The sequence below is a fragment of the Drosophila serrata genome, unplaced genomic scaffold (assembly GCF_035046125.1).
Source record: "Drosophila serrata isolate PLE 108 unplaced genomic scaffold, ASM3504612v1 contig_184, whole genome shotgun sequence".
Lineage (NCBI taxonomy): Eukaryota > Metazoa > Arthropoda > Insecta > Diptera > Drosophilidae > Drosophila > Drosophila serrata.
The window spans coordinates 1,082,003-1,154,091 of record NW_028257082.1 but is presented as its reverse complement, the minus strand read 5'-3'; the positions used below and the strand labels follow the sequence as shown (position 1 = coordinate 1,154,091).

The window sequence follows — 72,089 nt, the reverse complement described above, 5'->3', positions numbered from 1 at the left end:
GCATCTGATTTATTTAAATACTTTTAAAAAGTATAACCCACTACCCTTATGTACCTTTAATATTTAATTTTGAAAAAAACACAAACTATACTTCAAATTTAGGTAATATAAAAGTATATCAAGCAGAAATTTCTGTTTTATTTATATTTCCTGCCTTATTTATTATAGAAACAACATTGCATTACATTATAAGCCTTTGCAACTTTATAATATTATCTTAGTGACTTACTGTTGATGACAAAAATATTCTTTATAAATTTTCAGATAACCGTATACAAACTGATAATATTTTCTACACCATTTTTGTTATGACTCTCTTGGTTTATTTATTGCTAAAAAAGCAAAGGGAAAGGTGACATGCATCAGAGGAAATACCAAGGGAGATGACTCTTGGGAATAGATAAAAAAAAAACCTAAAGTTCTCCTCCGTCAACGTAATCAAAATTCAATTTCCAGCAACGTAATATTCCAAAAAATATACAAAATATAAAAAATAAAACCCACCCGCTATACGTTTTCAATTTCGTTTTCAATTTCATTCGCAAAACTCAAATCATGACGTAGTCGCCTGTTGATTGCGTAATATTTTGTGGCTGCATTTTAATTTGATTTATATCACTCAAGTTTTTTGGGCAATTTTGCTTCACTTGCTCTAAATATAGCCTCAAACCCAGAAAAATGAATATAAAACAAAAACAATTTGCCAATTGCTTTGTTCTTCCAAGCTTTGTCAGCCAAACCACAATAAAAATATAGAAATAAATACAAAATAAATGAGGAATAAAAATGCATTTTGCGCATTTTTTTGTGACTGCCAATTTTGTTTGTTATTCTTTTCCTTTTTTTTTTTTTTTTTTTGTGCAGCTGCTGGCACATTTTATTCAAGACACAAAAAATTAATGTACAGAAATATAGAAAAGAATATGGCTTTATGGATATGAACAGCAACTCGGCTCCGGGCAGCTGTTCAAGTTGGCTTTTAGGAGGGACTGAACTGTGTCTGCGGATATCTAGAGTGCGACCCACATGGAAATATTTGCCTAACTATGCCAAGAATTCATGCCGTGTGCGTGTTGTGTGGGGACTTGCACAACAAATCTACCCAACAGAACCCATTGAGATCCTGACAATTAAACGACTTTGACTTCCCAGGGAGAAACTGGAGCGAGCTCCGGCTGGAATTCCTAGACTCCCCGACTCGGCATTCTGCCGGCACTATCTATATACATAACTTGAGATACTCTTATATATATACACCTATAGAAGACTTATCTTTAAAGTACCCACTCACTCGGGTGTTTAACTTTTCAAACATATTTATTTACCTTTAAAGAACCTAATAAGGCTCTGGCATTTTCAGACATCATAACTAATTAATTGAAAACTCTGTGGAAATTTTAAATGTGTAAGGAAAGGCTAGGCAGTTCCCTGAACCCTTTGCAAAGGGAAAGTGTATGCAAGTTTTTGGCTATTTTCAGATCCGATTATATATTCTGTTTGCCGGGTTTTAAGTTACTTTAGTTGGCAACTTTATTAAAAGCCTTTTGGGAATATTAAATAGAGTCTGATTTTACGGAGCAGAAAGCTATTTATTAATAAGTTTTATTTATTTGTTTTCTTTTGGAACTTTCTAGCATTATAATTTAAGAATTATAAAGTTTACATAACAAAAAAAGATTTTCCTTTTATTTTATTGAAAAAATCGCACTTCTGCAAGTTTTGTTTATTTGTTTATTGAAATATAATGAATTTCATAAGGAAAACATATAATTTTTCTAATGTATCTATAGCCTTTTTTTTATAGAAAACTATCGTTCTTCAATTAGTTTTATTAAAAGTATTAAAGTATTATTGAAGTCTAATTAATTGCATATAGAAAATCTATGATTTTACCCATGCATCTAAAGTTATTTTATTGAAAAAACCCCGTATTTCAATAGCTTCCATTTATTTTTAAATTTACTTATCTATCTACTTTTACCATCTACATCATTTATAATCTTTAATCACAAGAATTCTTTATTTATGTTATTTAAGCATATATTAATTTAAAAGAACTTTTTGCTTTTCTGGTCGATTTCTTGAGAATTTATTTTTGCAAATTAAGAACTTCCTGGTAACCTTTTAGTTTTGCCTAATTTTATTTCGCTAAAATAAATCTGGAGTTTCCCAAGCGAAATAATTAATTAGCGTTAATACGCTAACAGTGAATAAAAAAACAACAAAATACAATTAAAGACATGTGAGAACTAAGCAAATGATTATACGGATTATTATTTTTTTTGTGTTTTTATGATTTGATAAGCGCCAAAAGTAAGCGAAAATCAACAGCTGGCAAGGAGAAAATAATTCAAAGAAAAAAAATAAAAACACTAATCTCATACACAAAAACACATATATATAATATATATATATATTTATATATACAAGCAGATTAAGCTAAATATATATATATATATTCTAGTTGAATGAGCGCAAAATAGAATGCCAAAACGCTGACACCGCAATTATCAAAAAGTTATTCACTTTTTATGCTTAATTTCCCTTAAATTGTATGCTCTCTCTCTCTCTTTCTCTCTCCTTCTCTATCTCTCTCTATGCTAAGCTCTTTGCTTTCAATTTCTGTGCTTTCAATTGCTGTTCAACCGCAAAGAGAGGGAATTCCCTCGGTTGAAATATAGCTCTCACTCTCTCCCTATCTCTCTCTCTCTCTTTTGTTCGGAATGTATTTCAATTTGTTTGTTGTTTTTAGTCATGGCCTGTTGTTGTTATTGTTGTTCTTGCCTTTGTTTTTGGTCGATTATCATTAGCTTTCGTAGCTTCTGTTGTTGTTTTTGCCGCTGCCTCCGCTTTAATTGCCTCGCATAAGCGATAAGATTTCACAGGTACTTTTTCCCGTTAAATGCCTCACATTTCGCCTGCATTTTCAAGCAGATAAAGAAAAAAAAACGGAAAAGATACAGATAAAGTAGCTAAGAAATCGTTTCAAGTTCACGCTATTTCCCAGAGGAATCTTGGGAACTAATGAGCCAAGAAACTACATACGTCATCGAGGGATTTGATAAATTATTAACCATATTTGCCTTTTGACCTGCGTCAATGCGTTTGTGGTCTTAATAACAATAGAGTTATTACCAGGAGAGATTTCTTTATTAAAGAAAGAGCTAATTAAGGTGTAAATATTTATGTTTTGAAAAATATTTAACTGCAAGGTGCTTTCTTATTAAAAGAGGAAAATCTTGATTAAAACCTATATATGATTATTTTAAATATAGAAAATATAAATAAACATAGTTTTCCTATTTCGTAATTATTTTTCAAGATGAGGTCCTAATTATAACTTATAATTGTTTAAAACAAATTAAGCGATACACTATTGAAAAAATATAAAATAAAATAAATTTTAAGAGATATTTTTTTATTAACGATTTATTCCCATGGTTGTGTCTAAAAGTTATCATAAAATGTGAAAAGTCTTCATTCTGAAATGCAGTTTTTTGGGTATACACGAATTTATGATAATTAAAAATGTTATGGATATCGAAAATATCGATAAATTATCGTAAAATTATTTAATAAACTAGATTTTTTTTAGAACTTTTATAACCAATTACTAATTCTTGCAGAAGCGCTTCCTCTGAATTTTCTTAAGCTTTTCACTTCGAGTTTAAGGCTAAGGGAATTTCGACTGTATCTTCTCGTCCTTATCGAAGCGACCCAATCGCAATTCCAGCCGCTTGGCCCTGCTGTGCAGAAATTTATCGCGTCCTTCGGTCTCAGTTTCGAAAACAGGGAAAAAGCAGCAAACGCAAGACAAGATGAGGAAAAATAAATAAAGATTTATTTCTCGATCTGCGTTAACATAAATTACAGCACACCGGCTAAAGCAAAGCCAAAGACTTGGCCAAAATCACACGGATACACGGACACGGACGAAGACGACGACGTCATGGCAACACTGTTGCCGTCATCTGTGTGCTTCGTCCCATTTCACTTGCTCTCTAGATGTATTTGTATCTGTATCTGTGTGTGTATGGTTTGTGCCTTGCTGAGATACAAAGATGCGGAGGAAGATACAGGGCCCGGCGAAAAATAAAAGTATCTGTTGCTGCTGCGAGGCATCCTGGCAACGGCAACAGCTGCCAACTTTCGTGTTCGACAAGAAAAAGGCGCAAAAACGAAAACTGTCTGACTCTGTGTGTGTGTGAGTGCGACAATCCTCAATCAACTACTTCCACACCTTCTGCAATGTCTGCTGGTTTATGTACAGTGAAGCTTCCTTAAGGGGGTTTCTTTAGGGAACTTGAAGGTTGTAAAGTCTCGAGTATTTCTTAGAAAGTTCTTGGCCAAAAAAAATATATATTTCGGAGTAATATTTATACATTATTAAAAAATATATATTTATATTAATTTCTGCACAATTATAATCTTCAGAGAAAAACTACGGGTCTTAAAACCCTTGTTTAAAACTATAAAATTATATTTTTAAGATTCCAAAGTAATTGTTTTTTATATAAATGTAAAATTAAGTATTCGGAAACTTTTATATGGGTATAAAAACCCCCATCAGCATGTCATTATGTAAATATATTTAAAGAAAATGTTCTAGTTTTGAGATCTCTTCTAAAAGGTTCCCAAAGGAAGGCAATGCATTTAGATCTAGAAATACCAAGCTTTTGAATCCCGAAATCCCTAAAAATATTGCAAATAACCAGAAATTGAACAAGACTTCAGATATAAGATACATTTTTTTAAATTTTCCTTATAGCTTCTACCAACTGTATCTGTCAGATACGCACCGCACTTGCCACTGCTTCACTTTTCGGTTCTTGCTTTGCCAACTTTGTGCTCTGTCACTTGCTTTCTCGCTCTGCCAAAAAGGGGGGCGGCGGTGAAGAGTGAGCGAGAGGGCCAAGCTGTGCGACTGAGATGGAGAGCGTGGACTGTGCGTGGAGCGGTCTATAAACAGAATTTCTAAATGCTGGCGCCTCACCAACGTGCCCGACGTGCTGAGCGAAGCTACGTGCCACATTTGTAACGTGACTTCCTTCAATAAATGGCCCACGGGGCGAAAGAGAGGGTCAGAGAAAATTCGAGAAAGACAGCAAGAGACAGTGGGGGAAAAGGACAGAAAGAGAGTTAGAGATTTTGCGGTTTAATATAAAGTTTTGCAAAGAATTGCCGGTCTCCTCCCACCCATTGTAAAATATATTTTCCCAGAATCCTGTGTCAGTGCTGGCAAAAAGCACATTTGCATAGGAAAACTTACATGCTTTTCAACGGAAAACGTTATATTTTTGTTACCAAGTAATTTGAAGTTATGCCGGGCATATATCGAGGTACATGTATATCGTTGGGTTTCCAAGATTTAAACACTTTACGAGTGTTTCCAATTGCAATCCACAAAAGCGGGGAATGGGAATGGCATCGCTTTGAAAACACCGCCGTCGCCAGACAACAAGACGACATCGTCGCCAGACAGTCGCTGTTGGAGATGCCGAATGGTTCGGGCTATATATGAATATATCGTATATACAATATAGGGGAGTTCCATGCATGGGTCTTTAACCCAAGACCAATGAAGATCACTGGGAACACCGAAAAAAATAAGCAAGAAGAGCTCAAAGAATGATCTTTGTTTTTGATTTACTCTTTAAGGATTTTCTACATTATAATATGAATAATTTAAATTATATTCAATATTTTTATGAGTACTCTACTTAGTTTTCTTTGAAGATTAAATCCTTAAAGACTCATGACAAAGATACAAGGTAAAGATACAGAGATAAAAAGATACAAACATCAGATACTCAGTATCAGGCTTGAAGATACTATATTATTAGTTAAGCTTAAATATACAAACACTTCTTAAATGATATTTTTTGCTTTAACTTAAAACAAATAAGATATGAACTATCATAGTGATTAAGTTTCACAAATAAAGGATCATTAAAATGAGTCATTTAATGCATAATTAGTAACGGAAGTTCATTTTTTATTGGATAGTTAATGAATAATATTTGACTTGGTTTTTAACTTATAGGACAAGGAATAACAAGCTTATTATTTTTGGGAACCTGTTATGATATTAATCCTTAATTACAATTATCAGAAAGTATAGTAATCAGCATAAAGATACAGATACATTAATACATCCCTTCATTATTCATCATTATTTTAATGATTTAATGATTTAGTTTAGCATTAATTTGTTAATATTTTGTCTAGTGCCAATAGTTCCAATTTTTCTAATATTTATTTATATTAATACCAAATTTCTCTCAGTGCCCCTTGTTGTTGCAATCAATGATGCTTGAATTTGAACTTGAGAGTTGTTTTGGGCAATGGACCCTGTTCACATTGCCCTGGTCTGTGTCTTCTGGCCGAACCCTTCTTTTGTGCCTTTATTTTTTTCAAACCTGTCTCCACTCTCTCTCTCCCTCTATCTTTCTATACCTCTCTTTCGCTCACCCTTTGATCTTGGGTTGTTTATTGTTTTGCGCTTTTAGGCGTTGAGTGGTTGTGCCAAGGAGTTGTTATTGTAAACGATTCTGGGCCTCTAGGCAACTTATCCAGAACGGGGGACTACCTGACGTAGTAACCTTGTTTGTATCTCTCCCTGTTTTCCTCTGCTGCTCCTTCTCCTTTTCCTTCTCCTGAGGTTGCTGCAACATAATCATATTTTCAAGATACACATGTGGAGTTTGCTTCAAACCTGTGCTCCAAAGGGGGCTGGGCATTTGTTTGTCTTTTGGGGGCACTTAACTTTTTTTTATCGGAAATCACTTTTTTGGGTTATTCCGCGAATTTCGATGGTTCGATGGGTGTGTGTGTGTGTGTTTGTGAATTTATATATGACATGGAATGGGATTGGGTAGAGAAATACAAGATTTAGAAGGGGGTGTGAATTAATGTTATATTAGCTAACGTAAATTTCAATAAATTATTCTTCTCATCATATAATTCTATATTTATAAATAATGTTAGTTAATTGCTGTAAAAAAATTTTCTAAAATTGAATACAGATTTAAAATAAATTATAAATTCACTTAAAAGTATGTTTACCCTTTGCAGGGTATTATATTTTTAGTCAGAAGCCAAAAACGGTATAAAGGAGTCATTTCCGACCCTATAAACCATATATATTCTTGATCAGTATTAACAGGCGAATATTTTAAGGCATCTAGGAAACAAAATAAATTTTTTTTCAATTTTTTCAACATTTTATAACACGGTTTTACATTGTTGACATTTTGAAAAAAATTACCAAAATTTTAATATTTTTAAAATGTAATTAAGGTAAGCATTTTTATTAACCTATCAAAAACTAGTACAGAACAACTTTCCGATTGCGAATTAATGCATTTTTGGCTTAGTTGTGGGATTTTAAAAATTTAATTTGACGAAAAAATTGTCATCAATAAATATCGATTAGAAATAAGAATATTTGAAGCTATGTTATAATAGATTTGGGATTCGATCCTATCATTTTATTGCAGTCTGCAAGGGTATATAACAATAATAATATAAAATGTAAGAATTTGTGTTTATTTCGTTATTTATTTTTAAGACATCAGCAAAAAGATTTTATATAACAAAATAAAAGAAAAATATAACCTAAAGGTATTTTAAAGGTAAATAACACCTGTGGAAAATGTACTTATCTTATCTCTCACAAAAACCATATTTATTTCATACTTTTAGACACTTTCTTAAGAGATTTCCAACCCTTAGATAACCTTTTAATCCCTTAGGATTAAGTAAACTTAACTCATTACCCATTTTCCACTGAAATATTCATGTTCCCGATGGCTTCAGGAGTTCCTATGTGTGTACTTCCCCTTAAACACACTCTGGGAAGCCTAAGTAAACCATATTCAAAGTGAATTTCAATTGCAATTAGAGACTTCGAGGAAGCTGAACGTTTTCGGCTTCCCCCAATCAACGTGAACAAACAACAAATGTGCATTATAGGCTTTCTGGGTCTGGGCTACAAAATTAAATTGATATGTGCTGATAATTTATTGATTACCACGATTAATCACCCAACCAGCTAACCGCCTCGCTTGGGCCAAATGAAATTCCTAGAAATTGACTGCGATAATTCAAAGTTAGCCTGAATGGTGAGTAAGATAGAGAGAGCCGAGCGAAATAAAGTCTGAGATGATATGAGAAACCCGTTTGAATGGGCCAGGTATGAAACTTGATAGAAAGACTCACATAAAAACCTAACGTCAGGTGAATCATCGATCCATTCAACCAACCAGCAAACCGTCACTCGACCGACTCCATTCCGCAGTTGTTCTGTGTGCTAATAATCGAGAGCTTGTTTTTGGAGGAGTGGGTGCGGCATTACTACCAGTATATCCAATACCCTCGACACCATATAGTAAGTACCAACAATCGGGCTTTAATAAAGTCTTAAGCCAAAGGTATTGCAAGCGGGGTAACCGCAAAAACCAAGTGACGCCGAAACAGGTTAACAGTGGCCAGAATTGTGGTTTGATTAGTGCATTGTAAGGCCAGTTACACAGGGAGAAATCAGTGGTAGTCAAAAGTATATCTATTCTAATTGGTATTAATATTGATTTACCAATAATAGAAGAGGTTTTAGAGATATTTCAAAGACCAAAAAAGTTTAGTAAATCCAGCAGTAACTATTAGAACCTTTTAATATTATTAATTCGAAATATTCGAGGAATATATATAAGGTTTTTATGAATGTAGGAAGTTTGATCACTAAGAACATCGGAATAATATAATTGAAACCAGATTTAAATCAACAAATAACCTGTATATAATGATTACTTTTATAAATAAATAATATGTTTGAATTAGGATTAAATATATTTATTATTATGTCTACATGAGTTAGTTTAGTTTTATTTACTAGATTACTAGAGCTTCTTTTTTAATACAATGATTATTACTATTTCTTTAATGATTATTAACTATTACTTTTAATACCTATTACAGTTTAAGGTATTGATTATTTATACTTTCTTTTCAGTGTTTAAGGATAAATAATTTGAATGATAATATTAGTTGGGTTTTTAAAATGTATACAATTTTTAATGACATAAATCGATTTCTTTTACTTGAAAATCTTATTGAATTATTTTTTGATTATTTATTGCTTTACCTTATTAAGGATTATTTTATTTATTGATTATCCGTTGATCTTGACATTTATCACATTATCATTATTAATGTTAGAAATATAATAATTATTATTATAATTAGAAAATATAACAAATATACTTATATAGATATTGAGTTTATTTAGAAAAACCTTTACAATAAAGTAATAAAGTTTCTTCAGTTCTTCTTTTTCTGATTTAACCTACATAAATCCTGCCTATTTTTAACTAGCAATATCATACTCCATCACAATTTCTCTCTGTGCATAATACAGCCGAGTGCAACCACTTGGCTGTCTGGTCGGTTGCAACCACAGTCGCGTCACTGTTATCCTCCTACCTCCAGCTCCCTCCGCGGATCCAATCCAAATCCAAATCCAAATCCAAATCCAAATCCATGGCACCTCAGCCTCAAAAGCCCGAGTGAGCGCGTGTTTGTCTCTTGTGTTTTGGGGCCGGACTTTGGATTGTGTGTCTGTTTGTATTTTATATATATTTCTGTATATTTTATTTTATTTCTTATTTTGTATTTATTCTTTCGTGAGGTTCCCCCATAATTCTGATACGTTTTTTCAACACAGCAGCGGCAACAATACGCCTAAGCGTTTGCCCCAAGACGATGCTGACGACGCTGAATTAAACTGAAACCGGTATGACGTGATGCCTGCCTTTATTTTCTTTACTCTTTTTTTTGTATTTTTATTTCTGTTTTTTCTGCCTTTTTTTTATAAGTTTTTATAGTTTTTTTTTTCTTGCTGGGAGTCTCTGACTTTGCATATTTGTGTTGTGTTTGTAAGTCAGAATTCAACACGTTCGTTTTTTTCTACTTCTACTTTTTGAGTTTGCGTAGACAAACAGAAATTAGAAGAAAATAAAACTGAAATAAATTTTATAAAAAAAATTGGGTATTTTTTGCTTTTGGTTTTGTCACACTTTTGTTGTTGTTGATAGTTTTTTTTTCGGAATAATTTGTTACTCTATTTTTATGGCATGTGGAAGCTGATCTTATTTGGGCAGCTGATTTTTTAAGGAAATTTTTAGACATTCTTCAAAAGTGTAAGAAAACTTGTATTTATATTTACTATTTAGATAAGGAGTGTATCTTTTTGTAGTTATTTTGGAAGCTGACATAAATTTGACTTAACTTTGCAATGCATTTATTATGAAAACTACAATTTAAGTTTAATTAATTAATTTTTAAAAGAGATTTTCTGAAGTCTACCTAATTTTGAAGGTGTGTTAAAATGACAATTATATGATTTGGATATTTTAGGATATTTTATAATTTTAAAAGTATTTACTATAAATAGATAAACGTTACATGTTTTGAGGTATTTTTAAGTTCTAATTGTATTTTTTTCTCAAATTCTAATTCAAATTTTATTTAAAATATTATACAAATATCTGCTAACAATATAATATAAAAAAAGCTGTTATTATTTAAATTCAATTTGAACTAGAACCTTTTATTTGTAATTTTCAAGTTTTGTATGTACTAAATGTAATTTATTACCAACAAGTATCATATATAACAACCTAATTTTAATTACTGTCAAAACATAAATATTGTTTTAAAACTTTTTATTCTTTGTTTATTACCATATTATTATAAAAAAGCATCAGCTTATAAAATAATCTATTAAAAAGGTGATTTTTTTGGGCTGAGCATAAGTAGAAAACAGCAAAACGCATTGACCGCATTTAGCATTGAACTTATGCTTGGCAAAGGTTATCATTTAAACACAAAAATAAACAGTTTTTGGGATCAACTACGTAATTGCGAGAAGTATGTAAAACATTAATTTGATTTAAATACAAATTCTGGGAAAATAAGTATGTTATAATCCCTAAACTTGGCTCATTAATTAGGGAAGAATTAATTTAGGAATTCAGAATAGTTGTTTTTTGAAGCGTTTATAATTTCATAGAAAATCTAGCTTAACACTCCATTAATTAATCAGGCTTGGGGCTTTAAGAGTCGCTCTCTCTCTCGCTCGCTGGCTATGCAACCGAAGGAGCAGATTTTCCTCCTTTTTCCACCCTTCCAAAACATCGGAATATGTATATTTTTCAAATTATGCACTTCAATTACAAGGGAAATATTTTCCCACCAGCTGTTTCAACAAGCGAAGGGGCTGCAAAAAAAAAAATCCAGGCATCTGACGTAGGAAATGCCACTTTTTGGGGGTTGTGTGCCACCCAAGGATCTCCCAGGACCCACTGCTCTGAAACCCACCCAATGGCAAAGCAATCGAGAGATACACGAATGAATTCCGGCACGTCCTTAGGCAACAAGAACAAAAATTGTATTAGGTTATCCTTGCCACACTCACACTCAAACACACACACCCACATTGTGGGTGGCAGGGTGGCGGGGTTGAAGTGGAAGGCAAATGGCCTTTCACGGTCGTTGCCGTCACTCACTCACACATTTTGTTTGCTGTTCTTGTTGCTGAACTGCTTTCAGCCCCAGCAACAACCTCGATACATTGCGGGAAAATATTTATGCATATATTTACACAATTTGTAATTAATTATGTGATTTTCCATGAATTAATTAGTCAAGAAATTACATTTTGTGGCCCACTACTAACCTTTTAATTCAAATTATTATTAAACTCTTTGCTTTATGTTGATTTTTTGTATAAATAAAAACGTTTCTAATAATAATACAAAATACAACAAATTATTGACAATTCATTTAATTTATTCTTTATTTATACAACAAATATATATATAATTTATATTTCAATTATATATATATTTTTTTTCTTTCTGTGCCTCACTTTGGCCACAGCCAACAAGGCTCGCTACCCGTGACACATCGGACTCGCTGTTAAGGGGGCCAAGCTCACGTTTCCTTGTCACACCCTCCCCACCCCCACATTTTCCGACCTTTCCCGCTTTCCCTCTTTTGGGCTTCTCTGCTCGCTCTATCTCTCTCGCTGCTTGCCTACTCATTTGTGTTAAACTTATCGCTACCCAGCAGTTATCAAAGGAAATGGGATTGGTTTCGAAGATAGAGAGGAAAGGTTAATTAATAAGCTAAGAGGTGAAAGAAAGCCTTCTTAATTTTAAAGATTTTGTAAGAATTTTATTTTTTGAATAAATAGTAAAAGGTCACCTTTCCTTGTGATAATATATTCTAATTTGTGGATATATTGTCATATAGAAATTACTAAATGCTTTGAAAATCCTATAAAAGGTGTCAAGAACTAGCTTTTTTTTAAGAAAAATAAATGCAGTTTTTATTATTTGATTAGTATTGAAAAAATTAGGCTAAAAACAAATATGCTCTGACTTCAGTACCTTAAAAAAAAGCATAGCATACTTATGAACAGTTTTTTAAGGTTTTAAAATCTCTATAGTAATAACTGGAGCATCTTGGATAATTAGGTCTAACGATATTTTATAATAAATATTAAATAAATAATACAAATTCTTTAAATTATTATTTAAAATTGTAAAAGAATATTGGAATCTTATTTTTGTGAAATGTTTTGAATTTAGATGACCTTCATAAGCTTAATTTATTTTGAATTACACTTGCTCACATCCTTTACATTACAATATTATAACTTAAAACCAAAAATAAACAGAATAAGAATTAGATTCATATTATTTTTGAATAAGAGGTATTATCTAGTCTATTATTAATCGGGAATTTCCCGAGTGGGTGGCTTGGATTGACTTGGTTTAATGTTCGCCTTTCTGTGGCAACTAACTGACGACCGTCGACCGACAACGTCATCTCTCCCCCTTATTTTCCGACCACCCCCCATCCCCCCAAGCCCTGGGGTTTCCCCCCCATTGGCAACATGGTCTTCGTTCAATGTTCGTTTTATTATGGTTGAGTGCTGCCTCAGTTGGCGTCGCTGCTCGTAGCTGCCCCACAAAAAAAAAAGAAGAAAAATGAAAAAGGAAAAAGAGGAAAATACAATGTGCGCCCGCAAAAGCAAATAAAACTTTATCATTTGGGGAAGCCCTGCGCTTTCATAGACTTGCCTTGAGTGTGTGGGTGTGCTGTTGTGTGTGTGTGTGTGTGTGTGTGTGTGCGTATTTTTGTTTGTGTGATGAAGAGGTTTGGCCACACACACACATATACACACCTATGACTTGTGTACTTTCGCCTTGTTTTTCCGTTTTTTGCACTCTGCCAACTTTTTCCTTAATTTCTTGTTATTTTTTTATTATTATTTTTCCTGCTTTATTATTGCCTTTATACACATATACACTTACATAAATATATATGTATTTAAACCCCCTTTTGTCCTAGTGTGCGGCAGGTCCTTTTTCGCTACAGGTATGGGGTTTTATTTTGGCTTAAACTCATAGGTAAAGTTTTGGGGCCTGGATTTCGTTTCACGTTTCGTTTCGTTTCGTTTATTTATTTTCCTTTTATTTCCGTCGCTTTCCCCCATTTTCCGCCGTGACCTTTTTAGTGCTGGGGGGGAAATGCTGGCGGAAGAGAACATTTTCTGGGCGTGGCTGGCCCAAAAAAGAAAAAAAAATGTAAAGGAAAAACAGTTGCCTAAAAGGCTGGAGTGGAGTGTTTGTTTATGGCTATGATAGAGGGACAAAAAGGACAAAAAAGGGAAGCTAAAAGGACCAAACTGTGACTAAGGAACTTGTACTCGCTTAGAAATTGTTGCGTGCCTTCTGGCTGATTTTAATACAATAAATAAATAAGCTTAACCAAGGTTAGTTAATGGCTAATGTCGGGAGTATCTTTTGTTAAGTGAGTCGAAAAGGATTTATAGTTAAATGGGGAAGTATTTTCTAGGATTATGGAAATTTTCTAAGAAATAGGACTAGATTTATATCGAATAATATAAGGTGTACTTTGCAAAAATTAAGTGTTCTATATGTATTGCATATTAAAGATATAATATTGTTATTCTAACAGGAAGGTTTAAAAGATTGTTGATAAAGAAACGAATGAACTGTTTAAATATAATATAATATACATATAATATACAGTAGTAAGACCCAAAATAAAATACTTTCAGGCTCTTTTTTCAAATCTAACTCTGTATTTTAAGCAAATCCTGAGTAGGCAACGGAATCAGAGCAATCAACAAATGGAATCGGGCACCATTATGGCCACACCTAGACCTACATAAGCAGCTACCTAGCACTTAAGGACACCGTTTTCCCCAAACTCCAAAAGCCGAAACCCCACCCGACATGGAATGAAAAACCACCCCATCGGAAGGGCAAAAACTACGCAAACTAAAAGGCTGGCATTTTCTTTTTTTGTTATTTTGCTCTTATCCGAAATGGAAATGGAATGCCAGCAAAGGGAAAAGTTGCCAAAGGGAAACCGAAACAAAGGTAGCAATGGAATGAAAATACTCGTACATAAAAGTGCGGGAAAATGCCACAGAGAGAGAGAGAGAGAGAGGGAGAATAAGGGAAAAAAGGATGGCCATGGTGGGGATTTCCTCTGGTGGAAACTCCCTCCCTCCACCTGCCATAAATTATCCACAGCACAATGGCCCAGAGCCAGGGCAAAGTCAAAGCGAAAGAGAACGAAGTCTATTTTAATTTTGACGTTGTTAGTGACGAAGGCAAAAAAGAGATTACAGCCAAGTCACTGGCAACGCAAAGACAAAGACCAACTCTCAAAGCCAAAAGACAAAGCCAAAGCCAGCTTAAGTGTTTCTTGCAACTTCCTTGCTCCCTCACTTTGAAGGGGGAAAAGCCTGGGACCCTCAAACCCCAAGGAAAACCCATTGGCAACTTGGAGTTAAGGCGTAGCCAAGTGAGACGCAGCCAGGTTCTTTGAACATGTTGCGCCTGATACAGTGGAAGCTCTATAAGTTGGATTGCGTTTTCATTAAGAACAGTGGGTATCAGTGATGATTATTGAAAGGATTCCAAGAGGGGGATATAGCTGGGATTTCAGAAAATGCTCTTAATATTAGCTCTATAATTAGGGATACTTTATGATTAAGATCTGGGGAATATGGATGATTTTTCTTAAGGTTTATAACAGGGAGATAAGTATTGCAATTCAGAAAATGATTTAAATAGTAGCTCTATAAGTTGGGTTATGTTTTTAATATTAATTGAAAAGTAAGGAAGTGTTTTTTAAGGTTTATTAGATTGAGATATAGATGGCAATTAAGAAAATGCTTTATATATTAGCTGTATAAATTTGGTTACATTTGAATTAAAAAGACTTTGTACACCTTTTTTAGATAGACATATTTAAGAAATATTTTTAATATAATAAAGTACAAATAAACCCTTAAGTATAGATTTAAAATGAATTCAGTTTCCTATTCTTTATGTAGCTCATATTAAATCCTATTAGTGTTTACTGTATCATTTCTGACAGCAAAATACTTGGCATATATCAAAAGACCAGGCAGCACACTTGTATCTCATTTGGCAAAAGTATCTGGAACTGAGGCGGCGGAGGCTAAAAGGGAATGACATCGTGTGGGCATTAAAGGCATGAGAACGCCCCATGCAACAAAGTATCTCTGCCTTTTTAATAGGTTCAAACTGTAGTGGCATGAGTAACAGCAGCAACAGAAATACACAGAGAGAAATGGGGTTTCAAATTTTCCTATATTAAAAAGCATATATATTACATATGATATTATATATTTATATAAAAATATTTATATATGAAAAATATTTAATACATATCTAATAAAAATATAAATATATGTAACAAGAATCTTTTTCTATGAAATAAAACAAACAAAAAACATTTAAATTTTACTATGATAAATTTATAAATTTGTTGTAATATCTTAAGATATAAATTAATAAGCAAATTCTGTTTTCTATTCAATAAAAACCCAAAACAATAATTAATATAACTAATGTACATTTTATTAACTCCCAAGGAGCATTAATTAAAAAGAAAATTCTGTTTTAAATTAACTAATGAATTTATAGAACCCAAAATCTATCTTATTAAGCCACACATTTTTTTTTGCCGTGCAACCAACTTGTCTAACAGGCCGCGTGTGACGCAAAGTATCTTTGACTGTGGACTCCCAGTATCTGTATCTGTGTGAGCTGCCTGTTGCGAGCGTGTCTCTGTGTGTGTGTGTGTGTGTGAGTGAGTGGGTGAGCACAGAGCGACTCGGCAAAAGTTCATGACGTTGGCTGAGCTTGATTTTCAGGCCATTACAAGGGGGTTGGAGCGGGGGGGAGTGGGGGCAACTGACTCCAACTGGCTGGCAAACAAGCTGCCTTGTTTGTGTCTGTTTTCCCTGTTTTCTGTGTTTTCTGTTTTCTGTTTTCCGTTTCTCTGTGCCTCTTTTGCCTCTTTTTTGTTTTGTTTGCCTTGGTGCGTGTGTGTGTGTGATGTGTGTTTCAGTTTGTTTGTTTGCCTTTTGTGTGCGCTGGGGGATTACGTAAGGGAATCCCCAACATTTTGCAGCGCGCGCGCCAACGCAACGCAGCTGAGAAATGAAATGATAAAAAGGGGGAGGCCCCCAGCTGTACAAAAAATAATAATAAATAATAATAATAAGAAAGAAATGCAAGGGGGGGCGTGGGCGTTGCAACGAAAATGTGACTACTGACGCTGTGCCTGTCTCATGTTTTATGCATTCTTTCTTGCAAATAATAATAATAATGCAGAAAATGTATCTTATAGATACAGTCAAAGAAAGGCAAGGGTTCGGCTTGGCAGTTATTTTTCCTGTGGAATTACATTTCGCTCTCTTGCTCTCTGTGACTCACGGAAAAGTCTCTATCCCGGCACTTGGCGGTCTTCTTTCTGTCACAAAAAAATATTGATAGTAGTTGGGGGACATTTTGTGTCCTGCCATATGGAATAGAAACCTTGTGTTACTTTCCAACATGGTTTCTATGTCCTTGAGACCGAAGTACAGACAATTCTGGTTAGGTCGAAATATGCATTTTATGTTCTTTCAAAGTTTTGGTTGGGGAAATCTTTTTGATAAAGTTCTTAGAGCAGCAATAACTTAACAAAACCATTGAAAAGCTAAGCTAAGTTCAGGTAGCTTCAGTTTTAGTTATTCACAAAATTAAAACTATAAGAATTATTATTGGAGATACCTTGAAATTCTCTTCCTAAAAATATATTGTGAAATTAATTTAATATTTTGCCAGAAGGCACAACCTTTCTTCTTTTGATTAACCTTAATGTTTTCTTTCAACACTTAACTGTTAAATATTTAAACTTTGCCTATTTAAATTCAAGCGAATTTCATGTAAATCAGAATATAAAATAATTCACTGGTAGATAAAATATATAGGAACTCCTCTTAGTGAAATTTCTTCCAGGAAACCTGGGTTTTGCCTGTCGAAATTTCATCGAAAATCTGAGATTCCTACAAATGATTTTGATTCTGATAAATTCTTAGAAATTGTTTGGCTTAATTTGGCCAAAATAGAATCAATAATTGTACTTACTGCCTCGACCGCTGCCCTTGCGACGCGCCATTTTCCGTGCGTGTGTCCTGTGGCTCCCTTGTTGCGCTTTTCCTTGTCTTGTCTAAGTTTTTCCTTTATTTTACATGGAAGGACAACTGGTGGAAATTAGGTTCCTTGCGCTTGACTGATGTATATTTAATAAGTGTTGCCCAGAGCTGGGCCGCCCACTTTCGTCACTAAGCGTGTGTGTGTGTGTGTGTATGGCACAAAGTCGTCGTAAACGTCCTTGACGCACACAATGACGAATGTCCTTGCTGCCTGTCTCTCGCTTGGCTCGCGTGCGTGTGTGTGTGTGTGTATGTGTGTGAGAGAGTTTGGCCTGGTTCCCACTAGACAAATAGCAGAGCCATGTCCAAAGTCCTTCTGGGGTCCTGCTGGTATTATCCTGATATGCCGCTAGCCCTGGGACCTGGTGGAGATTGCAGCCCGCTTGCTGGCATTGCTGCTGTCTCTTTCTTTCTATAACTGTATATACATATATTTTCTGGCGAGTCAGTTATCCTTTTAGTGGTATTCCTGTTCCTGTTCCCTTGTTTCCTTGTAAATAATGCCTAGTGCCGTTGTGGTGTAAATCCTTATAATCCTTTGGGTTTTTAGTGCGTTTATATATTTATATTTGTAAATAACCTAAGAAATGTTTATTGGTTTTTGTATGTTTGCCTTTTGATATGACGTTTTCGGTTTAATTCTTATTTTCTTGGCTTTGATTTCGTTTTATTTTTGTTATTTATTTCAAAATTTTCGCTTTGAGTCCAACGTTCAGCGTACACCGTGCGTATACGCAATATCGCAGCATGTGCGTATACGCAATATTGAAATTAATTCGCGCGCGCGACCGCAAAAAATTCTTTCGAAACGAACAGTTCAACGTGCTATTGAATATTCCTTATCATTAATTCTCCCATTTGAATTTCTCATCTCTCGAATATTATGCTCTAAAAATGGGCCGTGTGCGAAAATCTATTAATAAATCGGAATGACAGACGTATTCGCCATGCGTTTTTATGCTTTTTGCGTTACGTTTGCCTTACGTTGCCTTTGCGCTGCGATTTGATTTCTTGCGTTTTTCTTTATTTTCTTGCGTGGCTGTGTGCTTTTTTTTTTTGCGCATTTACCGAAGAGTGCGAGAAGCGCGCGAAAACGAGAGGCGTGCGTCGACGTCGGCGTTCACGGACAAACAGAAACAGAAACAGCAACAGAAATACCGAATCGCTGGCAAGAGAATCTCGTTCGTGGTACGAAATTCCCGCCTTGCCGTTTCGTCGTCGTGTTTGAAACTTGTTTCTCAGCTACTCATTACTTGTACACGGCGGTACAGTGGGGTTGTTTGAGTTATTTGCATATAAAAATTAATCATCTTTGAAATAAGTATCAAGGAATTTAGAGGGAAAAGATAACTAACCTACAGTGCATACATTTTTTTACATTTTAATAATATATTTTATTATTAAAATTGATATATAGAACAAAGTTATCATGACAATTAAATTGTACAAAAGACTGCATCATTAATTTAATAGTTATTTGAGTTTTTTAAGCAATTTTATTTTCTGGAAAGCCCATAGTGCAAGGGGAGCTTCGCTCTCGACTATGTGGCACCCTCTCAGGCCACATTGGAGCAAAAGAGAGCTCCTCTCTTGGGCTAACAGAAATTTCTTATACTCTTACTCTTACTAACAGAACTGTCAATAGGAATTCCCCTGCTATGAATGGGAATCCCTCTGTAAGTTTATTGCTTAAACTCATTAAATATTTAATTAAAGTCTTGGTAATTTAAGAACTAATATTTATTGGGACATAAAAATCAATCAATCAAAGTTTTAATACAAGTTTTCCGGTAGGACATTAGTAATAGCGAATAAGAAGGCAATGTAACAGCTAAAAGACAAATATTAAATCAAAAATGGGCATAGATTGTCTTCTTTTATTAATTTAATCATATTTAAAGTTAATTAAGGCGATCTTGTTTGAGCATTTGATTAATTTCCTATGAAAGTGACAGTTAATTTTATTTAAGGGAAGCGTTAATGTATCAGAGATCCTTTCAGTTTTAATTCAGGATTTCCTGTTAACATAAGTCCAATTAACAGTGACTAAAATTTTAAGAGAGCTTTAAAAGAGCAAAAATCTGTGAATATTGTGGATTCCTAAAAAAGAGTGTTCTTTCAATCTGTTTCAATCAGCTTTACTTTCAATTTCAATCTGAGAGCTTTCAACTTTTGTGTGTTTACCTTTTTTTGTTGATTTGGTCAAATTAAAAGAGATAACTTGCTTCTCTTTTGAAAGAGACTGATTTGGCTTATCAGTGTGTCATAGAATATATGTATATACCATGTGTGTGTGGCCAGAGATAATACGCATACTGCTTAATGATAGCAGCTTTAAGCCTTCTGCTTACTGGGTCTTCATCAAAGGTGAAGCTGTTTTATCTCCTTTTTTTGCTATTTAATTTGTGCAATCAGATATTTATTCATTATCCCAGTTGATAAGATGACTGCAATTAAGCGGGCAGCCTGGAAGTAGGCAGCAGAAAATTAGGTAAAATGTAAGATACAATGTTTTGAGATACATTTTTTTATTTATATTTTATTTTGAAGTATTTTTCTATCTCTCTGCAGTATGTAACTATGAACGTTAACTATGATCAGTAAGTATCAATAATAAACATTAAGTAACTATTATAATGGATTATAAGCTAAGCTAAATTTAAAATATTCAAATTCATTAAATCGATATTTTAATATGACAATTTTGTCTATAAATCAAAGTTTAAAAAATGCATAACTATGCCAAAAAAGCTTTAATTTCAATTCGGAAAGCTGTCCTATGCAAGTTTTTGTTAGGCTAATAAGTCTGCATTCACAATTTAAAATTGAAAAAATTTGAATTTTTTGACAATTTTAAAGATGTATCTTATCTTATATTTTTTTGAAAAAAATCGACAAAATTTCGAAATCCATTTTTCCCTGCCGGAGATAGCTAGATCGACTCGGATTTTGATGCTGATCAAGAATATATATGATTTATAGGGTCGGAAATGACTCCTTCACAGTTTTACAAGTACCTAAATAAATTACAATTCCCTGCAAAGGTATATACATATATAAATAGTCTTCGATTTAAAATAAATCTTGCACACATGGCGTATACTTAATTTTACGTTAAGTATACGCCATGTGTGCCATACGGAAAAATAGTTTAAGAAATAATAAAGATAAATAGTTTCATGATAAATAGTAACTATGATCAGTAATTAACTATAATCAGTAAGTAACTATTATCAGTTATTCGCTATAATCAGTAAGTATCAATGAACATTAAGTAACTATGCCCAGTAAGTAGCTATGACCAGTAAGTAACTTTAATCAGTAATTAACTCTGATCAATAAATATCAATGAACAGTAAGTAAATTCGACCAGTAAGTAAACTATGATCAGTAAGTATTAATGACCAGTAAGTATCTATGAACACTAATAAACAATGTGTGAGAGAGGCTGCAAATGAAGCAAACGTCTACATTTGTTGAGTTGATATTTCAAACTGAATTTTATTTCTTAAAGTCCTAGCTTAGGTAGCTAACATGAGATTTTCATATCCTTATTTCTAGACCCACGGATCGGTATATCCCCGACCGCGGGAAACATAATCTCGCTCTTATCTCTAACATGTGGTGACCACTCGCAGGAGGTCATATAACCCACCAAGTGTGTACCTAGTCGAGTTAGGTATGCACACATGTGCTAGAGTGCAGGACATCTGCAGGCCAGACGCAACACTTTGGTGTAGCTACGTTTATCTTGCCTATACATAGACAAGCTCTTATCTCTCTAATATACAAATGTGTGTTCTTTCTGAACATTCTGCCAAAGGCCGGCAAAAATAACATAAGATTTGCTTATGGATAATTATTCTTAAATGATTTAGTGGACTGTAATTATATATTTCATTTAATTTTTTAACTTAAATCTTGTTCTAAGTGTTCATTTTTATTTCCTTTTTAAAACATTGATTTTCATATAACTTAAATTAACATTGGCTTGAATTTGTCTTTCTTAATAATAAAACTTATAATTCTTCGTGTTCTGATGAACATTCTGCCAAAGGCCCGGCAAGCTTGTCATTTAGTTAGCAATATTTTCTATTTTTTTTTTACTTGTGTAAAACAACGATTTAGTGGACTGTATTTATTACTATATATATATTTTTTAAATTTAGGTATCTGTGTATCTGTATGTTTCAATATGTTTATATCTGTATAAGTATAAGTAGGTATAATGTAATTTTCGCTTATCTGCATCCGATGTTGACGATGTTGATGATGCTGCTTATCTGGATTCGTCTTGACGATGTTGTTAGCTGTTGTTGTTGTTGCTGCTATTCTTGAAGTTGCTGTTGTTGTCGCTGACGCAGTTGTTGCTGCGATCGTCCTTCCTTCTAATGTCGTCTTTTGGTTTCAGGTTTTTTTTTTATTTTTTAGTTTTGGCTTGGAGGTGTCTGTGTTGAATTTAGCACTTTATTTATTTTTTTTAATGTTGGCACCAAGTTCCAGTTTAACTTAACGTCAGTTAAGTATTTTTATGCTCTTATGGCATTTATTTATTTATCAATTTTAGGAGCTTTTTTTTTATTTTTTCACATTCACTGCTAATGTTAAAGCCTTAGCACGCTTCCACTTCTTTTATTTTGTATTTTGCCGATTTTTCGACCACAAAAATTAATTTTAACAAAATGGTTTTTTATTAAACCAACCAATTTTTTGCGTTGGAAAAATAATGCATTTATTATTATTTTTTTTTTAAACAATAAGGACTCTTGTTTATCCTTTTGCTTTTTTTTTAGTCTCTGTTTCTTACCTCGTGGGGGAAAACAAGAGATTTTTATTTTCGCAGCCTTAATATTTTAAGATGCTAGTTTAAAACTCTGAACCTCTTACCACAGGGGGGAAAGTTGCAGAGCAGCCAAAGGACCAAAATGTGAGAGAGGCTGCAAATGAAGCAAACGTCTACATTTGGGGTTTTTTTTTTTTTTTTAAACAATAAGGACTCTTGTTTATCCTTATGCTTTTTATTTAGTCTCTGTTTCTTACCTCGTGGGGAAAAAAACAAGAGATTTTTATTTTCGCAGCCTTAATATTTTAAGGTGCTAGTTTAAAACTCTGAACCTCTTACCACAGGGGGGAAGTTGCAGAGCGGCCGAAGGACCAAAATGTGAGAGAGGCTGCAAATGAAGCAAACGTCTACATTTGGTGAGCGGCCGAAGGACCAAAATGTGAGAGAGGCTGCAAATGAAGCAAACGTCTACATTTGTTGAGTTGATATTTCAAACTGAATTTTATTTCTTAAAGTCCTAGCTTAGGTAGCTAACATGAGATTTTCATATCCTTATTTCTAGACCCACGGATCGGTATATCCCCGACCGCGGGAAACATAATCTCGCTCTTATCTCTAACATGTGGTGACCACTCGCAGGAGGTCATATAACCCACCAAGTGTGTACCTAGTCGAGTTAGGTATGCACACATGTGCTAGAGTGCAGGACATCTGCAGGCCAGACGCAACACTTTGGTGTAGCTACGTTTATCTTGCCTATACATAGACAAGCTCTTATCTCTCTAATATACAAATGTGTGTTCTTTCTGAACACAATGACTTGCAACTTTTGTAACACAACACATTTCTGAGACTTGGCAGGCAGAAGGCACTTCGTTCCGGGGATGTTGGGAATCATAAAAACTGATGTGGGAGATTTGTTTTGGAACAAATTTAGGAGCAAGCTATTTGAATGAAACTATGGGGTTATTCTTCTATATTATTTTACTATTATATAATTTGGAGCATGCCGAATCGGCGGACTATATATATACATATATATAGCTGCCATCGGAACGATCAGAAAAAAAAATATAAAATGGAAATGAAAGCAGGCATTACTTTATTGTTTTTAAGCATAAATGTATATAATTTATATTGCATTAATTCCCAGTGATCGAATTTCAATCTGCAAGGGTATATAAATTTCGGCGTGCGGAAGTTCTTGCTTATTTTTTAAAAGATGTAATTAATATAAAAATGTATGAAATATAATAATACAGGATGGCAACTTTAACTGTGCTAATGTCAAAAAAAATATTTAAATTTCTACAAAGTGTATTAAAATATCAATCAAAAGTCAATTAATTGCTTACCGAAGCATATAAAAAATTCTCTTCTTCTTATTCTTGTATTTATTTAATTTAATCAATTTGTTCATCAATTTTTCTCGCCTTCTATTTGCAGACGCACTGAAAATAACCGGGAGGTGATTAACCTTCACTCGATAAATCGAAAGACAATGAGGCAGCACCATTATATTGTCTCCGAATCATTTGATACAGACACCGATCCCAGTCAAAGGCTGTTCGAATTGTGTGTAAATTGTGTCGAAAAAGAGGCTAAAATAATGCGGTGTCAAAGGAAATTAAATGCCGGGGAAATGTTGTGGGTTTTGTGGGGAAAATTCTGATTGTGTGGGGGAAGCTGGGAAAATGCCAGAACATTGGAGAAGATGTCAAGTAGGTTGAGGCTTTGACCTGACAGCTGTGAGGATTCTCAGTTGGCGTGACAAGTAAAAGGCGTGGCCTTGAGCCTCGTTTTCCCCGCCCATTTATTATAGTAACCCCGCCGCCCAATCCCCTTCAATTTAATTCCATATGAGCAGATGTACTTACTGTCTGCTTCAACGACTTTCAATAAAATTGTGTGTGCCTTTTTTTTAAACATTTTTTGTTTCCTTTCGAGATGAAGAATTTTCACAAATCATTGATATTTATTAGCAACGCACATGAGCTCACCCTAATCACATCACTCATCCTTGGCTTTAGATCCACACACTCACATTTCCATATATATATATATATATATATATAGTAATATATAGTATATATTCCATCATCAATGAAGCTGTTCTATGCAGCTGATTTTTGTTTACAATTTCTCGCTTTTGTTTTTAATGCGCAGGCGTCATTTGCCGGCTAGAAGGCCGCCTTCCAGTTCCAGTTTCGAACAGTAATTCGCACTGGAAGGCTGGAAAAAGAGGGGAAATTCGAAAAGCTTAACAGTTTGGCGCCAAATCATCAAAAGCCAGCCGGAATTTCAACGTGCAGTCCGTCGTTTACCGAGCTCGTGAAAGGATCAGACAGCGGATCGAATATTAGTGCGCCCGAAAAGAGTTTTAAAAGTACAAATAAATAATATATAAAAATAAAAAATACGAGAAAAACTATTATCATTGAAAACTTAAAAATAAAAACTATTTAAGACTTTGTTTACTCCACGAATTTCTACTTTAAAAATAACCCACTTTTGTGTTGTAAAATGTAAACAGAGAAACGCTAAATAACAACGAAAATAAACAGCAAATGTGAGTGCTACAAATTATATGTACAATTATCAGAAAATTTAAAAGTCATTAATTTTAATTGACACAAAACAATAAACAGAGAAATTTCAAATACAACATTTGCGCAGAATAATGGAAATTCATAGATATTTCCGTACCATTTGTGAAGATTTATAGTTTCTTTTTGTGATATAATCATAATAGAGTCAAAAAGTTAATTAAAAATGAATTAATTTGTATTTAACATATTCATATTTTAATGAAAACAAATTTGTAAGCTATATATCAATGAAATAACCGAATATTTTCCACAAAAAGTGCTTTTGCATGTCATAAATATGTAAATTATTCCGAATAAAAACACACCGAATTAAAAACACAAAAGAAATTAAATATGCTACCTGGAAACGATTTTTTTCAATGAAATAATGATCATCAATCAATCATTTACTCTAATGGCTTTAGTTTTTATAATAAAAAGCTATTTGTTATGCCCAGCCAATTATAGTTTAACAGGTCATAATTGCATTCCTGGAAATCTGTGGATTTCTCTATAATTGAGAAAATAAATCCTAGAAAAAAATCATACTTTTCACGAATCAAACGGTTTTTCTATTAACATCACACGTAAATAAATATATAAGTAACATAAAATATGCATGAAATCATTCATTCTATTGACACAATTATTTATGTCAAACCTGACCTTCTTTGAATTTTTTAGGTAAAGAAAAATTAATCTAACCATAAAAAATGAATTTCCCAGAATCTTTCGGTTATTTTTATGTTTTATTTGTTCGCGTAAAAAACAAATAAGCAAACAGAAATAAAGGACAAAAAATTATAAATGTCCTTCTGTTGCCATAACTAATTATGTCAAACCTGACCATAATTGGCTTCTTTCAAATATTGTATATATTTTTTCGTTTTTTTTTGGGTTGGCCCATAAAAAGGGTTCCGTTCAAGGACAAATTGCCTTGGTAGCGTCTCGCCAATACAAATTTAATGACCCATAAATTAAGTAAAAAGCAAAAGAAACAAAGTTTCACTTTGTGGTCTTGTGGAGGGATAAAAATCCCTTGGTTCCATGTTTAAATATGGTTTTGTTGCATTAAATTTCTTTATATTTTGAGTGCGCAGTTTTTTTTATTCCTTCATTTTAATAAAAATGTGGGGAAAATGTGAGAGTACTCGGGTGGTAAACAAATATTGGGAAATAAAACAAACGAGGCGGGTAAACAGGCTCAATAATATCATGTTTTCAGGTTACTGAACACGGTTATCAAGATTATGGTTTAAGGAATTAAAAGATGATTACAGAATCCATTTCCATCAAAAATTTAAGTGGCGGAAGGAAAATGATGTCAAGTCTTACAATAAAATAATTTTACTTCGACATGGAAATCTTATATAAATAAGCTTTTGAGTCATTTAAGACGAAATTCTTAAAGTTGATTAGGCCTTGAAAAATGGGTTAATTGGTTATTGCTAAAAAAAAGTAGTTTCGAGTTAGTTATGACTGATTTAACATCCTTTCTTGCTTAACATATTTTTCTTTAATTTTTCGTATAATATTAAATCCACACAAAGGAAGTAATAATTAAGAAAATAAGATCTAAAATTACAAAAAGATTGGAAATTTGTTGAAATAAATCAAAAAGAATATTAATTTATATTTTAAGGAGTTCTTAATAACCCTAGGGAGCAATGTTAAATATTTAATAACAAACCTAGAATATATACCATATATTGAAGTGTTAATTTTTCCTTTTAAATAAATTCACTAATAGCATTAAGTTGCTTTTTTAACCCTTGCTTTTCATATAAAATCACAACAGAGGTCATTGTTCAATACGCCTGATAAGCTAAATATAAATGAGCGAAAACTATTTCCCATTTCCATCGGATGCCACACCACACATCCACAACCATTGCTCAATGTTCTGTATTTAATTGATCATATGCATAATTTATGAAAGTCTTGAAAATGCTATGGCTCCCCTTTAACTTGTATATATTTGACCACAAGTTGGGCCGAAAAGCAAGTCATGCGAACACACAATATCAATCTGCAGGCGGAAATCTGGCCACAATAGGAAATTGATGTCCCGACCACGGTCTGGCATTATTATCCAGCCATCCAAAGAGCTAAAGGACCCCCGAAAATAAAAAAGAAAGGAAAGAAATCCATGCCACATGGATTACAATTCATGTGGCTCCCTGTACTACATAGAAGATGTGTGAGCCTAAGTTGTATTAATGGCTGGAGGAGACTCCGTGCTGCGGATGCTCCATTGTGGGCACATCAAAGCAACACGCTCCGGACATAAAAGAATAAATTAAACGTGGATGAAAAATTCCAGGCAGCCAACGAGCAAACCGAAAGAAATTTGGAAATAGAAAATGGGCATGTTCTTTTGCCTTCGCAATGAGGCGCCAGACCTGGTGCTCCTCTTATATTGTAGACAGCATGAGGTGACATCTCCGCTGGATGTTTTTTAATATGTTTAGGACTTGCAGCACGGCATGAGGCATTTTAATAATAATACATTAAGTACCAGCCAGGAGTTGTACACTGTGCACTGGGCACCAAGAAAACGACCTTCAGTTCATTATCCTAAATTACCAAGGGCAATGTCTAAATTAAATAAATAATGCTTGCATGCCGCCGGTACTTATGGCTAAAGTCCGGCTAAATGAGGCATGCCATGGATGCTCCCCGTCTCTCCATTGATATAAAATCCTTATTTATGCTCCTTAAACTTTGGCCTTAAACATCTGGCATCCAGCTTGGCTGGTATTTATGCCCAAGTTAATTAGCCAATTTTCCCAGGGGACCTGAAGCTACTGTCAACTCCATTGATTGGTTTCCGTCATCGGTTGACTTTCTGAGTAGGGCAAGGACCAAAGGATAATATACAAAAAAAAAAAAAAAGGATTTGTCTCATTAGTCGACTTCCTGCTGTGTCATTTCGAAAAACTACAGATGTGACAGCTGTGAGTAATCGGTTTTATGGTCTAGAAAAATGAACTGAATAAATTTTCAGGGAGTTTTTCCGGAAATTTGTTTTTCAAACTAAATAAATGTAGCGTTTTTCTGCTATTGGATTTCAGCTTGAACAAGTTTTTATTCGATTTATTTGACTCTTCATAAAGCTTAGTTGAATGAGTTAGTGGGGATTTTTTATGTAATTATTTACGAATGAATTATTAATTGGTTTGTTTACTTACACAAAATGTAAGCCGGAAATGCAATAAATCCATTTGTTTACATTATTAACTAAGCTTTCTTTGTGCATATCCTAGTGGCAATTAAAAGGATTTATATTTAACAGTAATTCTCTTTAACCTTTTCAGAGTATATTTCAAATAATTTCAATGAAATAATTGTATAAATTTCTCTTTGATCGGATTCAAGGATTTGAACCCTTCTTGTGCGAATTTGTTAGCATGTAAAAAACCCATTCAACTCGTTCGTTAGCATTTCAAATGAAATGTAATCAATCCCCTTTTTACTCTTATTACCTTCTGATAGTAAGGACTCTTCTCAGAATGGGGTTCTGTTGCCATGCCTTCTGGGTAACTAACTACAAACTTATTTGTTAATTGAATTTTATGATATATTTACACTGGTTGTTAATTTTAGCCAAAGGAATTTCACTTTAAAGTGGTCTCTGCGTGGGAGACACCACTATTTTCTTCATTTTTTTATATATTGTTGTTGCTAAGTTATGACAGTTAAATACATAACTTGTTTCCGCTTCTGTGAATGGAATCAGCAGCATCTCAACTTCGGTCTCTTCATCTTTGATATGGGGCGATGCCTTTCAGCAAGCCGTTAAATGCAAAGAGTAAACAATAAACAATTCTCGAGGTTCTTGGCAGATGTCTGTATAGAGTAGACACAAACACACACACAACCAGAGCAAACCCAATCCACCCATCCGGAACACCCACTCAATGGCCCCTCCAGAGACCCAAAATGATGCCAACAATTTGGTTGGAGTGTACATATCGCCCGGCTGTCGGCTTTTCAGATACTTTTTCCCCCCAAAAAACGCGTGCCTCTTTTTTTATGCTGAAACTTGTACGCTCAGTGGCAAATTTTGAGGTTTTTCTTTTGTAAATGCTTTAAGGTTGAATGTGAATTTATGGACATGCCGAAAGATTTGGCATTGTGGGCCAGCCAATTTACCTGGGTCAGGAATAATAAGACGAAGGAGCATGCATATAAAAATTAATGTTTTTGGTGGGAATTTCGGGGGTTCGAATGGGGGATACCCTTTGCTTAAATGTAACTTAGTTAATTAATATATATTTAGATAATTGAATATGAGGGGGTGTTATTTATGCACCCATAAGTATGATATGATGCTATGATTTTAGTATTTACATTTGTACCCCAGACTTGTGTGACTTAAACAATGGTTTTAAATCATTAGAACTTCTAATACCCTAATACGAGGAGTTCGTAGTTAGTTAAATAATATTAATCATTTATATATAGAGCATTAATTATAAGAAATTGCAATTTATTATTATACTAAGAGACTATGCTTTTGATTAAACAGATTCGTAGCATACTTTTTTGGTGTCTGAAGAGGTGGTTTTAAATATTTATCAAAAAGTTTGTATTTTTTTTATTTTATTTTAATGATATTAATATATATTTTTTAAATTTATTATAAGAAGTTGCGCAATATTTTATCTATTATTTTGTTTAGAATTAAGCATAATAATGGTTTTGTTAATAAAATTGTTTGCATACTAAACTTAAAAAGTATTGTATATTGTTTTCTAAGTTTATCTTATATAAACATTATATGCTTTTAAATAAGAAAAAATATTATTTACTTAAAATCACTTGGGAATGCGGCATTTGTAGCATTTTTCGAAATTTTTAAAGGTGATATTAAAGCCTTTGAAACGAGCAGGTATCTCATATTTTCCTGTGTTATTTTTATTTAATTATCACATTTTTTTATGTGCCTTCTTTATTTTATTTTCACCCCCCAATTTTTATTAAAAATCGATGCCAATTGCATGGTTAATGTTGATTTCCGGTTAAAGAAGACAAAAAGCAGGAAATGTATGGATTAAATTAATTGAAGTGGCAATCATTGTGTAAGTAAATAGCATTCGCAGTACTTGGGCACAAACAAATTCAATGAATTGTTAATTGAAACCACTGAACCCGATATTCCCTTTGATATCCCTTAGGGAATATTTAAACATAAAAGTGGTGTACTTAAACACCCAATTTCCAGAGCAGCAATTTTATTTATTGTCCATTTTCGGATACTCTCCCGGTTTCTGGCCAAAGGCGTCGCTCCTGGAGGTGGCATTTGAACTTTGAATTGAGCCAGTTTGTTGTTCTTGGCATTTTCACTTTTCCCCCCCCCAATTGTTGTTTTTTGCACCGGTGAATTTTTTGGGTGTTTTATTGGTGCGTGCTGACATTCATTAGCATTGAATGTCTAGCCGTCTGACGTTTGCATATAAATTGTCTAATGGGGCCAGCGGGCATTGATAATTGTATTTGATGTCGAGGGGACTCTGGCAGGAGATGTGTTCAAATGGCCATTAAATTAAAAGAAAAAGATAGAAAAATAAGGGGAGTTATACTAGAAGCAATCAGAAATACAACAAAAAAAAGAAAGAGAGCCTTGCGGAAAGCTGGTCAAGTGTTTGACCGCAAAAAAGGACATTACCGAACGCCCATTACTCAGCACAAATAATAAATGATAAAAACTTGACTGCCATTCTGCCTCCGTCATTTTGCGTGGGGCATTTTCCTCCCCTCTTCTAGAATTTCCCTGTGAATTGACTTTTCAGCTTTCGACCGTCACTTCATATCATTTCCATTCATTGGCAAAAGCCCTCGAATTAGGGCCAATGCCATTTGTCCATTTCATTACGTATACGCAGTGTGAGCGCTAAAAGTTTTCGAAACCCAAATCACATTGAATGCCTGTCATTGTGGCATTACTCAAAACTCGTCCGAACAAAGAGGTTCACTTAGGTCAGACCGCCTAAGTCTGCCCCACAGCCCCCTGCTTTTTCGCTTTTCCCGCTTTTCCATAATTTTCCATCATCCCGGAGAGTCCTCTCATAGTTTGCATCACTTCATTTGAGCCGAGCATTTGCCGCTTCTTTTTACGACCATGTTAGCTGGATATGTTGTGTGTTTCTGGTGGCATTAGGGGCGACGTGACGGAAATTTGGAATTTTCCTTTTTTTTTACCAGCTAAAAGGATACAAAACGAGGGCAGCGAAAAGTGAAAATAAAAAGTGAGGGGAATTTTAAGTAGTAAAGGGACAAGTTTTTTTTCACACCATTTAAACTTGGAAGAGTCTTTAAAACTTAAGGATTTTGTTGAGGGCAAAACTTGTGCTAGAAATCTTTTTATATTTTGTTAATAAAACCTAGCATCGAGCCTTCGTAGCCGTGACCTTCAATAAAAATCCTTTTTACACATCTTTAAGATACTTTTATTGTGAATGTCTTGTACTAAATATCTTAAAAGGTAACTGAGAAACATTAAAGCTTGTTTTAATCATTTTTAAGGCAGTAAAATATTGTTTTGTGGGAAATTAATAAAGTATCTAGAATATATTTATCCCAATAATGTATTTTATTAATTAAGTTAATATTATAAAGTTAAGTTAATATTTTTCCTATAGTTAAAAATGCAGGTGTGCTTTATAGTGTTAAATATACAAGTTTTTTTACATCTACACTTTAAAGAGTTTTTGTAAAAATAAGGATTGAATTGGAACTTTTACAGTAAAAAGGTTTATAAATTTATCTTAAAAAAATTATTAAAAAATAATATTAACAAACACTCTTATCCATGCATAACAATCTTTAAAGCTCTTTTACGGTTGAAATAATATAGAAAAATATAGTGTTAACAGACAATATTTTTAATAGTATTACCCAAGAAAATGCAATAGTTCTTTGAATGTAAAAACAATATAATAAATGTATATTTTAAAATAATCTATGACCTATTTTCCTAGTTTTCCTCGAATTTAAACTAAAGGAAATACTCTCTCGTATACTTAACTTTTCTTAAAGAACAAACTAAACTTAAATAGAAATAAATTCTTTTGGAGAACTCCATAACTATTGACAACCGATATACAATATTTTTGGCACACATTCTGAGAGCAAGTGATTTCTATGACAATAAAATAATTCTCTTCATGTAGTCGATGTATATTTAAAAAGTTTTTCCTCTTGTTTTCCAAAGTTGTTGATTGCCAAACTTTGTGATAAAAAAAAACAGGGATATCTATTACGGTTTTTTACATGGTTTTTGTGTTTTTTTTTGTTGTTGTTGATGTTTTTGCTGTTTCTGTTGTTAAGTGTGTTCCGGGCAAAGAGTCAGAATCGTTTGTCTGGCAGCTAACGAAGCTCGAAGGAAGAAGTCATGTCTGGTTGGGTTCCTGGGTCCTTTCATCCATTTTCGTGGGTTAAAGTCAATTTGATTTATGCCAGCGTGTAATGTGCACGTGCTGGTCTAAAAGGCTCCTCTGAACTCCAAGCCAACGGGAGCAATTCTAATTGAAAGGATCCAGCCAGGGTTTGGTTTCAATGAAGATAAATTGCGTGAGTTAATGTGCAGAATTTGCACACTTTAAAAGTGGGCTGCAAGGCAAATTGCGCCTTGTTGCGCTTTGTGGCAAGTCTCGGGGGATTCCCCCACGGCTGCTGCACTCTTTCTTTCATTTATTTATTTATTCTGTTTTTTTGCAATTACTTAGGCAGCTGGGACTTAGCTAGGATTTTCCTAAAGCTTGTCATACCTTGCAGTAAGAGAAAATCTCGAGAGTCTGTCTATGCTGCAAGTGTATGTACAAATATCTAACATATGATCCATTTTCTCGTCCAAATTGGGATTTTCATCACCTTTACGGTCAAGATTAAATCGAATTTTGGTTATTTGCAGGCAACAAACAGGTAAGCTGAATGCAATTAAATGGCTTCTGTATTTGACAAGAGAAGTAAACAAATCCGTAACATTATTATTTTATTATTATTATTGTAGTTAAACATTTCTATGAAACTCTACCCTTTCTATACATATTCCTTTTGGAATTATATTCATAATGCTGTGTGTATTTACCAAAGCATGGAAAAGCTATCGGAGCAGAATGGTCAGGATAAAGAAATAGCCAGGACAAGGAGCTCCTTGTTGCGTTGCTCCTCTTTTACATAACGACAGAAGCTTTTCAACAGCTGCTGGAAGTGGCATTAAACTGGCTCACCTTTTTTTTTCTCCCCCTTTAGCCTTTATGAGCAAAGTTAACTGAAATGTTGTCAGCATTTTATTTTATACAGGCTAGCAAATTTTTTATTGAAACAATTATGTTGCCTGATGTTTTAGTTCGTCCTTTTCTTTGTACCATTTTAGGCCCTGGAAATCATTTGTTTTTAATTACAGACCCAGCATGGGCGGACACAGTTTACATGTCAACCTCATTCGAGATATGTATCTGGACAGTCCATTGTTGTTACTAAACACAAACCATTGACAGCTAATAGTTGTTTTGCCCCCAGGATAAATGTACATATTAACTTATGATAGAGTGACAACTCCATGGGGAACTGACCTGACCGCTTTTCATTAAATTCTATGTTCAATCAATATCCTGGGCTTCAAAGAGCTTTCAGTTGGCTTATAGGAAAATGGCTGGGGGTCATTTTGTCAGAGATGAAAAATTCTATATTACAATTACTTAATACTTTCCTATTTACTTATTTTCCATACACTAGTGTTGGTTTGAAGTCTTAAACTCAGAGAATTTGATATCTTTATCGGAATTCTTTGCCTTGAAACATTATTTAAACATATATATATATACATATGAGTTTATATAAGTAAATATAACTAAAATACTATATTTAAAGGCATTCATGAAATAAATTTCCAGTTCTCCAGTTATTAATAATAATACTTATAATGCATCATAATGATCATGAACTTTATACGTTTAAAGAATATGTCAATATATATAAGAGAAAGAACAAATTGAATTTCAAATAAAACAAAACTTAGAGTAATCAACAAATAAAGAGATTTATATTAAAAACTGTCCATATTCTCTGTGATTTTATACACATCAAACTTAAAATTATAAATATATAAATGGAATTTTTATTTATTCGGTTTATTTTTATAGAACTTAAACAAACGTTAGTATATAAAAGTACAAAATTTAACTTAGTTTAAATTATATTAAATATAGAAAATATAAAGAGTTTTGTATGCAAGTATTTATAATGTATTTATTTCCTTAAAATAAATAATATATTCTAATTTATATTCATTGTTTTTTCACTGTTAATAGAATATCGATATTAAATCAATATAAATTTTGTTTTTCTTTAAAAATATAGTAATATATATAAGTATAAGAACAACATACTACAAATATCTGGTTTTATTTGAAGCCATCACTATTACCTAATTCCTAATTTTGTCCTAAAGGCATTCTATCTCCTAAGGTTCGATATTAATTAATTCAGCTGAAATCTGCTGAAAGTTTATTTTCTATTTTGCCAGGAAATTCCTATTACAGGAAATTAATTTGCAATAGGACTAGTACATGTTCTGAGCAAAAGAAATTACCTTTCGATGAATGATTTTCTTGTAAAGTTTGCTCAAAAGTCATTGTAACTCGGACACTAATTGTGCCTTGAAGCAATTAATTAAGTGCAATACAAGTTCTGCTCTCGTGTAAAAGTTACCTCCGAGACGATTTATTATTTGCAGGAAAGACCGCAAAGTCTCCCTTGAGCACGTGCCGCCACGAGTTTATATTTAAATTTTCTGTATTGTTCCAAAATTCAAAGTTTGTGCCCCTTAGTTTGAATTTTGCTCTCATCGCGTGCGGTGGAAACTCGGTCCTGTTCCGAAAGTTTAAAAATATAAAACAAACAAATAGGCAAATGTGTGTATACATAGATGTTTTCATATATCTCTTGCTGATCGGCAGCGTGAATTCTTCTTTGAATAGTTGAAGTGATTGAGGCTCTCGAGAAATGGCATGAAAAATAAATAAATGAATATGGCAATTCGCATGTCAAACGAAATAATAAAGCTACAAGTGTTAAATGGAAGCAAAGAATTTTGAGAGATATGGCTTAATTTAATGCTTCCATTAATGGCTGAATGGGCCATACTATTGGGAATTTCATTTCTCGTTTCTCCTTTCGCTCGACTTAATTTCGAACAGAAATTCCAACAATTTTCGACGAGACACTGTAAACAAATGAATACATATTCTCCGCCAATTTACTTTATGGCCCTCATACTTAAGCAAATTTATTTATGCGAGTCTCGATTGCTATTTATTTATGAATTTCATGGAAAGAAATGTAAAATGCAAAAATTAATCAACTTTTACAATTCCTTTATATTAACGTACACTAGAAATTTATGCAAGACTAAGTTATTCTTTCCCCATTTTTTCATTAAAATAAACTTTCACCCGATTAGTTTTTCCGGGAAGTTAAAAGGCGTTGATGCTTTAGTAAGAAACAATATTTTTTTATAATTTAAAAAACCGGCCATATGAGAAGGCAATGTACATGGAAAATGGTCCTTTAACAATTAATTAATATGCAAAAAATGTTCAGAAATGGGATTTTCAGCTGTAAGGAAACCGCAACTGGTAAAAAAGGGCACGGCATCCAACATATTTTCACTTTAATTTTCTTCACATTTCCATTGCATTAACAAAATGTTTACATAAATAGCGGTAAGGTAACCCACATTAAGAGGATGAGCTGGGAAGGCTCCAGGATTATACATTATAGCCGCAGGATTGTGGCTGAACGAAATTCTTGCAAAAACTATTCCTATTTATTGTGGAGCTTTCGAAAAAAAATAAAGAGCCAGCAGCACAAAGCCTCAGAAAAATGCGCACGAAGTGAACCCTTGAAGATGATGAAATGAAATAAAATTAACATCTCAAAGTGCTGAATGGCTGGGGATAATGATAGAGACTTTCCGCGGATTGTGTACAGAAAAGTTTGCAACTCTTAAAAGGCCAGACCTTTCCTCCTAACAATCTGCATCGTTTGCATAATTTTTCCATGGGAGCGGGAAATGTAGGTGATGGGTTCACGGGATTTTACTCAAGTTCCAAGATGGGAACGAACTGGAAATTAGTGAAAAAAGGCAGACACTGTTACAAATTGAGTTGAAATTATTATTATGTAGAAGTAATGTTTAAAAAACTTTAATATACGAAGACATATATCATATACAAGTAATAGTTTTAAAGTGTGTAAAATATATTTTTATCACAAAGTTCAAATGCCAGTAAATATGGGAAAATGTCGGCCGAGGAAAGGAAAAGTCTGAAAAGATATTCAAGTTTCGATATTATCTATAATATTCATTTTTAGCATATGTATCTCTCCATCATATCTAATATTATATCGATTTTTTGTGCAATGTATTTCAATTCAATTATCGGCTGTCGCATTTAATATCGATACACTATCGATATATAGACTTTTTCAGCCTTCCCACTGGGTATTATTTTTTAATACCATTGCTGACTAAGCCCCGTAAAAGGGAATTTACCTTTTTCTTTTTAAATTTGATGATAATTACCAAAGTTTGTATCTCCTTGTGACAGTCTTATTAACTGTTGTCCTGGTATTATCCTGGAAAAAAAACAACGATATTGCGCACACAATCTGCAACTGAAAACTCTTCCAGCAGATAAATTGTCGCACTCAATTACGTTGTGCATCTCTAATTGATACTTAATTCCTTGCGTTTGCATGCTGGCAAGGGTAACAAGAAGCCGGTAAAGTTCAACTCTGGGGGGATGGGGATTCCCCCCATAAGGCTCCAAAATCTAATGAGCTAAATTCACTTGACACGCTGCATTTTCCCTCCGCCCTGCAAAGTGCTGTAGAGACAAAAGACGTAGTCAATTGACAAATTCAACCATCCGTGGTCTTATTATCCAACCAACGTTCTTAATTTCCATAAATTAAGGCGTAATAACAGCTGGCAGCTGGATGAATTGGCAAAGACCATGCGAAACACAAAAGGGGAAATAGGGCCAACTCGCACCCCATTTTGTTTCCATTGGGCTTTTGACTGACACGCAGTTGTTAATCCATCGAGTTGGCCTTTTATAACCGCCTGGCTATGTATTTATTGCGTCTCTTTTTGGAAAATACCTTTAACCTGATCATGACTTTACATAATCCAGGCCATTGTTGTTTTGCCCGACTGACGGATTACAAAGCATCGAATCGATTATGGCTTCAAATAGATTGTGACGTCCTTTGAAATATAAGTGGAAAAGGGAGCTCAAGCTTGGGTTTCTTTGAAATATTACACAAGTAATGTTTTGGAAATTTAAACAAACTCTTTAAGCAGAAAAGCAAATAGTTAGATCTGAAATTCCAAGTTCCTGAAGTTCCAATTACCTGGCTTAAGTGCGTTATCCTGGCACAATAAACTTTAAGCAGGAAATGCAGTGCAGCGTTAAGAGCCATTTGCTTTAAGTATAGCAGGTTTTCCTTCTGTTTTCCCAGAAAACTAGGGAAATTAATACACAAAGTTGAGGCCAGAAATTCCTGAAAGGAATTCAGCCAAGAGTAATAAGGCACCTGGAAGCGTTTACATAAATCTGAATTGTGGCCAATCATACTTTGCCTGTCAGTTGCAAAAAGCCAAACCAAAAAATGTCAATTCCCATGGGTTTCGAGCGAGTTATGTGCGTTGCTGATTTATTTACGTAACTTTTCCGGGAATTCGTTGCATAACAAATGCGTATTGTTTGGACAGAATACTCCTGTCCAATATGTATCTTTTGATATTTCCAGGATCAGGGAGTGCGCAAGTAATTCTATCTTCCGATGGACTGAACTGGAAAGCTCTTTTCCTGATTGCTGTCACATAGATTATGTGAAGCGAAAAGTAAATGGACGCTCCTAGAGGAAAATATTTCCCCCTAAACCCGGTGACGCACTCTTTGAGAGACATATGCAGTTTATATAGATATACGGATGATTAATTGGTGTCCAACAGGGACGAACACGCTCTATGACAGGTGTCGCCAGGATGTCGGCGTCCGCTGTTTTAGTCATTTTCTCATAAAAGGTGGGGATCCTTTGATTTATGATTGCACATTTCGTGTTATAGCCGAAATAAAGGCGAAATACGGCAAATACAAATGGAAAACGTAATAAAAAATCATCACAATAAAAAGCGACGGCTTTAAATTAAAGCCAGGCCTCGGCAACATAAAACCTACTGTTAAATATTGAAGTTTTTGGCAAGATTAAACACTCATTTCATAGTATTCCAAAATGTAAACCCTTTGGTAATAAATATTCAAAGAGAATTTAGTTTAAGAATCGAAAGCTTTAAAATATATCAATTTAATGTATTCTGCCTAAAAAGTTGGTCAGTCTGTAAAATATGAAATTATACATTCAGCTTTATTTGGACAGTATTAAGAGCAAAAACAATAAATCAACAAATAGGGAACTTTACAGTCAGCAAATAATGTAAATTTACTCGCATTCATTTAGGCTGCAACTGTGGGTCACAAGTCGTTGATTTAAAATGTATTCGGGCATTAACAAATCTGGCCGGCAAGTCATCCAACTTGGGACCCCATGAGAATCTAATATTCAGCAGAAATAATGCATATGGAATTTAATAAAAATTCACTTACAGTTTCTTAACCCCGGCGCCAGTTGTGAATTGAGAGTGTCCTTGGATTATGCTAATATATATTCTCGGACCGACGGGTTCAGGCAAGTTCAGTTGGGCTTTTGGGTTGCTTGTTCTGTGTCGAGAACATGTCGTCAATGTAATTGTGATGATTGTTATTTGATTTTTCCTTTATTAGCCGGTCCTTTATAGTCCTGGCTGGGACTGTTGTGGAACAAAGGTCTCATTGTCGAGTCCCCGGCATCAGTTTCGTTTATGGTTATAAGTTACTGGGCTCCGTGAGCCATCAATTTTGATGGTTAAGCCCAGGCCAGCACATCGATTTCGGGGAAATCTTGAGTCGGCGTAGTCTTCAAGTGCCGGAAAAACTGTCACCCATCATCGGGGTTAATGTCGCGTGTCCGCAGCTCACGCATCTCTTTGCTTTTTTTTTTTTTTTTGAGAACACTTCCCTTTCCTTTGGGCGATATTATGGCCATCAATAAACGCACATGCCAGGCACTCTGGTATATTGCTTACCTCAGGAGTTTTCCGCCGGATTTTCGGCAACTTTTCCATTATGCTGAATAAAAACGAGAGTTGGGGGAATATTTTTGGGGCCTGCTTCGTGTACATATAAGTGTGCGTATCACTTGTTAATCTGCCAAAGGCTTTTACCTGACAAATTACATATTATACTTAGGCTTTCATGCTAACTTCAATGGATAATGCCCATGAGAAGGGTGTTGTTTGCATAATTTAATTTATAAAGTATAAGGGAATAATTAGCTATAAATAAATAACAATGAAAGGACTTGTATAACTTAATCAAAGCGTGGTCACAAATAATTATAAAAATAATTACTGTCATATAATAACTATTCACAATTTATACTGGCATTGAATAAACTCTATGCCTAAAAAGACAAAAGCGGCTTAAATGTGATAAACTCAGTTAATATTAATTTAATGTACATGCTCCATTAAATTTCACAGCATTTTTTAATAATATTGTAAATCAGCATTGTAGCATACATTTTGGGGCATCCTTTCATCCTTTTCAATTCAGCTTTTTGCTAATTGGTTCAACACAAACACATAAAAACGTATATGAAAGGTATATCAACTATTTTTTTGGTTGGCTGATATCATTGTATCTCAAACAAACAAATTAAAATTAACAAGTAGAAAATAAACTATTGTATTGTGCTATATTAAACAATAAATTCAATTTGTAATGCTACATTTTAATCTATATATATAAAAATGCTCTGTTCGTGTCTACATCCGTCATAGACTTGAAAAGTTCAGAACCGTTTAAGCCCAAATTTTTACACAACATGCGTTGAGGTTCCAGCTCGGTTATTGTCTACTTTTGATGTTGATAGCTTATCTGCGGTTGCGAATATATCAATTTTTTTAGCGTTTCCCCGTGCCCCTACTGCTGCGCCCTCTACAGGCAGCCAGCTGAATCAAAGCATTTCCTGTCAAACATTCAAAACATATTGAAAGAAGAAATTGGAGATACAAATTTTATTTTTTTGTTCAGGTTCAGTAAGAAACGAAGTCATGCCACCAAAGAAGTCGAGATTGGGTCGTCGTATTCGCAATACAGAAGCAAAAAGACGTAAGATTACGAATATGACTGACGAAGAACGGGCCTCCATCCGAGAGACTGAGCGGCTGCGCGATGAACTTTTACTCATACAGGTTAATGGTTAGGAGGACCGATTGCAATCATATATTGAAATGTCGTCAGTTGTTTCATTAGTACATTGTCGATATGTATGCAAAAATTGAAACAGAACGTTTGCTGTTCCTCCGATTGAATCAGAAGAAACTTCGGTCCGAGGAATATTTCCATTTGCGGGATGCTGTGATGAATGACCGTAATACAACCAACGTTGGAAAGCTCACGATTTTGCCATCCTCATACATAGGTAGTCCACGCCACATGCATGAATATGCTCAAGATGCCCAGGCATATGTTCGTTGCTACGGCCGTCCAGACTTATTTATCACCTTCACATGCAATCCAGCTTGGGACGAGATAGTACAGCTGTTTTTCCTGGACAATCATATAGGGATAGGCATGACATCACAGCCCGTGTTTTTAGACAAAAGCTCAAGTCACTGATGGATTTCATTTTGAAACATGGAGTTTTTGGATCTGTGCGGTGCAGGATGTATTCAGTAGAATGGCAGAAGAGAGGATTGCCGCATGCGCACATACTGATTTGGCTGTATGATAAAATTACTCCAGACGAAATTGACAATGTGATATGCGCTGAGATTCCACGGGCAGAGGTTGATACAGATTTGCATGCAGTTGTCATCAAGAACATGATCCATGACCCTCAACCGAAGTTCACCATGCATGGTATACGGGAAGTGTTCCAAGCGATATCCTCGATCATTTACAGCCAACACCGTAACAGGGGACGATGGATATCCTCTGTATAGGAGACGGTCAACTGAAGATGGAGGGACTTCGACAACTTTAAACATGAGAATTGGTGATATTGAGGTAGACAATCGTTGGGTGGTTCCATACTCACCACTATTGTCAAAATCATACAAAGCGCACATCAACGTAGAATATTGCAATTCCGTGAAATCGATTAAATATATCTGCAAGTACGTGAATAAAGGCAGCGATATGGCAGTTTTTGGTGTTCAGGCAGAAAATGGGGACAGCAATGCAGTACGAGTTGTCGATGAAATATCTCAATACCAGGCTGGAAGATACATAAGCAGCAACGAGGTTGCATGGAGAATTTGTTCGTTCCCCATTCATGAACGCTATCCAGCTTTAGTTCACTTGGCAGTCCATTTGGAGAATGGTCAACGTATCTATTTCACAGAAAGAAATGTGCAAGAAAGAGTCCTGAATCCGCCAGCGACAACTCTGACTGCCTTCTTCACCTTATGCCAGGAAGATGATTTTGCCGGAACATTGATGTATTCAGAAGTGCCCTCTTAACCACAATATGCCACAGAGAAACGTGGCAGGGTACAGCTAGTCTATAATATAATCAAATGCACTCGAAATCACAAATCAATTTAATGTGTTTTTGTGGATATAGGCAAAGAAACCTGTTCCAAAAACAATCAAAGTCATTGACTGATGAATGGGTTTCTGCCTGTGGGAAAGGGCTGATGGTAATGGATAGCCTAGCATATGGTTTCAATTTAAATATAAACACGTGTACGTCCACAAACCTAATGGCATATTGTTTTTTTACACAAATGTTCATTGTTAAGTGCTGAGCCGAGTTTATTATTATTAGAGAAAGGGGAAAGGACTATTTAGTTACCCCTTTAAGATGGTTGAGAACTTAATGGAAGACTTTGTTATCGAAGAAATTTAAATAAATTATTGAATATAGTGATTATTACATTTGTTTATATAGCTTATATATTTTTTAGATTTTAATAGTGAAATTTTCTTCCTTTTTTAACCTAGAGTTCAGATCATTTATTGTTTTTAAATTGATAAGTACTTATACAGGCGAACCATAAATTTAACAAAAAGCTAATTTACTGCCTTTTCAGTCTATCATAAAATTATTATAATTATATCGGTAATTGAGGGAGATTATTAATGAATATTTTGCTGATTGAAATTTGAAATAAAACTATAGTTTTATTAACTACTAGGTATTTCATAGTCGCTTTAGCCTCGAGTGAAATGGCTATCACTTGCTTTTATTAACTTGTCGACTGAAACTGATATTTATCAGATTTCAACCAATTTTAATACATTTGTTTGTCTCACTGTCTTCTCCCCTGGTTTTTTTTTAGCACGTTCTTGTGGCGCCAGTTATTTGCATAATTAAAGCTCCTCAGTTGATGGTTGGCGCGATAAGGAGTGACTTGGAATTCGGACGACGAGAATGATAATGATGATGATTGTGATGATGATGATGGCAGGTAAGTCACGGTCTATTTATAATGGTTTATTTTATAATGGGAATAGGAATGGTGCCAGGGGGAGCGGGTGGCGGCTGGTGGATGGCGGAATTTGCAATGCAAATCGATCCAAATCGATGTAGTTCGAAAGCGGTTAACAAATTTATACGAGTGGCGTATGCTAGAAATCTTTCTCTGTGGGCTCAATCGTTGAGTTCTGCCGGTTTTTTCTGCATTCCACGGGGAATTCCTGATCGCTTTAGATTTTTGTTTTGGGCCAAACAAAACAGCTGGCCCAGAGTCTAAGCTCTAAGCGGGTCGTAAAAGTGCTCGTAAAATCTTATTGGCAGGACGGACATAAACTTGGCAGTGGCGGCGGACCACAAGGCTAGCAAACTAATTAATTGCCAGAGTCTGACACAGTAAAGTTGGCAATTGGCAAAAGCGGAACTGCTAACCATTTACTTGTGTGGCTGGTTGGCCATTGGACTGACATTATGGCCCGATGTTGTCACTGGGGCGACGATGCCGCAGAAGTTTTAACAGCATCACCAAGGATGGGAATGTTATTTTAACACAAATAGTTGGATTTTCAAAACCATAGAAATGCGGTATTTGAAGTGCTTCCAATTTATGTATATAAACCTGCGGTCTACTTTTTTATTTTCATTTAATTCCAACAGAGTATTATTTGCTTTAAGGATTATGAATGAAGATAGCAAACGTTCAGTGATAAAAATGACTCACAGGGGGTGGAATGTATTTCAATATGCAGAATGCAAAAACAGAGTTTATATTAGTTTAGTTTTATTATTTAATAAATTTATATATTATTTAATATATGACAAGAAAGAAAAATAACTTCTGGGAGCTAAAGTTTTTATACCCTTCGAAATTGCAATTCAATTAAAAGAAATTAAAATTGGCATTCGAATCGATATTTTTATTTGCCATTTTTTCGACAAATCAAAGTCTCTCAACTAAGATAAAAATAGGTTAATTTTGATTTGGAAAGCTTTCCTGTGTTAGTTTTTGTTCTATTAATAAATCTACATACTTAATTTAAAATTAAAGAAAATTAAAATTTTTACAAATTTTTTGACAAGTTTAAAGATGTAACCCCTTATTATTTTTTTTTAAATCGAAAAAATTGTTTTTCTTTATAATTTAGCTAGATTGACTCGGCTGTTAATGCTGATCAAGAATATATATGATTTATAGGGTCGGAAATGACTCCTTCACAGCGTTAAGGGCTTCTGACTGTAAGGATATACAAAATAAAACCAAATAAATCCTGTTATTTATTTAAATAAATAAATCTTTATTGAGGGGCAAAACACCACCATACCTCCAGACTGTTATCAAAATAATTAAATAATGATTAATAATTAAGACTTTAATGAATGTACAGCTTAAAGTGTAATAATTATAACCTTTTAAAATTTAACAAAATCAAAAATTACTACTTTACCGTGTAAATGTCTGTCATATTCTGGCACGTGCAACGAATTTAAGAAAAGTTGCTAAACACCCCTCCCCGGGGTCAAAGTTCATGAGAGTCCTTGAATATTCAGCAGGTTTCCATAAATGTTTCAGTAGCTTGTGCCGCATGTGTGCGGATCATAAAAATAAGGGAGGGCATAGCTATATGTAGGTATAGGTATCAAATGATATACACTGTATAGTGTTTTATGGCCGAGGCTTCGCAATTTATTTCAGTTGGTTGCCTTTGAAGTGTTTTGTGCGAGCACAATTTGCATATCCCCTGTGCACTTATCTAGAATGCATTTATTGTATATATAAACAGATATATACATATACTATGTGATATCCGCCAGGGGCCTTAACTCTGGCATTGACATTGACTTTAACCTCGCATCGTAATCGTGACGAAGGATTGCATCCTTCAAGTCCTCAAACAAGGCGCTGCCTGTTCCTAGACTCTAGAGCTTAGCAAGCACTTTAGATTCGCCGATAAGATTCGGGCGGAGACGATAACTTTGCCATATCCACTCACTATCAAATTGTCCTTGGTGGAAAATTGAGCAGAATGGCCAGAGAACTTTACCCATCACTGTATTATAAATAAGTAATAAAGCCAAGAGGAACTTTAAGTCAACTGCGATTGTAGTTACGAAACTCTAGTTGAGATTTGCATCTGTTGCCGGAATTTGTCAAACTTTTGTCAACTTCACAAAACGAGGAAATCCTCTTTCGTCCACAGAAACTCGGGAATGTTTCAAATGTCAAATAGCAACGGATTTTTTCATAAATATTTTCTTCACTTTCCAACAAATATTTAGTTGAATTTATTGGTAAATATTTGCGGTGAAGAGCTTATTGGATTTTTTGTTTTAGATATAGTAAACTAAAGCCTTTGGTCTTAACTATACTATAAATATGTGCTGGGAATAATAAAATGGGCAAATAATGTGGAACAAAATAGGAGCATTATTATATTTTCTCTTTGTTTATTCTTTAGACATTTTTGGTGGTCCCTAAAGCCATTCAATTGAAGCTCTTACTATGTCTGAAAAATAAATAATAAATAAGGTCAAATTAATTACTTTGAAGCTATTTATATTTCTTTTTTCAGATAATGTGGTAATTTGCTGAATTTTAATGAATTTTTAATATGTTTTTAAATGCTCTGATGCAGCGTAGTACTAGTTTTTAATCATAATATTTTTGTTGAATTGCAGCTTTCCATAATTATCTCTTTATTTATTTAACAAATATGTACCAAAAATGTTGTCAAAATACTGACTTTTGAGCCAGCAATTTGTGTTTATTTTTTTTGATTATTATTACAAAATCTATATTGAATAATTATAAGCGACCTAAAAGAGTTCTTATTTAGTTGAATATAAATATGAAAATCCTGTTTGTTAAGTATGTATTAATTTGCTAAAATGTGTAAAGTATAGATTTTCAAACTGCATTTTGTGTTTACATTGAGATTAATATTGCTATGTTTATTTCGCAATTGACTTATGTGTATAAGCCACTTAACAAATACCTTTTGAAGCTAAGAAATTTATATTTTAGATGTGATTTCAATTAATTTTCATTTTCATTTTGTCAACACTTATTCCTTATCGAATTAGTTTTGATTATTTAGTCATTAAAAATAATTTCCGAAAATATCATATTCTCCAAAAATGTATAAAGTATTTACTTAGAGTCTGCATTTTGTGTTTATATTGAGATTATTTTTATATTTAATTAGCATTTTGGTGTACAGTTTTTATACTAATGAAAATTTTTTAAAATTGCTTTATTCTGACCGTACTTTAGTGTGGTTTATAATCTTTATTTTCATGTCATCAGAACCCTGAAAATATATTTTAATATTGTTTCATTCTAACCTTTAACTATGGTTGCATGCTCATGAACTAATTAGAAGTTACCTTGGCAATTGGTTATGAGGTATCAAGTTATTCCACTCCATTATTTCGCCTATAATTAGTGATGGAGTGTATGTGTGTTAATTAAAGACATTTGCTTTGATTTAACTAAGATTTTTGTTTTCAATTTATTTAGGCATTTTCTTTAAGGTAGTCAGGTAGCTTTTGGGGGCTTGTTTTAAGTCTAAAAGTGGGCCACAAAGGTGTTTGGGTCGATCACACGGGCCACCTCCCAAGGGTGGACAACGGAGGGTCCTGGAATCCGATTGTAGGCATCTGTGGAAAGGACGAGAAGGGACATTTCCCCACAATCAGTTGGCAGTTGACAGTTCACAGTTGCCACCAGGAACTATATATGTTTCTGGGGACACAAACTCACCGATTATCTTTTGAATGGCGGTCTGGGCGTCCAGGAGCTGAGGCGGCGCGGGGGCGGCACTGACAAGGATCAGGACGAGGGCCACAAAGGCGAAGGCGGCGGCAAAGAATTTCGACATATTCTGGCTTTGGCTTGAGGTTTCGCTTTGCTATTCTTTGCGGTTGGTTTTGGAGTCTAATTGATTCAGCCGGGACCGCAGCTATTTATACCTCCCCGAGGCCGGGATGTATGGAATGGCCCATCATCGGCATCGTCGAGATAAAAAGAGAGTCAAGCCGGCGGGATGAGCAGCTTCTTGTTCCGGAGCAGCTGTTTAGAAATTGGATTTCTTGTTTTGGTTTTTTGGTCGACAGATTCCTCTGTCGGCGGCAGCATCTGTGTCTATGCGATATTTAATCCGCGGAATGTCCGCACTCGAAGTGGTCTAAACAAGTTTCGCAAAAGAACAAACGATTCGCTTTGGGAATTCTAAACCCGAAAATCATATCGAAAGGAAAGCAGAACAATGTAGAATAATTTGGGGAAAAAGTAGATGCAAATGTATACTCTTTTTGATTATTCATAATTTGAAACAGAGGTTGGTCATTGGGTCTACATTTTGGGCTAAAGAAATGCTGAATGCGGAAAAAAATCAAACAGGCATCGAAGTAATATTCTGTTATTTATGGTTAATATATTTAAAGATTTTATTTGATTATAACGAACTGATTTGTTATTTAACAAATTAAATATAAAAGATTACCTGTATTAAATAGTTGGAACATTTCGGCTATTTATTAAGTTTTGTTCATTTTTATTGTGTGACTTATTTTGTAATTGAGCTTTGTAAAGTGTAAAGGAGATTATTTGACTATTTAATTTCTTATTTTATCAGATATATTTTAAGTTCATTGAAGTTCTTATTAAAATATATTTACAAATATCTTCAGGCTTTGACTTTTCTTGTATCATTCCATGAAAATAAGCTGGGTAAAACAGTTTGTGCTAAAGTTTAATTGCATATGTACATATATATTTTTGGAATATTCCTTAAAATTTGCTCATTGATTTATATAAATTATCGTTCAAATATTCTTTTAAAATTCCAATTAATATCTTTAATTAATTCACCCGTTGAACTGAGTAACACAATTTGTGTAATTATTAATTATTATCTTATTAACTTTACTTACTTATTACATTTTCGAAAAACCTTTAAACTGGGTACCACAACATTTGAGAGAATGAATCTCAGTTTATTAAATCACAATTTGTTGTGTTTGTTTTTATTTGTTTTGCATATGACAGTTCATTGTACGAATGTGTTTGAAAAAATCTCTGTTTATATTTTGTTTTGTTCTGTGATCTTTGTTTTTTTTTTTATGTCGTTCTGTAGGCGGTTTGGGCATTTCCCAAATCCAAAAATAAAAAAATGTCGGCCAGATGAAAGAATATTTGGCTGGGTTATTTGTCGCCATTTGCCGATGGCTTTTGCAGTTGCTGTTTGATGCTGATTTATAAACAAACCTGTTCGCTTAATTTGCCGCTCCAAAAGAAAGTAAAATTTTGTGGTATTTCATTCCTTTCATAAATTACGTCAACTTGGGAATTTCTTTTCTGGCATGGCGGCAAATTAAAAAAACAAAAATAAAAGACCTATAAAATTGGTTGCAAAATTAAATGGGAATTCTTAGGACCCCGTCGAGCCTGAGAGGCGTCTGCTAAAATAAAATTGATTGGAATTAGGAGGAGGCGTCGCAGCGTTTGTTGTGGCCATGTTTCGTAATCAGTCTAAGACATGTAATGCCAATGCAGACACGTGCCGCACTGACAATCTTATCAAAGACCTTTGCTATACAGGAGTATATATTCAGCTAAGTGCGTGTCTAGCTGAAGGCAAAATGTAACTCCGTCCGACACATGGCAATTGTTTGTTGAAAATACGGAAATACCTATTTGTGCCATGGATGCCATGGAATGGGTGGCTAATGAGGCACCCGTAAAGCCTCTTATCGCAACGTTTATTGGCCTGTCAGACCGGCAAATAATTGTGATCTATGGGGGCGAACGAGTGCGAGTTCATATTAATAATAATAATACCAATACAGAGGTCCCCTGCTTAGGGACTATTCATATTATTTTGTTTTTGTGCATCCATGCATAGGGTACGCGGAGTACATTGGCGTATGTAATTCTGTAAATATTATTAAAAAAAAATAGAATTTAATGAACATAGGAAACAAATGTAATATATTAGATGGAAACAAAATGCAGGGAAATTGCAGGAAATTCACAACCAGATTTGATGTGGAGTTGCGAAATATGTTACAACATTTGCTTTTCACTATTGAACTTTTATTTTTTTGCAAAACTATGCTCCAGTATATTACATCATAAATACACACAACAATTGATATGTGCTATATTTCATTTCAGGCTTTTGAGCAAAGTTCAAATTGAATTGAAATCGTTAGTTTATTCTGTTTAACAAGAGAATTCATACCTGTAAAGTGTTGTATATGTTACTAATTGAAGTACAACAAATTAAACTTTTGTATTATTTTACCTTCCTTGTGAAAAATACTCACCCTCCCGAAAAGTATGCAACTATCTGCACGGACTGAGTACTTCTATGGTCGGCACCCAATTTATTTGCATACATTTTTATCTCGCCTAATTTGGGTCGTGTGCAAATCAGACACACATATTAGCTTTGGGTGTATTTAAAGCCCGAGAAAGAACCAAAACAAGCGAGTGAAAATAGCTAAGTAACAGCTAAGAACAAAACCCCATGGGCCTTTTTAAATTATACGCTAATAAATTAGTATTTGTATTTCTTTTGTTTTGTTGCTTACTCTCTTGTGGGATATGACTAAACCCAACGATGCCTCTGCGCTCTTTAATATTTTCCCTTTTATTTATTTTTCACAAGCAAAACAGCCCCAGGGCAGATAACACACTGCGTATGCGTAATGTGAGAAAGAAGCTTATGAAAGGAGTATTTATATTTATTAAATCTAAAATATAATTTCAAGACAAGATTTTGTCATTTATGGCAGCTTCAAAAGTTGATTAATGCCCAATTAATTACCCTAGCAATTAGCATGCAGTGTAAGCTTCTGATTTCATCAACATTTTCGCAACTTTTAGCTAAAAAGGATGTACGATGTATCCTAGGGCGTTGTATGCTTAAACTTCATATATACACAGTCAAAAATTGTCTGTCCCAAGATTAATGATGATGCGTAAGTAATTAAGCGATTTAGTACAGCGTAATTAATACGTCGTGAGGTCGGAGCTGCCAGAAAAATGTGTTCTATTTAATTATGTATATATATTTCACCGCTTTGATGTTGATTAATCGTTGGGAATGTTAAGACATTTATATTACCAGACGATGCACTTTCTTAAAGTAATTTTATCTAGTTTCTAGAGAAACCCGAATTTTAATTGATTATTTAAGAAAATTTTCTTTGCAGTAATCGAATTTTTCAAACATTTTTGTGACATGAAAACATATTAAATACACGTGCCGATATTCTGCTGTAAATTAGATTTATTAGCGTGTCAAAAGCGTGCTGTATTGATGGATCTCCGTCTCAGCTGGCAGGTGAAAATCGTATTATTCGAAAGTTAATTTTCTGATAACCATTATGCGTTGCGGCCACGTAAAAGTTTCCGGACTTATACCGACTTCCAAACTTTTCTCAAACTTAAGACGGTCAGAGTACAAGTAATTTGCATTTAGCAACTTGGAAATAATTCATGAATTTCACGGAATTCTTAAGCAAAGTAACTAGAAAAGCGTAAGTAAAAGAAATACCTGGCGTTTAGCTTGTAAAAATCATAGCACGCTTTCTGGCTATACACCATTTTATCCTTGCGACTTAAGGACTTGGCCTGTCTTGAAATCTGTAAAGTTCAAGCATTTACTTGTCAGGCCCAACACGTGCGTAAATTTGCAAATAAAATCACTTTAATTCTGACTACAGAGATGTCAGTATTTGTCTGAACTTTTTGGTTATCCAAAGCCTGGCAACAAGCAAACCTTTTCATTTCGGGTTGTGACTTGTTTGGAAATAAACAAAAAAAGACGGTTTAATTTTGAGAAAGTCGAAGAAATTATACTCTAAATTTTTGGTGGAAAATCAATTTATTTAGTTTTATATCTTGAGGATAATTAATGTGGTTTATAATCAACGAAAAATTATAATTAAGAAAACTGTAAGATTATCGTAACTTTGCTGAAGTATCTAAGGTATTAATCAATTAAACAACAAATGCACCAAAATTAAGAGTAGCTAAAATATAATAAATTATATGGGCCAATCTCAAGAAAATTAAGGTTAGTTAGGCTTAAGACTCACTTATAATAGACAAGGGTATTCAATTTTCTTGTCATTTCGATTGCATCACAAGCTCAACTTACATCAACGACAGCAGCAGCAGCAAGTTTTCAGTTTCGGAAAATTCGAAAAGCTTAAGCTGCAGTGAGGATTCTCGACAAACTCATTCAATTATTTAGGGAAAAATTATCTGGGGGAAATGCTAAAGGCGTAAGAGCCAAGGTAGGACAATGCCAGAGGCAACTTTTAAATAGTGCGTTTATGGTTATGTCCCAGAAACATATACATATGTGATTTTGCTAAGGATTTGCAAAGTGCAACTCGTTTTGAGCACATAATCCCACTTACTATAAAGTTAACGAATCAACTTCTTTTTTGGCAAAAATCAATTATGCATTCGTATTTAACTGCTCAACGCATCCATCAAATGTCACGTATTGCATGTTCAACGTTTTTAATTTTAATAAATAATTTCTGATAGTGCAGCAGAGCACATAAATAGGTATTTACTTTCTGGCGTACCTGGTATTTTATCATTTAAATCTACAATTGACAAGTGTCAATAATCGTTAAAAATCTTATTTTTTTTTGTAATAGCTCTTTAATATAATTGATGCCACGGATATTTGTGTTTCTTTTTTATTTGAATTTTATGCAAACGTATGAAATTTATATGCTTCGGGAAAACAATAAATACTTTCGTAAATAATTATATAATATACCGAAAAATTTCATACTTAAAGGTAAGTCCCCCAATAATATTTTAATCATTAAAACTTAAAAACTACCTACTTTTAAAATCTACAATTATTTAATATATTTGTTGTAGTTCTCACTAGGTAAAAATGTACTTTAAGGACTAGGTACGTGTACCTAGGAGGTATTCCAGCCCATCTCTGCTAGACATTCACAGTGTCCTGGCAAAAGGAGGCTTAAGCCTTCAGCAAGGAGCAAAGCATATGCTGCCTGTTTGTCTTTCGGATGCGGCGTTCATGCATAATTAATCACTGTGTGACGCCGCCGGGAGTTGAATCGTGTGTGTCAGTTGACATGGCCGAGCTTTTTTATCATTGCCACAGACGACAGGCCCGCTATATTTATCTTTTCACTTCGCCTCTTCCCGCTGGTGCACAATCTCTGGCGTCATAAGCGATCCCGGTCCGAGACACGTTAAACAGGACGCAGGATAAGAGCGAGAGATATAAACCCAAGTCGGGGAAAACGATGTTAATGTCAAGTGGGTGCCCGAGCACGTCTTGCTGCGATAATTGTTGGCGTAAATCATGCTGAAGAGCAACAGAAAAGAAAATGCTTACAGAAAGCGAAAAAATACGTCTATTTAAACATAGACGGAACACTTTAAAAAATGTAGAACTGAAAGAGTATTTTAGCGGAAATAAACATAATTTATTATGGAAATTTATTTCTGCAAATAAACAGATTTCATGTGTTACAAAAGGATATGTAACAGGCAGAGAGAGGTAATCTTCGATTAGAATTTAAGCTCTTTCAAAAGATTATCTTAAAAGAAACAATGTAGTTTGGTTTTGCTAGTACATTGCATAGCGTTTAACCTCGAAGAGGCTTCGTTCTAAAAGCAAGAGAGCAATAGTTAAAAGTAGAACCAATATATCACTCCAATTCCCCCATAAATAAATATATAATTTCGATATTTAAAAACACATATTAATTTTTCAATAATAGGCATTATTTCTTCAAGTGATTTGTTTTGACCTGTTGTCGCGTTTCTGAATCATGGCAAGTGACATCCGGAAAATCGTTGGCATTAGCACGGACATTTTCCTTGGTCGCTCCATCGCTGCATAATTGAAATAAATATCAAGCTCGTGTCATCCTCAGGGCTTTGGTCGAGCGGAAAAGTGGTGAGGTGGCACTTTATTGAAATGTGTTTGCTTATTTGAAGACAAACAATACCGAAGTGGCAGTTGCGTTTATACTGGGAATTGATTTTAATGGAAATATTTACATTTGAGTATTACCATGGCATTTGGGGACTTCTGGCAATTGGAAAATGTAAAAGCCAGACTAAGTGCTGTATGTATTGTATTGTATTTGCTGTTTCCTCTCACAAAAGTAAAAGCAAAATAAAGCGAGAGGTAACAAACAAAGTGTGTGAATGGTTGATGTTAAAATGTTCTTACATTTCTCAAATTAATGCGCACAACAACAGCGGGTGGCAAAATTATGCAAATCACGTAATTTTTATTTCCGCCGTGTTGAAAAGTCAAGACGACACGGTTTTGGTTTTTGTTTCAAGCGGATGCGAAAGTGGGTGCAGGGGGTGGTTTCGTTTTTTGCCCAATTTTATTGCAAACACGCGCAAAGGTAGGTAAGTCTTTTGCCAAAAAAAATACTGGACTTTATGAGGGGTCTTCATGGTTGTACGGCTATTTTACGATTTTCGGGCATATTTAAAGTAGGTTTTAAACACTAGCCAAGTTTTAAGTATTTTCTTCAAAAAAAAACATTTATAGAAGTAAGTCAGCATTGCATTATTCTTATTTTTCAAATTCCCCGCCACTTATGCATCATCGCCATCGCTATCGATTGTTATCGCACATGCGCAGGAGTATCGATAGGCGAAACAGCTGGCCGCTGTGTATACTTATCCAATATGGCTGCAAGTAAAAAATTGTAACGCTGCGGGAAAAAAATCGGAAAAAATGCATCTTGCATTGAAATTTGTGCTCGCATTTTAAGCAAATAAATCAAATTAACGAAAACAAGACTATAACGGATAGTAAAACACTGGAAAAACGAGTGCGCGTTTAAAAATCTGTGCGGAAAAGAGAAAAACGTTAAAATACGCCGGTGGCCCCGCCAAAAAAAAGAGACTCCCCCTTCCACTTTAGCAAAGTGATTGCTTTTTTGAAAATATAACAAGAAAATAAATAAAATACGAACCAAGCGTAATGGAGGCAGACATAACGCCTGTGGCAGAAACTAATGGAACCGCCGGGATTAGTCCCGAGCTACGCGAGGGAGCGCAGGAGAACGCTCAGGGAAACCCGGAGCCACAGCAACAGGAGAGCGTCAAATCCCTGGATGGCGGCGCTGAACCTGTGGGAGGGATTATGGATTACCTAGAGGTGCGTTTAGCTTGAAAACCTGAAAGAAGTTCAAACACTTTACGGGCTTTAAACTTTATTTTACAGAATTCCGAAGCCAGGGCATCCACGACTGGTAATGAAGGGGCAGAGGCGGAATACCTGGACGAAGAAATGCCGACGGAGGAGGAGAAGGAAGCCGACGGCGGCCCAGTGCAGACGAAGCAAGCCAAGACAGGCGCGCAGGAAACAAGCAATAACGATTCCGAGCACACTGCAGCTGCCGAAGACCAGTTAAACCCAGCCGAAGATGGCGAAAAGGTAGCTGGACGTGCTACAGCTGATGAGGAAAAAGACGATCCAGAAGTCGCCGGAGAAGAAGGCGCCGAAGAACCTACAAAAAAGGCCGTAGATAAAGTCACTGGCGAAGAAGACGACGAGGATGAAGCCTCAAAGGGAGAAGGCGAAGGCCTAGAAGCCGACAAGGATGAAGAAGAAGGTGAAGAAGGAGCTGCCGATGAGGCAGAAGATGAAGGTGAAGATGCCGACGGCGAAGAAGCCGACGAGGAAGATGAAGATGGCACTGAAGATCCCACCGAGGAAGGAGAGGAAGTTCTGGAGCCCGAGGCCAGCGACGAAGAGGGCGAACTAATTACAGGCGATGAGCCCGGTGAACATGTCGATGGCGAGGCCACAGAAGCTCCAACTCGCGAACGCAAAATCGAGGAGGTGGTGGACGAGAATCAGTGTCGCGTCTGCACTAGTAAGGAGGATCTAGTCGACCTGTTCAAGAAGCAAATCGATGCCACGCCCGCGGACATGCTGCTGGTCATCTGCCCCAGTGTCTCGATTCTGCCCAAGGACTTTATGCCCCAATTCATCTGCACTAAGTGCCTGGAGAGCCTCACTATTGCCATACAGCTGCGGAAGCAACTGGAGACCACGGACCAGGATCTGCGCAAGCGCTTGTCCCGCAGCAAGAACAAGGTGCGGCGACCCCGCGGCTACGTGGTCATTGATGCACCAGTAACAGATTCCAGTGAGGATGAGGAGGAGCTCGATGATGAGTTTAAGGTATCCGATGTTGGTGGATCAACGAGTGCGGATAGTGATTCCGTAGATTCCGATGCCAGTTCGCAGAAGAAGGAGAAGAAGAAGCCAGGACGTCCGGGACGTCCGCGAAAGACCCCATTGAAGAGGAGTAATGAGGACGACGATGACGAATCGCCCAGTGTTCCGAAGAAGAAGTATCCAACCACGCCGGCAGCATCTGTCGGTCCATTTGAATGCGAACACTGCGATCTGACCTTCTCCCGCAAGCAATCCTATGTGCTGCACCGCAAGACTCATGAACGAACGGAGCATGCTTGCCCCATTTGCGGCAAGAAGTTCAAAGTGGAGTGGGCCTACAAGACGCACATGGAGCGGCACGAACAGGAGCGTGCGCAGTTCCGCTGTGAACTGTGCTCCCAGGTATTCCGACTACGGGCAGAACTCAAACGCCATATGGCCGTGAAGCATGATGAGCACGGCTTTATCTACGAGTGCAAGCGTTGCCAGAGGACCTTCCTAACATCGCAGCGATTGCAGCGCCACCAAGCCATCGGCTGCCAGCGGCCTAGGGAAGAGGTGCGGATTAAGGAGGAGCCACGGATCAAGATGGAGCCACGCATCAGCCATTCCCACGGCCATGGAAACCACGGTAAGCGGCGCCACGGAGAGGGTCGAGATCTATTCAAGGCAGTTGCCCCACCAACCACCACTTACTGGAGCGACAGCTTCTCGGACTAGGATGACGAAATGGAGTTTTAATCAACGATTTTACGTTTCCCATTAGATGTAAAAAATAAGTGCAAACAAATCACATTTGTAATAAATACAAAGTAAGATAGATGGACACAAAATGATGTTTAAATACACACTTCTATCTAAGCGGATAAGTAAAGATAATCAAATAAAAACTATGATTTATGGATAAATGGTGTACACCTTTATTTGATTAAGTTAACTGTAATTATAACAGATTAATTAGAATATGAATTTGAATTGCCTCACGAACAGTTGCGCAGTCAAAGTGAAGGAATCTTAATCAAGGAAAGTTAGATTTGCAGAAATTCAACTAAAGTTTGCTGTCGTGACTAACTAATATTCCTGTCAGACGCAGCAAGTGAGTTTCTCAAAGAACTTGATGCTTTCCTAAGTTGGCCATAATCTGATAGTTCATGGAAGCGTCTTTCTTAAAGTGTAATAGCATTTGCTCCATAAATTGTGTAAATGAAATTGTGGAGGGCAAACTACATAGGAGGAAGGAGTAAACTTGACATGAAAATGATACTTCTAAAAGAGCATAAATGCTGTAAGGCAATTTAGCCTTATAAACATAAATTATGTCCACTTAAACCAGCTTTGTGATGTTAAATAACAGCATTTAATGCTTATTAGAGGACCACAAACTGCATTGCACCACAATCAAGACCACAATTTAGAGGGCAAATGACGTTCAAAATGCTGCTTTGGGAAAATGAAACAACAAGAGTGTAACTGCAGGGATTATATTTACCAAGCTAAAGTCAGTCAAGTGGGTGATTTGCAGTAAAATGGGAATATATGCAGGGAGAAGCATTATAATTTGCCTTATAAACTGCATTCATTATTACTTTAGCTTTTGAGAGCAAAAATTTAGATGCCAATTAAGAGTATAAGTTTATATTTTTGTTTAAAGCCGACAAAAACATCTCTTAACGAGGTAAGGTAAAAGGGATTTGTGATATACATACATACATTTTAGTGGCGAATAATGTTTGTTTAACACAAATACTTTCCTCGATGTATAACAAGAGTGATGATTGCATTTTATATTCAAAAAACTTTAAACATAAATATTATAAATATATTTATTATTTATATTATATTTATTTTTTATTATATATTTATTTTATATCAAAGAACAACCTGTCTTAGCGAGATAAGGTAAATGTGACGATGGCACCTTCAACTTTAAAAATTGTTTCTTTTTTCATTCATTCTCGTTACCAAAAATAATAATATTATCTTTTATAATTATAACTAAATGGGCTAGGGTTTTGACCTAGAATTTAGGGAACTATATTTTCCTAAAGAAATATTTGCTGCATATTATATTTTTTCATCCCACCTTACGTGGGAGCCTACCGCAGTGTTTTAATTTTTTGTAATTTTTGTTTAGAACCTTTTTATACCCTTGCAGGGTATTATAATTTCAGTCAGAAGTTTGCAACGCAGTGAAGGAGGCACCTCCGACTATATAAAGTATATATATTCTTGATCAGGATCAACAGCCGAGTCGATCTAACCATGTCCGTCTGTCCGTCTGTCCGTCTGTCCGTCTGTCCGTCTGTCCGTCTGTCCGTTTCTACGCAAACTAGTCTCTCAGTTTTGGAGCTATCTGAATGAAACTTTGCAGTTAGTCTTCTATATACTCTCACTCGTATATATGTCGGAACGGGCCGGATCGGACGACTATATCATATAGCTGTCATAGGAATGATCGGAAAAGTTTTACAAAAAAAATTATAAAATTTTTAGTTTTCAACAGAATTTGATCAAATTTGAGATATAGCCATTTCATATTATTGTACAATTTTGTGTAAAATTTTATGAAAATCGGACGACTATATCATATAGCTCCCATAGGAACGATCGAGAAATTAATTCAATTAAAAAGTATAACATTTTCAGTTTTCAACAGATTTTCATCAAATTTGAGATATAGCCGTTTCATATTATTCTACAATTTTGTGTAAAATTTTATGAAAATCGGACTAATATATCATATAGCTCCCATAGGAACGATCGAGAAATTTGAGAGGAATGAGAATGGCGGTGGCTGTTGTCGGAAGACTGACAATCGCGGTGGCGATAACATTTTTAGTTTTCAACAGAATTTAATCAAATTTGAAATATAGCCATTTCATATTATTCTAAAATTTTGTGTAAAATTTTATGAAAATTGGACGACTATATCATATAGCTCCCATAGGAACGATCGAGAAATTAATACAATTAAATTTATAACTTTTTTAGTTTTCAGCTGATTTTCATCAAATTTGAGGTATAGCCATTTTATATAAGTCTAAAATTTTGTGGAAAATTTCATAAAAATCGGACGACTATATCATATAGGTGCCATACAAACGATCGTTTGATGTAGAGGAAAAATGCAAATCTGTGAATGTAAAACTGCAAATATAATATGTATAGGTGAATGAAATGAAAGCAGGTATTACTTCATTGTTTTTTAACACAAGTATATATAATTTATATTGTATGGATTCCTATTCATAGAAGTTCTATCTGCAAGGGTATATAAACTTCGGCGTGCCGAAGTTAGCTTCCTTTCTTGTTTATATTTATTTTTAAATTGTCACCTAGAAAAAAACATTTTTTCTTAGTTTTTACCACGATTTATTTAAAGTTTCCTGAGTGGCTTTATTTAGCTTTAAAACCACTTTCACTTTTAAAACCACACAAAGTTGAAAGCTTTGACATCTGCCCCACATTAAAAAGGACCTTTAAACCAGGCAAAAATGTTTATATTCATATCATATTTACGTATATTTACAAAAGTGTTTGGTTGTTGGGGATTTCCAGGAAGGAAGGACCGATGCAAATACGAATTTCTGGGAATGGTGTTGCAGTATTTAAGGATTCCAGTGCGGTGCTATTGCTGTTGCTGCTCACGCATCGTCGGATCTGATTAAAAGTGGTGTATGGAGTGGTAGGTGGGCAGGTGATAGGACACCGAGGACACCGGATGGTGGGCGATCAGGGGGGCGTGGGCAATGAGCGGTGCATGCGAGATGAGCGGCGCATGCGATATTATGGGGGCGTGGTGCACAACCGTTGGGGCGGACACGTAATGCGAGTGTGTCAGCAGTGGGGCGTGGTATCCCAATCCCAGGGAGAGTCCTCGCTTGGCCTTCACGGAAGACTCCTGCTGCTGCTGCTGCTCCTCGGCGGCGGGAGCAGGTGCGGCCAGGATGCAGGCAGCGCTGGCGACGAGCAGGATTAACTATAGCGTGTCCAGGAATTTTCAATTTGCGTTTAATGAGCGAACAAAGACAAATAGAAAATGTTAACAGAAATATTTGAAATATTTAGCTGGCTTTTTGTCATTTTTAAAGTTGTTGTTTACGTTATTGCTTTTGTTGCTTACAGTGAATTTCATTTTGTTTGTCTATTTAATGATTTATGGTCTTCGGACACAACGTGAAGCTCCTTGCTTGCTGGCTTTAATTCAACTAACATCGCTGGCACCCAGAACGACTTTATTTATACGATTTTCGCTGTGCGGATTGTTAGAAACTCACTCAAAATCTAAGTCAAACGCACTCATTAGGCAAAAACTATTTAGGCCCAAAAATAAAGTAAAAATCTGGCAAAAAGTCAGCACAAGAGACACACGCATCGAGAAAAAAAATATATGTATGTATGCCCACATCAAGCCAAAATTGCACAAACAAGCCAAGCCAAGCCGAGCTGAGTTGTATCTGAGTGTGAGTATCTGAGTATCTGACAGAACGCCAGTTCCATGCGTGCGTTTCTTTTTAATTCAGCAAATTATATTTCGAGTACTCGAGCTCACTTTGAGTGCCAATTGCCACCATAAATTATGTGCAGCTCTCAATAACTTCAACGACTAAATGTCCATGCCATAAACAATAATAATTTCTTTGGCAACTAAATGATTTTTAAGACCAATAGGCTGGCCAGACTGACACTTTTTGCTTTGGGGAATTTTTGTGAGCTTTAAAGAGAAAAGAAATAGGTTTTAACTTAAATTTAAGGTACTTTAAAATATGAAAATATATCTATATAAATATTTACATTTGCTGTTGGTGCGAATTTATTACAATTTAAAAAATACTTCCTGCGTAAAGCACTAATCCCATTTACGTGCCCTCTAAACCAATTTCAAGTAGAATAAATAAAAGGCTTATCCTCCAATGCCTGACTCAATTTAACAATTTATTTTTGTTTTCATTGGCAAAATTCGTTTTCGTTTTCATTTTCGCTTTTGCATATATGCAAACTACCATTGCTCTTATTTATCTCGTTTATAATCTAGGCAAAACCATTTCAATAACTTTTTCAGCCAGCTGCCCAGCTCTCGTGGAGACTCAGACAAATGGGTTCAATAAATTTTGTATGAGCATGAATTCCATTATGACTTGAAATGATTTGAACAATTTGTTTAAGCCATTTCGCACAGCGACGGCAACAAATGGTTGACACAAACCAGACAAAACACACACACACACTTCGTTTTGTTTACCTTGGCTAATTGAAAATGGTTGACTTTTTGAGGGCAGTAGGGATAGTGATAGGGATCTATTAACATTTAACGTTTAAGTGGTAGTTCTCGCCTTTAACGGTCTTCATAATTAGGCTCTTGATATGGCCGACAAATGCCTCGGAGCTAAGCTGTTAAGAATCGTTGAGCCAATTGGCCCAGCGGGAGTTATATGGCCAGAGTTCTATCTGATAACAGTTCCCCAGTATTCCGGTCATAAAAAATGAGGAAATAAACTCAAACACACATACACACACACACTGGGAGGCATATTTGACAAGCGGAACCTTAATTAACGGCATAGCGAATGGCTAAAAAGAGGAAGAAGAGCGAATAGAAAAAAATGCGAAACAGCAGCTAGCAAAGGAAGAGCCTAGAGTGCCATTGCTGTTTATCTGCAGCTGTCAGTTGATGGCGCCATTTTGTTTCCCTTGTGACTGTATGCGTAAATGTGTGTCTGTGTGTGGGGGGTGGGGCTGCTAAGGATGTCTCTGTGGGTGCGCCACCTGTTTAGACATATTCCTCAAGGCCACGTGCCTGCGAATTGAATGAGACTTAAGCAACTTGAAGGCGGCAATAGCTAACTAGATAATTGCCAAGGAGCCAACAGCCCAGCGAGTTCGCCAAAAAATGGCTAAGCAAAAAAGCCTTGACTTTTTTTCCCTACGTGGTAATTAAAAATTAATGAAAGAAAGCACCAAATGTGGAGTTACACTGTTTTAATATATTCATTTTCTAACCTTAGGTCTAAGTGAGTGCTTTAAAAACTTTTTAAGGGTTTACTTTTTGAATAAAGAGATACATAATTAAGGTAGAACAATTATCAACAGGATCGTACTATTTTCCACTATATGTCATAAAAAATATAATAATCATTATAGATTAGTTCAAAAACTGTTTACAAAAGGAAAAATGTTTTAAATAGAATAACCATTAACTGAATAACTTAAATGCAATGGAAATTGATTTAGAATTATCTAATTTCTTTTAAAGTTAATAAAAAGAGTCCAAATATTTATTGAAAATGTAAATATTAGTAAAAATATAAATATATTAGTATAGTACACTTATATTTTATTTTACAAAATTTAAATATACTTCCGTGCTTATTTTTACACATTTTGAAAGACTTGAGTCGATTTTTCATCATCTTGTCAAAATACTTTTAAAAGTTTAACAGATGATTACAACTCCTTTCAGATATTTATTATTGTGATTTTTAGTTAAAGTAACTTTAAGATTGTAGACATCTTTAAGGTCTACAAAACTCATCAAGCTTAATCACATGCAACCTAAAAATATCCTTCCAATATTGAAACCCTAAGCCAAAGTGTGTGGGTCCTTATTGCTCTTGCCAAATGCATTTGGGCAGTAAAATTTTTTCCTCTAACTCATATCTCATTGCGATTGAATGTGCGACTGTAGGAAAAAAAAACTTATGAATATCTAGCAACAGATGTAAAAGCATTTGACAAAATCGAAAGGCCAATCGATCAACATCAAATACTCTGACAGCCAACGAACGGCGATTGAGTCGAGTCGAGTTGAGTCGAATCCCCACCTGCCCCTCCCATATGGAATTGTGGCAAACCGAGTTTGTGGTACTTCACAATTATGCATACCAGATGAGGCAATGCAATGTGGCGTGGAGGTAATGTGGTGCCAGTGGCGGTTACGAAACTGCATATTGCGAACAGGATTCAAATTCCAATTCAGATCCAGATTCAAATTGTGATTCAGATACGTTGGGGCCATTAGCCAAATGCAACACCTTTGACGACGTGTGGACATGTCGACATTGATTTGGCCAACTGAGTGATCTGGGTAGGCAGTGTCATATGCCATATTGTAGGACAACAACAGATAAGCTTTTACAGGGGAAAAACACAGATGAGTAATGTCTACCAACTAAACAATTTTTAATACTAAATCTTGATATATCCCTTGCAATATAAGATCTTATGCTCATTTATTCTTATTTTATGTGCAATAATTTCCAATGGTTTTATGAGTAAATATATATAATATATATATTTTTATTTTGCAATTTTTCTCTTCATGTATTTGGATTTTCCTCCAACTGAGTGTGTCTGCCAATTAAATGCTAACAACGCCCAGGCTGCTCTGCATCACAGGTAGACATGCGGACAGGTGGTGCATAGGCTCCACCACTTTGGCCACTCAATTTTGCATTAGATATATCGTTAATTATGCTGCACTCCCAATTCGACCGCTATAGTTTGTTTTTCTCTTTGCCAGTGGACAACAAATTTTCGGATGTCAAATCTGGTTTATTTTTGTGGTTTTCATCTGCCATTATGTTGCATACGTAAATGAACGCAACATTGGTAAACACAATCGGTGTGTTCTCAAACATGTCACATGCACACAATCCTAACTGGTTGCCAAAACTATAGTTCTCAAATTAATCACGTGGTCGACTTAATTAAGTCCCTTGTGACCGCAGTGCTTAGGCAGAGGCAATTATATATTGCAGTTAACCACTAAGCTTATAGGCATTAATTTAAGCCAAATACAATGAGTGCACCTGATATTGCACACGCATCATTAATTAAAATGTGCAGAGAAAATAATTATGGTAAAAATGGTTATAGTTAGAAATAATAATAAAGGATAGTATGTTTAACAGGCAGAAGGTATGAGAATTTTATTTGAAAATGTAATTGGAAGGAAGTTTTCTTTAAGTTGCATTGAAAATGACTGACAAGTCATGGATTAAAATGTATTAATTATTATATACATATATTATTATTATAATAAACTACCATAAGGATATTCAGTGAGATATATTTGCCTATATATGACATCTGACTTATCCCCTCAAAATATATCCCTTTAGCGTAAAGAGAAACTTGGATAAGCTCTTGATAAATTACCTTACTATTTTTTTCACTGTTTTCTATAATTTATTAACTTGATATTTCTCTTCTTTTTTTTACAGTCTATGATTATTTGATGTGAATACTGCGACAAGGTTAATCAAGCTGTGACAATGCAGGACACCAGCCTCAACATGACCCAATCGCATTTGCAGCCCCAAATGGCGGCGTTCAACAAAACGGTGCTGAATGACCTGCACATAACCAAAACTGATATCGACAAGTTCCTGAAGTATTGGCAGGACTTTCAAAAGAAGAACATGTCCAACCAGGTGGACGAGTGCCAGGGCTATTGTCAAGGTGAAATTTACAATTGGCTGCGCGCCTACAACAGCATCCATGGTTACGTATCCCTGATGGTAAGTGCTCCTCCATCTCCGAGATCAACCAAAAGGAACTCAGAAACACGTCATTCATGTCGGGGGGAAAACAATGGAAACTTTTGACTAATGACTGAGCTAAGATGGTTCAGGCGTCTCATGAATGTAACTGAGAAAGGGTCGACTGATGAATTCAAGGGACGCTTTCACCTTTGAGCTCTGGCCCAAGTCCAGGGATACTTGGTCCCTTTTTCGAATTAAAGCAATTCGGTTTGTTCAGCTCAAATCGCATTAAGTGGATGGAATCTGAGCCCTTTGTTTTGTTTGGCTCTGGGTCGTTTTAAAGGGATTTCGTAAACGGATATAAATTATGTTTGATGTGGTTTAAGGCGTTAATGTGTTTTTCCTTTCATTTTAATTTCCAGACATTAGGTTTTTTATTCTATTTTGTTGCCTTTGCCATGAATCTTTTCAGCAATTTTGTAGAAAAACATTTTTCTCTCTTAGATTTTTTGTTTGTTGTAAGGAAAATCTGCGCATCAAAATTAGTTTGAGCTTAAACATAATCATTAGGGTTTATTTAACTTTCTTGGGAGGTAAACAAGTTCTCACTTTCTTAGTTTCCAAAAAATTGGAACAAAATTAATCCCATTATATTTACTAAGCTAGAATTTGGTTTTTTGTTGACCAAGTAGAATTTAACTTAAAGTTTCTTCCAAATGTCAAACTAAAGTTTGCTGTGAGAAAAGTGTGAAATGAGAAGAGGGATTTAAATCACAAGAACTGAACGCACATCACGAGCTGAATGAATAAAACATTCAACCACTCTAAATTCCAAGAGGGGGGAATGTGTAATCAATTGAAAGAGTGTGAGAACGATGTAACATTCTTCTTTTTCTTTATAAATAACACTCACATATTTTATCAACAGCCAGTGAATATTGCTTCTTGTTGTTTACTTGAATCACATAGATTTGCATATTCGGGACAATAGCAAACATCTTGAACATAATGGTCCTGACCAGAAAGGAAATGGCCAAGACGCCCATAAATAATATCCTCAAGTGGCTGGCGGTGGCCGATATGTTTGTGATGCTGGAATATATACCCTACACATCGTATCAGTATATTTATATGGGTCCAGGTAAGAGCATATTGCATTTATTCATTATTTTTGAATATAAATAATATATACTTTAAATATAATAATTGATGGATTGGTTTTAGTATTAAAGTCAATACGATTCTTTGTCGTACAGGTGAAAAGGATCTAAGCTACACTTGGGCTGTTTGTCTACTGATCCACATGCACTTCACCCAAATCCTGCACACGATCTCCATTGGACTGACAGTAACTTTGGCCGTGTGGCGATATGTGGCCATTAGGTGAGCGAATCTATAGGCCAGCATTGCATGCTCTCTTTGTCCTGGGACATATCCTTCTCATACATTTTGAATTTCGGCAAACCGATTCACATCAATCACACTAATCCGCATCCGATATTCGAACCGACATCCGGCTAATCTGATTAACACTTCAATGTGGCAATATGTGGCTTCTCTTCTCTTCCTTCCCGTCTTTTGTTTATAGCCAAATGTTACCATCTCTATTCCACAGACATCCCAACGGGGGCTGTGCCAATTTCCTGCTCGCACATTCCCGGGAGGCGATCCTCCTGCCCTTCATCCTGTCACCAATTCTCTGCCTGCCCACATATTTTGTGTTTAAAGTGAGGGAGACCTACGACGTGGACAGCGTCAATCCTGAGGCCATGTATCATGTGTATTTTGATCAGGATTCGGTTCTATACAGGTGAATTTACCGATGAATAAGTAGTTTATGAGACAGAAATTATTATTTGAATTCTTGTAGGTTTAATTTCTGGATACATTCCGTGATTATTAAACTTTTACCCTGCGGAATTTTGATTGTGATCAGTGCCATCCTAATGCATGTCTTGTGCGAGGCCTCGAGACGTCGTCTAAAGCTAAGGGACTACAATAATCCCGCCAAGTATGCCATCCAGCTTAATCAAAATGAGTCCAAGTCCAAGAAGTGAGTCAAGCAAACTATATTTAAATATTATTAAATTAAAATAACCAGAAAAATCGCAATTAATCAGAATTATATCGCCAACATCGAAGCAAAAAAATATTGAAATTTAAAGTATTGCAAAAAAAAGGATTTAGATTTAGTAATTTAATCAAACCTGCATTATTTAAAACATATAAATCTAGCAATATATTATAATTATATCAAGAATATCGAAACCAAAATATATCGAAAATAAAGTCATCGTAAGTAATCGGATATTTAAATGATTTTTAATGATTATATCAATGATCTATTAATGATCAATTAGGAAAATATAAAAAAACGAAATTGTATTGAACTATCGTAAGCATCCTAAGAGAAGCAACAATTCTTTAATACATGGTTTTATATTACTAAATCTATAATATTTACACTTTTCATTTTATTTTATTTTGATAAAGTGCTTAATTTTGAAGATGCAATATATATTATATATATTTTCATCCCTCTAGGCCGCCGCGTTGCGATCGTCGGAATGATCGCACCACTCTCCTCCTGGTGGCCGTGTTGGTCCTCTTCCTGGTCACCGAATTCCCGCAGGGATTGCTCGGCCTGCTGTCCGGCGTAATGGAGAAGTGCTTCTTCGCCCACTGCTATCCGCCCTTTGGGGAGCTGATGGATCTACTGGCACTGATCAATGCCGCCGTGGGATTCGTGCTCTATGGACTGATGTCGAAACAGTTCCGGACCACCTTCCGGTCGCTGTTCATGAAGCGGCACTTTGGCAGCACCGAAATGACCCGACTGACCCGTGTGACCACCACGTGCGTCTAAACAGGACTTGGATTTATATTATGGAATCGGTATCGCTATCGATGCCGCCGAGATGCGATTTTTAGAGGGCTCTGCAGGATCATTTTGTAGAGACATTTTTATGGGGATTAGGTGAAGGGCATCCAAGATGTTCAGGGCTTGCTCCAACTGAGAATTTCTAAATCTTAAACTTTATAAAAGTTTCGTTGCGTTGCATAACGAAAAAAAAAAAAATTAAAAACAAGAAGAGAAACTGTGAGTCGGAATACATAAGTTTGGTTAAAGCAAATATCGGTTGACCGATCAATTGGTTTCCCATTGCTTAATGAATCGATTCCGTTTGTGATTTGGCTGTTTTAGCAAGTGCCATTTCCTTTCCAATGAAATTACTTTCTAAGAATTATGCATTATCCAATTGGTGTTTCGAATTCGTGTCCTAGTCCGTAAGTTTTTGCTAGGCTAAGCGACAAAGGTACACAGAAGTGGTACCAACACGTCACACTTACTTTCCACGAAAACAGCAACAAAAAATAATTAAAGTCTAATAATAGCCGGAATCCAAGGATATCTTTAGCCAAGAGGACAGAGAACTCTGTGAGCCCCGAGTTGGTCTGACTTCTTGGCTTGAAAAAATGGTAACTTCGATCACTGGATTCCAGTTAAGCGCCAATGCATTACACATTGGCTTTTTTTGAGAGTCTAATTACAGAAATACTATTTAAACAGCTTATATTACGATTTACAACTATGTAGGTTCAAATAAATGTTTGATGTGATTTGGCGCGTTTAATAAATATTTATTTAGTGTTTTGACATTCTTTTGGGGCAACTGCTTTAATGGTTTCAATCTTCAGTTCTGGCTAACAACGGCATTCACCTCCAAGGGCATGTCATCTGGTTGCAATTCCTGAAATCCATTTTGCTGTGACTCTGACTCCTCCGGATCTGAACTATCCAACAGGATGCCGTTGCCCTGATTGGAGATTCGCAGAAGGGATTTCAACTTGGTTGCTTGGAATTTGTACTGTTCAGGAAATGGAAAGCATTAGTCGGAAGGCTTCTTCTAGTTCTGCCTTTTTTCGCAATGGGAATATTGGCTTGAATAGTATCCATTAAAGGATTCACAGGATTACACAGTTTCAATCACGTGCCGCGGCATACAGCCACTGGGAGTGCTGGTATTTCGGGCGACTTACTTCCGTGGGCAGCAGCAGATCCTGGGCCTGGCTCATGAACCTGTTGTACTGCTCGGCGGCCAGGGCCAATCGTCCTGTTTCATAGCAAAACAGGGCAAAGTTCAGCACCACCAAAGGATTGCGTCCTGAGCCCTGCTGACCGGTCGCCATGACACTGGCCCGTTCCAAGGCCACAAATGCGTTATCTACGTCGTCCAGCTTACGTAAACACACTGTGAATAAGGAAGGAAAAATGGTTGTTATTATTATTCTTAAGAGAACAGAGGAGAAAGGTATTGGAAAAAAATATATTAACAGAATAACAAATGTTCTTATTGAAGTATAATGTAAGGTAGGAATATATTTCAATTATACTTTTTCTTCAGAAATATTGAAAAGAAGAATTCAAGGTTTTAACTTATTAAATTTTACTGTTTTTCATATATAACAAGTATGTGTAATATATTAATTTATATTATTTACTAAATTCAGTAACTCTGAGTTGATAACTAAGCATATTTAATATGACTTTATTATTCGAACTTATTAAATATATATACGTTTTTGATGATGAAATAATATATATTATGTATTCATATATTTTCTTAAACTATAAACTATATTACTGCATAAAAAGTGTTTGGTAAGCTAAAGTTGAGAAAAACATACAAGCACTTGAAAAATGCATTTATTAGTTAGAAAAAGTTAAATTAATGTAATATATTGTAAGTTAACAACAAAAACTATCTCGGAATATTAAATTTCTTCGATTTAGGATTTGTTTTCAGTGTAAATAGGATAGTAAACTTACGCCCCAGGAGCATGTAGCACTCGGCATTATCCTTGCGCAGGTTTATGGCTGCGGCCAGCGTATGAAAGGCACTGGCGTATTGTTCAGCTGAGGTCGGTAAACAAAACAATAATAATAATAATAATAACAACAATATAGCAAGCAGGAAAATAGCAACTAACAATGCTGAGTAAGGCCTAGGACCGAACCGCCTAAGGCCCTTGGCTTTTCTTGGCACTTTTAAGAAATTTATTAAAACCTCCAGTCCATAGTTTTTCCTTGAGATATATGTGTGCATTTTCTCTCTTACAGTTTACCCTTTTCAAGCTGGTTTTCTTTTTCCCATTTTCTGCCCCAAACTAATGAATGGCTAGGCATTCGGTCTAAGAAATGACAAGTTTTGTGAATTTGTGGGTTGTGTATTGACCAATAACTGCAGCAGTTGCATCTGGCATATGGTTTTTGGCCAAATGCCAAACATTTGTGCCGCAAAACAACACACAATGAAAAGACTCTCTGGCATGAAACATGCAGTTCATTTTCCATAGCTTTTCAATATGAAAATACTTGTGAAAATTCTAAAACCTGTTGAGTTTTCGTGATAATATATTCATGCTTTGAATATTTAATCCCTGAGTTCATTTTTGTTTCTATGGAATACCACAAAATAATCCTCCTACAAATAACAAAGTAGAAAGCTTTTAAAGAAAAATATACACACTTTTTCTTGTGTGTTGACTTTAAAAGGCATGTTTTGATATTCTTGGTAACCACTCACAGGCAATGTAAATTAAGCTCAAGTTGTACAGAGCGTTGTAATTAAGCGGCGAGAGCCAAACGGATTTGCGCAGCGATGAAATGGCCTGGAAAAAATGATTAAATATTTAAATACCAAATGCCAAATGATACATATATATACGGTGGCAATTTAAGTACCACAATAAACTTTTGCTTTTTGAAAAAGCACAATCCAATGTTGTTCCACAGCTCCGCAATTTCCGGCTCAGCGTTTGCGATTTGGCTGTATTTGCTAAGGGCGCCATCCACATCGTTCCGGGACTGGAAAAAGAAATACAAAAAAAATATATATACATATGTACACAATAACAGCACAAAAATATTTAAAAAATTCAAATCGTTATCAAAGTTTAGCCCCAACTCACCTGCAAAATGGCGCCGAAGGCTAGAAGGCCCTTAGGCGAGCATTTCCGCTCAATGCTGACGACTTCCGCCAGACGATCGTGCGCCTTCTGGGTCTCGTTGATTTTCAGGTACAAAACACTGATTTCAATCAGCACCTCAGAGTTTTCAGGCGTCAGGCTGTGGAATTAAACAACATGAAATTTAATACGACACTCAATGTCATTAGTGAAACTGACTGCAGGCATGTCTCTAGCAGCTCGATGGCCTTTTGGTATTGCTTTTCCTTGCGGTACAGCTCTGCCAAACGCACAAAGCTCTCCAGTTTCCGTCCCGATTGAGTTGCCAACTCGAAATAGGCTCGGGACTCGTCCTGTTGCTGCCGTGCCACCTCCATTTGGCTTTGCGTGGTGGCCGCCCGATAAAGGAGCTCGCCCAGATAATGATATATTTCATGGTCCGGCCGGTTGCTCCGCTGCTCTGCTTCCCGGAAAACCCCCAGGGCCTGGCTAAAACGTCCCATTATGTAGCTGGAAAACAGAATTGCGAATTACAATTACACTTAAGGGCTGTTATTAATAATTACTAATGATTTTCATACATCAAATTCATACAGTTTCCCCGAAACACCCAATTTGCATTTCTGTGGCATCCAAAAGTGCAATTTCAAGTGTTTTTGGAAATTATGTAGTTACCATAACAAGAAATTCTCGAAATTGCACAAAGTTTAGAAACTAATATTCCGAGAACTTTTAAAGGCGACTTGAAAGGACCTACAAAATTGTGCAAAATTTTCAAAAAAAAAAAAAAAAAACAAACTGTGTGTTTGCAGAACGATAAGTTTCCCAAAACGAATACTATAAATAATTATTTCACAACTTTTATGATTTAAATGAACTTTTAGAGATATGTTTGTATTTATTAAACGAGTTTTACCGATTTAATATATCACAGACAGTTAATATTTAATTAACAACACATTAAACTTGAAAAAGTAATTTCACACCGATTTAAAGGGTACAAATAGGTATTTTGAGAGATAAACAAATCGATATATTATTTAACTGACTCATTAAGAGCGTTAAAAGGTATCTTTCTGATAGGGAGGATATAAAAAAGACACACAAATTTACTCACAGTGTTCGACCGATTTCCTTATACGTCTCAATGTTCCGCGGATTGAGCTCCACGGATTTTTGCAAGTGTCGCAAAGCCTCGATGTTATTGCCCTCTTCGCGGTCAATTAGGCCCTGGGCGATGGGCAATCAATTAGAAAAGATACTCGGCATTAGCCGCAAAACCTGGAGGGCTCAGGCTCACCTGGACAAAGTACAGGTACTCGGGATTCAGGTGTCGATTCAGCTCACGTTCGATGAGGCGGCGACAGCGCGTGAACTCGCGCCGAGTAAAATAAATGTGGAGCAGCCAATCAATGTTGGCATCGCTGGGCATTTTGGGAGCTGTTTTGTCCTCAAATCGAATGAAAATAAAATGCGAACAAAGATGTAAAAGAATACAAGTTTTCAAGGACTTTCTAGGACTTGGTTTCTTGCCTGGCCGCACAACCTCCAAGCTGGGCAATTCGATGAGCCTGCCGTTGCAGTTGATCTGCTCCGTTCCCGGCTCGTACATGGATTACTCTGCTCCTTTCTATATATTTTTCGCTCGTCCTGGCCAAAAAGCTCAACTTCAAAGACAACTCGCACACAGATACTCTGCGACTCCGACAAAACTTTGTTTTTTGTTATGGAAAACTCGTCCGTTGCCATGGCGAGTTTTGTGTGTGTGTTTTTATTTAAGGGTTGCCAATGCCGACGGGGGCTGGAAATTAACTTGTTAACTGAATTAATGCACGTTTAGGCCGGGCCAAAATGCGAAACGAGTCTAAGGCGAAAATTCCACGGCATGTATTTTTAATTAGCTGCGACAAAAATGTCCAAAACCCATTTGAAACTAATCGAAATGCAATAAAACAGAGCTGAAACAGGCTAAATAATTGCCAAAGACAAAAAGAGCGGTTGCCCGTAGATCGCACAGATCTTGGGATAGACCAGTTTTGTGGGTTGCCAGCACAGGTCCCGGCTCCGAATCCACCTAATTACTCAATTTAATTCACGCCGACACTAAAGTCGGTGCACAAAGTGGCAAAGTCTGTTGCACTCGTTTCCATTTTGGGGCTTGAAAAGACATGTGATCGTGAGCTACATTTGAAATTGTTTTCTTGTTTTGCTCGCCGCCAAAAAATTTAAAAGCAATTAATGCATGAAAAAATATCGTACAAGATCACCGTGAAATCTGAATCTATATGGCTTCGATTGCGGCGCCAATTTTAGATATTTCTCGTCGAGATCTCAGAGATCTTGAACGGGAAGTGCCACCTTTTCCCAAAAGGCAACGTGTCGGCTACGTGATCTGCAACCAGAATATGCTACAATTCGCTAGGAAGTACTGCTGTCATATGGATCGCTTTGCTTTAACCTGATCACTGACCATAAAGATTGACACTCATGATGGTTTTGCTTCCAAAAGGGGGCCTTAAATTGCAAATAGATTAAAATCGAATTACAAAACATGACAGTTTACGAGACAAAACAACATCTCTTTAAATATATTCCGAGAAGGTACAGTACAGTGAATATTGTAGAATTATTTGTATAAGATTTAATATGTTTATTACTTAAAGATAGGGAAAGTTAATTTGGTTCTTAGTCAGTACTACATAAAATTTTAATATGAAACTCAGCGTGTGAAAGTTTATAAGTGAAAAATAATAATATATTGATAATATATATTTGTTGTTAATATATTATTACTTTTCACTTTTATACTTTAATGTAAATCTCACCCAA

At 35.4% G+C, this 72,089-nt stretch overlaps 5 protein-coding genes across 7 annotated transcripts; 2 read left to right on the top strand and 3 right to left on the bottom strand.

Annotated features, from left to right (window-relative positions):
- Positions 1-24,702: 24,702 nt before the first annotated feature.
- LOC110191638 (G protein-coupled receptor dmsr-1) lies at positions 24,703-66,931 on the top strand. Its single transcript, XM_020962529.2, has 8 exons — positions 24,703-24,966; positions 42,450-42,578; positions 63,030-63,326; positions 64,260-64,431; positions 64,547-64,673; positions 64,906-65,100; positions 65,161-65,343; positions 65,835-66,931. Exons 3-8 carry the CDS (start codon positions 63,081-63,083, stop codon positions 66,154-66,156), a joined length of 1,245 nt encoding a protein of 414 aa, XP_020818188.2. The 5' UTR covers positions 24,703-24,966; positions 42,450-42,578; positions 63,030-63,080; the 3' UTR covers positions 66,157-66,931.
- LOC110191637 (uncharacterized) lies at positions 24,706-55,715 on the top strand. Its single transcript, XM_020962528.2, has 4 exons — positions 24,706-24,966; positions 42,450-42,578; positions 53,257-53,778; positions 53,845-55,715. Exons 3-4 carry the CDS (start codon positions 53,602-53,604, stop codon positions 55,525-55,527), a joined length of 1,860 nt encoding a protein of 619 aa, XP_020818187.2. The 5' UTR covers positions 24,706-24,966; positions 42,450-42,578; positions 53,257-53,601; the 3' UTR covers positions 55,528-55,715.
- LOC110191639 (uncharacterized) lies at positions 46,149-46,461 on the bottom strand. Its single transcript, XM_020962530.1, has 2 exons — positions 46,344-46,461; positions 46,149-46,240 (listed from the first exon to the last, which is right to left on the bottom strand). Exons 1-2 carry the CDS (start codon positions 46,459-46,461, stop codon positions 46,149-46,151), a joined length of 210 nt encoding a protein of 69 aa, XP_020818189.1.
- On the bottom strand, positions 58,286-59,037 carry LOC110191687 (uncharacterized). The gene is made up of 2 exons (XM_086827821.1): positions 58,931-59,037; positions 58,286-58,786 (listed from the first exon to the last, which is right to left on the bottom strand). Exons 1-2 carry the CDS (start codon positions 58,940-58,942, stop codon positions 58,472-58,474), a joined length of 327 nt encoding a protein of 108 aa, XP_086683947.1. The 5' UTR covers positions 58,943-59,037; the 3' UTR covers positions 58,286-58,471.
- Positions 66,912-70,983, bottom strand: BBS4 (Bardet-Biedl syndrome 4). Of its 3 annotated transcripts, XM_020962588.2 has the most exons (10): positions 70,794-70,983; positions 70,561-70,700; positions 70,378-70,490; positions 69,480-69,770; positions 69,264-69,420; positions 69,037-69,159; positions 68,879-68,963; positions 68,122-68,208; positions 67,332-67,543; positions 66,912-67,159 (listed from the first exon to the last, which is right to left on the bottom strand). In XM_020962588.2, exons 1-10 carry the CDS (start codon positions 70,870-70,872, stop codon positions 66,986-66,988), a joined length of 1,461 nt encoding a protein of 486 aa, XP_020818247.1. In that variant the 5' UTR covers positions 70,873-70,983; the 3' UTR covers positions 66,912-66,985. The 3 variants fall into 3 exon arrangements, with proteins under 3 accessions (XP_020818247.1, XP_086683945.1, XP_086683946.1); XM_086827819.1 differs by having other exon boundaries at positions 70,561-70,947; XM_086827820.1 differs by lacking the exons at positions 66,912-67,159; positions 67,332-67,543 and having other exon boundaries at positions 68,193-68,208; positions 68,822-68,963; positions 70,561-70,947.
- Between the last annotated feature and the right edge of the window lie 1,106 nt (positions 70,984-72,089).

Bases quoted from the DNA above. Each gene is read 5' to 3' on its own strand.
- LOC110191639 (XM_020962530.1), bottom strand. From the start codon at position 46,461: ATGTCGAAATTCTTTGCCGCCGCCTTCGCCTTTGTGGCCCTCGTCCTG. The intron at 46,241-46,343 runs GTGAGTTTGTGT...TCCTTTCCACAG, and splicing joins CGCCATTCAAAAGATAATCG to ATGCCTACAATCGGATTCCA.
- LOC110191637 (XM_020962528.2), top strand. From the start codon at position 53,602: ATGGAGGCAGACATAACGCCTGTGGCAGAAACTAATGGAACCGCCGGG. The intron at 53,779-53,844 runs GTGCGTTTAGCT...TTTATTTTACAG, and splicing joins GGATTATGGATTACCTAGAG to AATTCCGAAGCCAGGGCATC.
- LOC110191638 (XM_020962529.2), top strand. From the start codon at position 63,081: ATGCAGGACACCAGCCTCAACATGACCCAATCGCATTTGCAGCCCCAA. The intron at 64,432-64,546 runs GTAAGAGCATAT...TTTGTCGTACAG, and splicing joins GTATATTTATATGGGTCCAG to GTGAAAAGGATCTAAGCTAC. The intron at 65,101-65,160 runs GTGAATTTACCG...GAATTCTTGTAG, and splicing joins CAGGATTCGGTTCTATACAG to GTTTAATTTCTGGATACATT.
- BBS4 (XM_086827819.1), bottom strand. From the start codon at position 70,872: ATGTACGAGCCGGGAACGGAGCAGATCAACTGCAACGGCAGGCTCATC. The intron at 69,160-69,263 runs GTGAGTTGGGGC...TTCTTTTTCCAG, and splicing joins CCTTCGGCGCCATTTTGCAG to TCCCGGAACGATGTGGATGG. The intron at 67,544-68,121 runs GTAAGTTTACTA...CCTTATTCACAG, and splicing joins GTGCTACATGCTCCTGGGGC to TGTGTTTACGTAAGCTGGAC.